Genomic DNA, 52,953 nt, shown 5'->3' with positions numbered 1-52,953 from the left:
TTTGTTACCTTTTCTAGGATACGCCGATCTGCAAATATTCTGGTTGTGTTATACTTTAAAGGCTAAGGCGCTTTTATCCTTCAAAACTCAACAATCAAGGGGGAAAATAATTGTTAACATTTACCTTTTTTTACTCTTTCTTACCTGATATCTCTGCAGACAATGCCGCTGAATGTCGCGAAATGTTTAGAATGACAATGAGAACAATATTTGCAGTTGTTTTCTTAAATTTTTCTCTGTAGTTTTCTCGCAGTCGCATCAGCGGCTGCGAGAGAACGGTATGATATATTGTGTAATTCTGTACATTTATGGCCGCTTGTTTTCTTCAGATTGAAGGTGAGTCAGGCTAGAGACCTGCTGCGTTCTCCGGTCTATTGGATCACCCGAAGTGGTTGCGTCAACGCAGAACACTGCTAGAGGGGGAATGCTGCCAAGAAGCAACATCTCGACCTTCACAATATCTGACAGTTGCTGAAGCGGACTTGGATCGAGGAAAAATGCGCTTCAAAATCTCCTTTTGCAGGTCAGTATCTTGGAAGCCTTAAAATTGAGTAGTTGTACGTCATTAGTGAAATATTGGCAGGGATCACTGAATGATCGCTTTGGGTACAGTAACATATTACCGCAACTTAGAACTTCCCGCTGGTCTAAAGAAGCTGAGTAGTTCTCATGGAATTCTAAGCAGCGAAAATGACAGAAGGTGGACGCAAAGTAGACAGGACAGGCGTTAAAGACAGATCCAGGGAACAAGAATTATCTATCAGAGATACTTAGCGTAGGCATTTGCCTACTGATTGTCATGCCTTCGGTTCTGAACCATGGATTAAAGTTACTAACAATAGCAGAAGGACGGCTGTGGGGCAAATAGTTAAAGGCAGCTACATAAAAAAGACAGCGAGTGCATGTGGGAGTGACGCGCCAATCCGATTATACGCAAGCTAAATGGGTATTCCGGAAAAAGTGCTGTAAACGTCTTTTAACCATATTCGTACGAACGCCATATCATGTGCCGGTCTGTAATTCCGCTACATTTCACCCTTCTGAATTTTAGTAACCAACGCCTATGCTGTGTACTTTGTGTTCGCCGTCCGTGTTTTTTGTTTAGCATTACACAATGGTTACAAAAGGCTTATCCCCTCAGGGAACCTTCAGTGGTCATTGATTTCGTATTTAAGGAACTCAACTCAGAAAAGCTTAGGTGCATACCACTCCAATGAAAATTTACTTCGTTGTTTTCAGCACAATGAACACTCGCGGATTTCTGTTGACATTTTCAGCGACTTCAAAGCTCGTGCTGACTTTGTATAGTGAAAGCAATACTAATAGGGGGTGAGAGCAGATAAAGCAATGTAATTTTTTGGGTTAGGTGACGCCCCCCCCCCCACTAAAAAAAATAATATTGTGCAATTATTTAACAGGGCGGCGCTACACAGCGAGTAAAAATTAACGGCCGTTGAAATACCTCTCTTTATTCTTTATGCTACTTATACACGACTCATATTTGCGACGTAAAAGTTGCTTTCTGATTTCTTCTCGGCTTGTTCTCACCAATTTTACTAACTTGCACAACTTTCCAATTTACTTTACCATTTGGCTTCAACCCAAGTGCTCATGGAAGTAGGATATCTCTTTTACTAAGTATAAGTCATCAATCTTTGCAATTAGTCACTTTTTTCGCATGATTTTTTAGGTGAAACCCTTAGATCTATTTGTTTTAAGCCTGCGCATTATGAGGGGCAGAAAATTGCGCGTCGTAAAGAATCCAATCTCGAGAAGAGAGCGCGTGCCGGGAACTGGAAACAGCAATGCCCTAACGGGCGTTGGAGCAATGCCACCTTGACGTTTTCAAAGCCGTGCGGCAGGCTCGGTGACGTAGCGCTACTGTGATTGCTCCGGCTGCGCGCAAACATACTGTAGAAGCAATGCGGCTGCACGAGGTTTTGCGGCTGCGGCCTTCTTCCACCTTTATGAATTATTTGGAGACCAATAAAGGTATATGAGTTTACTTTGGGGTATCAAACAAGCGTCGGCTTATTTATTTGTGAGTGCCTGGAGGTCCGGACTTTTGTTTTTGAGACGTGTTCTCTTCGTCGCACACTTTGTTATATGAGCAGTCGGCAGACATTCTTGCGAAAAATGGTAATGCGACACCACAACACGTACTCAAAACCGCTTCAATTTTGTATCTTTCCTCGCAAACGTCGAAGTCAGACGAGTCGTCGTCGGAGAGCAATTCCACCGTTAGCTCAGTCACGAGTTGTCGCTGGATTGGAAACTTCCCAAATTCCGCTCGTTTGGAGATTTCCTCGACGGCAACATAGTTGTGGGCCACAGCATCTACCACTGTCAGTGCCTTCCCCTGTAAATACTAAGACGGAAGGGCAAGGAATTTGTTGACGGCGCCGTGCTGCTCTTGTTTATGGTCAGATCATGTTTGCAGCTTTCACAAGCAAGTGGCACCCCAGTCATCTGCAGTGTCCCTGCAACGTGTAGACTGTCAAGTCCGGCTTCACAACTACCGAGGAGGTGATATTGGGCGCTTTGTTGTCAGTATTGAGCAGCAAATGAGGCTGTTGTTTTTAATAGCGTGTCATAATTTAGGCTGCATGCATCTGACACGACCAGATACTTCACGAAATTAATCTTGTCGGCTTCTTTCTTTTTGCGGGCAGTGGGGACCTACTGGGGAGGAGTTTCTGCCGAAAAGGAGTTGTAAGCATGTTCGTTCTGCTTCAGGATATTTTCGTCTCGTTTCTACTTTGGAAAAGTACCTAGAACATGAAACTAAATGAACGACACTGCGTCCAGCCGAAGTCGTAGTTTGAGAAGCGGCGCTGTATTGTAGTCCAGTCAACTCGTCACTGGCTTCACAACCCGGTCGCAACCTTCCCGAAACGCTTGCGGATTAGCGTCCTTATTCTCAAACAACCCCCGGGGTGTGAAAAAACTGTGTAATTTGTTACGTATTACCTACGTTTCAAGCAGAATATGGCCCCAGAATTGTTCTCACAAAAGCCTCTGTATCAACCTGCTTCAACTGCTGTTTTCAGGATCGCAGTAATGACATTTACATTGTTGTAACGACACCACTCGTATCGTAGACCTGTTGGGCTGTGGTCATGCAAGATTTGAAATAAAAATGCAGAAAAAAATGCTTTTAAGAGCTTTGGCATGCGCCTTTTACTGTTTTCCTTTCTTGCCTCGCAGCATAGTACAAGTCACGAGATTTTTTATGATCAGCAGTGTACTTCTCATAGACGTGGATGTGGCACACTCCACGAATTCCCAGAATGAGCGCTGCTCAGAGAAGCTCCATATAGAATGCGAGCCGGAAAGCAGGTCGGCTTCAGCAGAAGTAAAGCCGCCGCTTCCACCTTCCCGCCTCGGAATCTACAGCAGGTGGGCGGTCAGCACTGACGCGGCGCCTTGTGCACAAGTTGCCAGGTAAGAATATATTATCTGGCTATATTTCCTCAGCAAACGTATATCAAACTCAAATTCGAACTCAAAACGGCTCGTTTCCGTTGTGTCATTGGGAACTGCTAGCGTAGCCAAGTCAAGCCAGCGCCCCATGCGGTTGCTCCGTGAAAGCGTGTAATCGTTCTGTCGTTCCGAGTGTAGGGATGCGGAGAGCGGCATTGGGGAAACGAATATGAACAAGCTCGTGAAGTCAATGTCCCGTACGCTTGTGGAGCAAAACATTTATTAGCTCGTTTTTATGGGGAGGGCTGCGGGGAGGGAGATATGCGGGAAAGAATAACGGCCTCTCGCAAAGAAAATCATACAAGGAGGCACTGGCTGCATCCAAGTTCACTTCCCGATCCGGCCCACAGTGCCCACTGCGCCGTGTAGCGCCTACGTTAGTCTTTCGGGGCAACGCTGTGCGCGTTCACTGTGTGCTCTAGCCCCAAAACTCAGCTTTCGCTTAATAAACTTGGTTTAACCACTTCTAACTGCCGCGGGATCGATAGGTAGGGTTTACGTGAGAAATGAAAAACTCTCTTTTAGGTATGAGCGCCGGCAACACTCGAAAGAAATGAAATTTGTTCACACCTTTCGCCTCAACTCTTTGTCACCGCTTTGTCTTATGCTAAAAAGCTACGCTGGTCATCCACCGTCACAGAATAGTATGGCTCCCAATTTTTTTTTTCTTCCGCAGCATCACAACAAACGTGACAATGTGTTTACGTATCTATGTATTTATTTTATATTTATAAAATGCCTCCAGAGACCCTAAAACAAGAGGGTATTACACAGGGGGTGTGAAACACGGCGGAACTGAAGCCATAACGTACTGCGAAACAGATCGAATGCTTGGAGAACAATGAATTCTGGAAAACTATGTTGTGGGTGCCACTGGATAGTAATATGGCCTACAAATAACAAGTAAACATGCCAACTAAAGAGAAGTCCTTAAAGCGGCCATGCAGACTAAACACGTTTGCTTTGTGCGAAAGGTTTTATGTTTTATAGTGCCTCCAGCGCTTGTCCGGAAGCAAACAATGCTTTATTCACTGAGATTTTAGTAAATTTAAAGGGACCATGCAGAAAAAAAACACGTTTGGTTTATTCAGAAGAATGCCTCGTTAGAATCATACTGACACCACTTTTACGCACACTTCGCGCAAATAAGCTATATAATTAGGAAAAAAAGAAATGGACATGCGACTTATAGCTCATTTCCCGCAACAAAACCTTTGATCTCATATGCTCAGCTGTGCGATTTGCTGGGCCGGCGAAACAAACGCCAATTAGGCAAGGCTTATAATCTTGCAGAATGAGCTGTTTGCGCGTAAAATATAGCATATTCATTTTAAAGCAGTAAGAATGGAGGGGTAAACAATGAAAGTTACGAAAATACACGTAAACATAGAAGTAACGAGGCGCACTGCTGTTGGTACTGGGCACACCATGCTTGTTTTAGCTGCACAGCAGTCCGCCGCTTTGGAGTTGTCTTACACAACACTGGCCAATTGGCGCAAGCGACGTTGTCTTGTTTGTCGAGCATACCCCATGTTTCAGGAAACGTATACTCTCTACCGTAACAAAAACAAGCCAGCGGCAAATACGGTCAAAAAATAAAGCAACAGCGGACAACAGTGCGCGGCTCAGTGTGGTAGCGCCGTCGTGAAGGAGTGACGTTAAGCAGTTCTGCAGAGCCTAATGACGCACTAAAAGTTCGTTTGAATACCCGCCCTTGTGACTTCATTGCTGACGTCAAGAAAACACACGATGCAGCGAGAGAATCAAAATTTCAACCAAATTTCTCAATGAATACACACGATTTGCTGCCAGACAAGCGCTGTGGGCACTATAAACACGAAATATTTGGGATACAACTTGTATTTTGTCTGCATGGCCCCTTTAAGGTAAAATTTTGATTCTCACGCCAAATCGTGGGTTTTAATGACGTCTGTAATGACATCGCAAAAACAAGTCTTCAAGCTAAATGTGGTGTGCTGCGGAGCCTTGTTTACCGTTAGTCTACCTAGATGGCGCCACCATACCACGGCCGGCCGTTTTCTCCTTTGCTTTGTTTTTGACCGTATTTTTACCTGGCTTGTTTTTGTTCAGGTTGAAAATAATTGTTTCGTGAAACATGGTGCCTCCTCGACAAATATGGTCACGTAAGACTCCTTCGCTTACGCCAATCGGCCCCGAAGTGCCGTAGTGCTGTGCGGCTGAAACATGCATGCACTGTGCGCGCAGTACGCATCGGTACTTCTATGTTTACGTGTACTTTCGTAACTTCGCTGTTTACCCCACCATTCTTAGTGCTATAAAAAGAATGCGCCCTACATTTAAGCGCAAGTAGCTCCTTCGGCATGGTTATAAGCCCTGCCTAATTTTCTTTTGCTTTTGCCGGCCTCAGCAAATCCCAGAGCTGGCACATATGACCTCATTAGTTCTGTTTCCGAAATGAGCTAGTGGGTCACATGGCCATTCCGTTTTTTTTGTAATGATGTAGCGTATTTGAGCGCAGTTGTCGTTAAAAGTGATGTCAGTACGATGCTAATGAGGCAATTTATCCTGTGAACCAAACTTCGGTTTTGTTTGCCTGGTCCCTTTAAATCAGGGCCAGCACCACGCAGTCAGAATAAACCTCAATTGTTTACATTCTGCTACGAAGCCAGCATAGCTTAAGAACTTATGCTACAACAGAAATGTGTTTGAATTCGTGCTAGTTGCAGCACGGCCCTTAGTTTTCGCTTCAAACAAGCGCCATGCGTCCTTGTGGGTTTTGGTGAGGAAGAGAGAGGGACAGCTGTAATGTATAAGGAAGGCGTCAGTCCGGTGGTGCATGGAACTTCATGCGGTGGAGAAAGAAATACTAAGCAAAGTGAAAGTACCAAGCAATTCGAAGATATATAAAAAAAGGAACGGGAAGGGGTAGACGTGACGAAAAGCAGAAGTTAAAAGCTAACCAAGGGGCCACTTTCAACCTAAAGCTTTACTCCAATAAACGAGCTACGCAATTAGGGTGGCTGCTTTGAATTGGGTAGTTTCGTCCTAAATACAAGATAAAGGGAAGAGAAGGTTACGAAAAGAGTGTTGGAAATTCTTGGGGTCTTTTCTACCTTCTAATATAATTCTGGCGATATTATCTTACATTTCACGTATATTTCCCGTTTTCCAGCATGAATGCTCGAGTTTGTAGGTTTCGAACTCATGTCTTTCCGAAACGAATTTTCGCTCAAAACAAGAACAATAATATATTGCCTACTATTGGATGTCGGCAGCTCGAGGCGCCGGTCGCAACATTACCAAAAATTTGATTTCACCAAGTTGGGGGAAACTAAAATGAGCTATGACGCAGGGAGTTCGGAATAAAGGTAGCTAAGGTATTTGAACCTAAATCCCAACTTTAAATATTCAGGTTGAAGGACGTTAAAACTGGAGCTCTAGTATTCTGCCAAAACGAAGTCAGGCAGACACTTCAGACAAGGTCTACGTAAACGTCTGCAAGAATTTTTACATTGCATCCTGCGTAAATATATTTACACAGGATAGTTAAAATAATTACAAACCTGAAAGAACGATACAGGTATACGCCTATCGATGTGATAAGCTATACTTGGCTTAATCGCCATACGAATTATTTCCGTCTCCAAGTCGCTAAAACTTAGTAGGATAGTTTTTAACACAAAGTTATCGGCGCGTCCTAACAATTCAAGCAGTCCTGAAACTTATCAGGAAAGTCAAAATAATCTGCGGCTGGCTTATTAAAGCTAAGAAAACCAGCAAGCACACTCAGAAGCTGCCGTTTTGACTGTACTTCATGAGCTTCGATATTCCTGAATCAATAAAAGATAAAGTTCTTTCTGTTAGTAATTAGCAATCTAATGTCAGAATTTTTGTGTTGCAAACTTTCACTAAAATATTTCGGCATTTCATTTTCACAGACTGTTTCTCTAAAATGGTTGGTCAGCTGCTTTTTTTCCTACTATGGTACTTCCTATTGGTTTGTCACTCGTTTAATTAAGCGTACTTAATAGTCCAAACTACTTACGTTGGCGTCATTGCCAAGATTTAGAGTTAAAAAACAGACTTTTTAATCACACCACTTTCACAAACTGTGCGTCATTTTTGTTATATTTCTCTCTTTTATTTCTGCTGTTTCTTCCTCTTCCTTCTGCCCGGTATCCTATCGGGCCTTTTATTTCCCCCTTTCCCCCTTCCCGCTCCAGGTAGCATGTCGGTGTCGAAATTCTTGCAAACATCTCGGCTTTCTCCACTAATAAAAAGCCTTCTCTCTCTCTCTCTCTCTCTCTCTCTCTCTCTCTCTCTCTCTCTCTCTCTCTCTCTCTCTCTTTCTCTCTCTCTCTCTCTCTCTCTCTCTCTCTCTCTCCCCTGACTTTAGTTATGTACGTTTCCTTTTATTGTATTCGTGTTTATAATTCTTGCCTATACTCAGAGAAAAAAAATGTATTCAATCGCCGATTTGAACAAACCGTTTTCAAAACGTCATCGCTGCTCATCGACAATTATTTCAGAATAACCTAGCTGGAATTTGCCCTTTTTTAAAAGAAGTGCTGGTCCTAAGTCCCACCTAATTGTAGCGTCCTTATTCCCAATACTCGAAAGCGGCGATTGATGGTCAGTTTCCGCAATATTATCAGCCTCACATTAAAAATATTCAGCGTACCAGGTATTACGAGAATTTAATTTCTAACGAGAATTTAAACAGACGAGAATGTGCTGTGGCAGTAGAAGTCTTCAAACTTTCTTCCAGGTGCAAACACCAGGCAAAATAACAGGAAAACAACTTTCCGTAAATTACAAAAGTACAACATTTAAATTGGTTTTATATTCTTGCCTTATATTCCCCCACTTGTGTATCACAAATCATTCGCTTAAGTTAGATGCCTCATAACCCCGAGCCCCTGTTAAGCATGTATAAGTAAGTTTCTGGTGTACGTGTGATAAACACAAGTGTATTATCTGTTACATTTTTTTGTTCAGGAAAATCTATGCAAAAGGTGGCAAAACTGTGGACGCAGCCATCGCGACGCTTCTGTGCATGGGAGTCGTGCTTCCTCATTCGATGGGAATAGGCGGCGGCTTCATAGCCACTGTTTACTCAAAGCAAGTAATACTTTTATGCTCCTTTCCTTGGCACAGAATTACGGTGTCCGTCTTTATTTGTATCAATCAATCAATCAATCAATCAATCAATCAATCAATCAATCAATCAATCAATCAATCAATCAATCAATCAATCAATCATGAAGCCTGAATTTGTGAAGGGTGGGTAGGAGGTGGCAACGTCCTGTGATCGTCAGTGTACGGGGGAACAGGCGGAAATATCGACCGCGCTGCACGTGCAGGTTTCATTCAGAGCTGCCAAATGCAGTTATGTCAGCCCATTCAAAGCGCACGAGGGCCGAGGAATACAGGAGGCAAAGTGTAGTAGGTCAGAACTGAAGCCATCTCGTACATGGTCATATCACGTGCGGTGAGATTTCTTCGTTCGAGGACTAATTTAGTGGCATATAATACTCTTCCTGACATTTTGGTACCTATTAAAGTAGTTAGAGGATATACCTACCACAGTGACTACTAGCCAAGTACAGATTGAAACACAATTTTTTAAAACACGTATAGTTTTTGGAATTTGCAAAATAGCCACCTGAATCAATTCATTTATACAGTGTGTTGCGACGATAACTGGAACACTTTAAAAATTTTTCCTGAGCGATCCGCCGCTCTGTTCACGCTCAAACTTCACACAAAGGTCGCATTTTGTGGTCTATTTTGTTTGACACCGGGAACAACAACGGTACTTACCTGTTTATTCGGAAAATAAATAAAAACGATTTTCGCCTATGGGAAAATGGCGGCGATTTGGACGTGCGAGCCCGAAAACCGGGTTTTCTGATCGTCTGTTAGCTCATTTCTAGGTGCATTTTCTGATCGTCTGCTGCACCATTTGGCTCCGTACGTGAATCCCAAACATGCGTTTCACTCTGCAGGTGGTTCCGTCGTTCCAACATCAACTTGCGCTGGCTCGCACGTCCAAATCAGCGGCCATTTCCCATAGGCGAAAATCGTTTTTATTTATTTTCAGAATAAACAGGTAAGTACCGTTGTTGTTCCCGGTGTCAAACAAAATAGACCACAAAATGCGACCTTTGTGTGAAGTTTGAGCGCGAACAGAGCGGCGGATCGCTCAGGAAAATTTTTTAAAGTGTTCCAGTTATCGTCGCAACACCCTGTATATTATAAGGGCATCCCCTGGTAGGGAGTTCAGTCTGGGGTCTAAAGTTACACCAAATTTTTTTTCATTATCACGAGTCACGTTTGCCCGTCATAGACAATGTGCAGCTGTTAGTGTTCCAGACCATCAAATTTCTTATTGACAAGGCATGCTCAAGTGACATCCTTATTTCTTACAGAAACACGTCGAAAGCGGAAGTTTTAGTAGCAAGGGAAGTAGCACCAAAAAGCGCCACGAGAGATATGTTCCAAAAAAGGCCTTTCTCAAGCATATTTGGTAAGTTAATTGTTTACGTAGCGTGCATAAAACAGGTAAATGTACTCTATTAAGCCTATGTATGGCCTGCATTCGAAAACCTATACCATAAGGAAAACTGGAGGTACCATGCCGCCAATCACATGCATTGACGCTTTAGCGCATGCCCTGTAATTGGCAGGCAATTGATAGGTTTATTTAAGCTGGTAACTACTTTTGGGGGTGACAAATGTTCCCATGTGTGCTGTATTTGTCGCGAAGGCCTAAAGTGTTTCGTCATAATATTGTTACTACCACAGATAATTTCAAGAAACAAAAAACAGTTGCACTTCGTCGCGCAACATTTTTCGCATATAAAAATCACTGTTGCAACTGAAGCTATCGACTTGAACGGCGTTTCCAGAACAGTGGGCTTCGTCGTTCTTATCGCTATGCTGTCTGGGCAAAAATTAAACGCAGTGAAGCAGAACGAGCGATACAGGCTTATGCAAATGACAATCCAACCTACATGGACATGCCCGTGCGTCCATACATCACAACGACCAGTCTTGAACATGACCAAACTGTAACAAGAGGATTTGAGTGAAGGACATATGAAAGCCTCTGAAAGTATGCTGAATGTTTCTGTTTTTCAAGGTAGGCTGAGGTAACTTTATATGGAGGCAAACTTGAACTTTCAAGGAACACTGAGTTCCCTTCAAGGAATGCTGTCACAAAGTTACATTACAGACTACCCAAAACGAACGTCGCCGTAAAGAATGATGGCACTTCGAGAGACGAAACTACTCGATATGGCCAATTTTTTCAAGGTTTTGCAGTGTAAAAGTTGTGTGTGTGTGTCAATATTGCATCGTGTTACCAAAAAAACTGTATAAAGCGGAGTAGCCACATATGTATGCAAAACGTCGAGTCGCAAGTGACTGAGTGGGTATTTGCGTACGTTAAAACATTGCGACGTCTTATGGCAAGCGAAGCGATGCTGAAGTAATTGCTGAATGCTGCCATTAGCACACAAATAACATCATGGACACAGGGAATAATGCTGTATAAACATTTATTAGACGGGCGCGGGCTCTCAGCTTTTTCCGAAGCGATTATGCACATGGAAACGTTTGGTGAGTATTTTTTGTTGGTATGAAACAATATTTAGGCGATAAATACAAAATATCTAAGCCAGAAGCGTTTCTTTCGACAAAGAAAGCCTATTTTAAGGTGCCCCACAAGGGGTCTTGGGGGTCGATAGGGTCACCACGCAGCGGTCATTTATTGAACAAATGCTGTTACGTAGTAATCGGACCTTGATTAAAGCCTTTTTACGAGCGCAAAACACCAACAAGGCACAAAAACATCTTCCATTTTGGTTGCGCTCACAGAATGTCACATCTTTCTGTTATACCTGAGGGTAAAGTATTAACACACCCGGCTCGAAGCTCACCGGTCCTTGGTACAGTAAGCGCAGGAGCAACGACGCGTGATCCCTCAGCGCTCCGTTTCCCCACGAAGAGTTTTAGCAGTTTGACTTTTGTTTTCTGGCTGCTGAAGCCAAAACGTTTTTTAGCACCCACTTTTTAATTCTCTTTTTCTAGCTAGCCTCAAAATTGTTCATGTTACGGGGAAAAAAGCAGGTGCATCTCCTGGTTGTGGCAACGACCACTCCTTCCAAGGTGTTTCATTTCATCGCTTCCAATCAAGGTATAATCGTAGGAAAACATGGTTGGATGCACTCAGCCTCTTGAGCGAACCATGTTGCCTAGTGTCCTCTGCTTTTACCGTGTTACCGGAAACAGGAGCGTCCGTTTTGCGCCGAAAACGAAGGACATATTTTAGCACTGCAGTGGCGGTTTGCGTATTCCGTCTTACCGGCTGCCGTAATGCAAATAGCGACATCTGTTGAATTAGTCTTAAAGCAAATGAAAAAAAAAAACGTCGTTGCCGAGAAATGTTCACTTACGCTTGAAAAAGCTTGAATCTTGGACTTTCCAGATTAGGCTATTACAGCAATTATTTTCTTTGAAAATAGTCATAGCCATCTCCCGCACAGATTTATAAAAAGAAAACACGATTTCGGTGCCGCTATCTAGTTTCCGCAATGAACTCCAAACACGGAGAAAAAGGAAGCCTAGGCAAGGCCTTGACGTCTGCACTGAGGCCAGAAAAGCCATCTTTGAAGTCGCCATTCCTTGCTTGTGTTTGTCGCACACACACTACCTTCCCCGCCGTCCCTCGCTCCGCTGTCGTCTACTTGGTCTCCTCGCGTGGATCATTGGCTACCGGCTGGGCTTCACAGTGACGTAGGGCCTCGGTGGGCCGGCCTTCGGCGCTATTACTGGAACACCGGATGAGCGTGACCCCCCTGCGCATGAAAAAAACATGTGGCGTCCCCCACACTTCCCCCAATGCGCCTTCTCTAACCTTTTCTTTCTTCCACGAGGCAACATAACGTTAACTAGAATTCACGACTCCACTAAATATTTTCTCAAAAAAGCAGTAAAATGTTTTGTAATAATTACGCAGAAACCTACATTACTTTGACCAGCACCATAATAAAAGCGTAAGAGAGACGAAGCGGGCGAAGCTTAGCACGATTAGGCGAGGCAATTTTACTCGCCCATTTAAAAAAACAAATCATTCTTTTTGTGCTGCTGAGCATCACTTAGCAAGGAGAAAGTAATAGGCAACCTCAACTAAGATTACTTTTGTGGCTCTATCAAGCATTAAGCTCAAAACTAAATGCGTTTTCTCTACTGAAGGGGCGAGAGTACACTTCGCGGGCGCAGGGAGCTCGGTATCGGCGGTAAAACCTGAGCGGTAAGTTAGCGTTCATAGTAACTTTCGCGCATGCGGAGCAGACTCACGCAATCACACTATACGATTGTGTAAGCGCTTCAACGGTGTTCAAGGATTAGGCAACAGGCGATACCTCCAGCTCCAAGTCTAATGACCGGAACGCTAGATCACCATCTCGATGCAACGCGAGCGAATGCATGGCGAACTGCAAAGCATCGTGCTCCCATGTGCGACCCCCTTGCTGAAGTAAATAAAATCTAAAAAAAAAGTAGTCTCGGCAACGACGACGCTTCAAACAAACTAGGTCTGGAGCGTCACCGTCAGAAATCGCGGAAATGTAGGCGACTTTTGGCTGATCAACATGAAATGCATGCTTCGCCTCCGACTATACGTAATCGCAAGTCACCGAGGCAACAAATAGCCTTACCATGGTGGAGCAATAGCGTTTGCTTGTATGAGCGAATGGGCTTACAATTTTTGGACTTGCCTCTACAAGAACTAGACAGTAGATTTCCGACACAAACAAAACCCTTTTAAATTGATCTCCGAGGCCCCTCTTTAAATTTTTACTTAACATGCCCATGAATGGCAAGTAAAAACATTCGTTACTAGCCTTTTTGTACATGAAATAAGAAACGTGAACACGAAATTCATGTTCTACAAACAGCTAGTGAAATGGAATATTTTGCCATTACAAGTAGTCACAATTTTTTATTGACGATGTGCTTAACAATTTAGGGCATGAAGTGCTCATTTTCGGAACCAGGTGGAACTGTTATAAAAAAGAGAATTATCGCAAGCAGCGGCAAGCTCTCGCTTTCGATCCTAATTTAGGGAACATTGAGAGGCGTCAAACATTTGCGCTTAATTGCTTGTCGACATTTGTGGGCAGCAGGTTTACAGCCAATGAGTTCCCTTTTTCTGTAATTTTGTAGAGCTCTTCACTAACCGTGATTTGAACACAAAGCAATTTGACCTTTAGTGCTAGGTGCGCGAGTAAACATCAGTGACCACTGGAAAACTTCAGAGTAATTAGACATGAAAGCAAAGTCATTTCGCGCAATACTAAATGCGTCGCATGCCTTTCTGCCAAACATTGATTCTGTTTCTTTAAGGTGGTTCATTCCAGTTCATCTGTCGATATCAATCCCCTCTTATATGTGCACAAATCAAGTTAGCCACGCTAATTCCAAAACCATACAGAGCTGATGATTTCTTCGTCAAAAAGTTAAAAATTGCAACGCAGGAGGCCTTGCGATTGCTGTTCCGGGTGAGCTTCGCGGTTACGAGGAGCTGCACAAGCATCTGAATGGCACACTTTGTTGGAAAGACCTCTTCGAATATGCTGTTCGGCTGGCGAAGTGTGGATTTCCTATGGGCGCACATCTTGCGAACGCCTTACAAGAAGGAGTAGAGAAGCTGAAGAAGATGAAGAGGACACTACCTCCAACCTTCAAGTAAGCTTCTTCGTTGAACGCCCAATCCGCAATTGGTTTATTGTAGCTTCAGTGAAGGGGTTTACATACGGTTAAAATCTTCGGGGAAAGAGGGAAAAACATGTTTTCAAATAACCTTTTAATCCTTTTTACCAAAACTTTGATGTACGTATGTTATTAGCTTTCTTGACACTGCGGCGGCAAAATATAAATATCGCTGCAGCAAAAAAAAAAAAACACAGTCGAAGAAATCCTTTTATGAAAAGTTGCTAACGGGAAAAGCACCAGCCGGCTGTGCCTGCGAGACACAATGAGCCCTCAGATAAGGCAAAAAAGAGCAGCATAAAATAAAGTCTAAAACAAACGAATTCGCCAAAGAGGGCTGTGGCTCAGTCTACATTAGCTTACTTTCCGGATACCTGAGACTGAAGGTACACATAGCCGAGAGCTGTTTTCTTGTTTTCTTCCAGGAACATTCAGTCTCCGAACTGTAGTCGTACGGCTCGGTGGTGGATTGGGTTTCTCCATTTTTAAGATTCGTGAAAGAATACAGCAGTTTTTTTCTCTTCCTGTGGCGATTTTCAATGAATGTGCTGTTCTGCGTGCATTGCAAAATATGCAACAAGCTTTTCATTGCACTCCTTCCAGAAGCATGAAAGCTGTACCACATTTACGCTCAATACCCACATTCTTATTTTGTTTATTACAAATATGTGCCCGTGAATCAACCCGGGCTTTGCAAGCACCTACAGGTACCTTACACGTTAGCCTGTCGGAGGGCCTACGCCGTGCTTCAGTACCCACGAGGAAACTTTCACGTGGTAAAAGGCGTGCATAGAAGTGATCCAAACAGGAAGAAGACAGGACGAGCGTTATACTGAATTTTCCCATTGTACCCCATTTACACATAAACCGAGTTGCCCAACAACACCTACTTTTAAGCACAGGAAACCTTAGCTGGCTGCACGGACGGAGTGAAAACGTTTTGCTATGCTTTCTAGTATTATTTTTCCGCCCGCCTACCAGCGTTCTACGCCCTTCTTTTGCATGGTCCGGAAGTCCTCCAAAAAGCGTACAAAACATTATAACCATAGCATTGTCATCATTATTCATTCGCACTGAGTTACTTCTTCCAGATCATCTCAATTGATGATTTTTTCCCGTGATTAAGCCTAATTTATTGTATTTCTGTCTAAAAAGCATCAAAAGCGAAATGCTCTAAAGCTTTCCGTAGCTCTGCTTCTGAACTACGGTACAAACTACAATACCCCAGATGATTGCAACTAATGTCCTGACTCCTCTGCAGGGCTATATTAACAACAACGAGGAAAACATTGCGGTCTGTTTGATCGCACTGTTCGTGACATGCATACACCAAAACGTCTTCTCTGACGCCTGGTTTCCGAAATAAGAGAAGTTTTACACAGCTTAAAGCGTGAAAATATGATCACAGCCAGGCTTAAATTCGAAGCTAATATCTGAAAAGGTTTTGCGATAGGTGGCGTTAGGTGGACACGGTTGCGTGTTGCCCTGCGTCTAATTTAGCTTCACCTTTCTCTACGCCCTTATTAGAGAGAACATTGTAGTAGCAATTTGGTTTTAAGTATAGAACGTTTATCCGCACCCGTGTATGGGGAATCGAATTTGGTGCTTGGAATTTTTTTTCTTCAGGGTGGCTAGAACCCAATGAACATACCGAATACCACACTTGAAGGATGAGCTTGCGCCCATCACCACATTAAAAATTCTGACGCTGTAATGCCATATTATGCACAAATGTTGACAAGGACAGTGCGAATAAAAAAAGAATGCCACATAAAAAAAATCATCGCGCACTTTTATAACGAATCTGTCTTGTCACTTGTAGGGAGGCAAGAGAGATACAAGCGACGTACAAGCCAATCAGAAAGATAAGTGCCGGACCTTCGCCACCCCGCGCTAAAACGGTGTGACTAGAACAAAACACTTAGCACTCATTGGATACCGCAGTATTGCAAGACAAACTTGAAGAATCTTGGAAAATGACGATCACCTTCCAATTCATGTAACCTTAATCATTAGCGCAGTTTCGTGGTCGTACTGCTGTACGAATGAGGTGTAGCTTTCGGCCACGTAGTTATATCACTTTGGCTACTCTTGCACGCACTGCATTAAAACTAAATGAGCCGCCCATTTATTGTTTATTTTGCCAAAAAGTTTTCAAAAGAAACCTTCCGCTACAGAAGTTTGTAATATTCAAGAAAGTCAATCGCTGTTTTTTCTTTCCAGTAACAGTGAGCACTTACCAATAAGTAGAGTCTTTTTTTTTTCAGTCGAATATTTAACCGAAGCGGCACGCTGTTGAAAGTAGGACAAACGTTACTTCAAGAGGACCTGGGACAGACACTCGAAGATGTGGCAAACAGTGGAGGAGCAGATTATTTCTACGAAGGAGACTTTGCTGTGAAGCTCGCTGAGGAAATCAAGAATAATAGTACGTGCTTTTCATTTATCGTCTTAAGATTTCAATAACAGCTTCAACGAATACTAAAATTAAAGCTTCATATAATCCTTTGAATCTAAAAAACGGATGTAATAGTTGAACACTGTTTTAAGCATTTTACTTGTCGATTTGATAGAGTCGTTTTCAAAATAAAAACTTAGACAAACCTGATAAGATAATTTACCGTGCCCCAATCAGTATTTACAAGCGGCCATGGCAGAATCCGCTCAGTCTGCACGCCCGCCTTTTTCTCGTCGTCTTCGACGACGGGCTATGGTGCCACGGGGCACTGTCCACCTGTCCCGTGACAATATAACTGGTTGTCGCGTTCATGAACTCGTTTCACCAAAAGACGGGCATCACAAAACCTTTGATACCAGTAGTCGCTACGCGTATTCGTGTACTTTCTGTGAAACCACACTTCCCTGCGAAACAAGCACTTTAGTTAGCGAGAGATCGCATTGATATGATATTCGGATAATAAAAGGTGGTGGTCGTGCTTATCCAAGCAGATTATTTATCGACTGAATTATCAGCACTTCCATTGCAGTGGAGCTTACCAAAAAATTGCCGAAAGAGGCAGCCGTCCGGCCGCGAATTCGCCTCATTGATAAAGTCAAAATGTCCGCCTTTCACAAAATAGCCTTTACGAAACCCTGCTTGTTCATTAGGTTGACTGAAATCTAAGGTTGCAGAAATTCTGTTAGCGATTACCTTTTGCGTGTTACGATTTTGCGTGCGCAGTCACTGGAGTACTATCCAAGGAACGTCATCCCGCAAAAATTGTTTAAATTTGTTAAGTATTAGCCGAGTTATCGCTCATTAAAAGGAGCCACCCATAAGGCCTGGGGCTCTCCTCCTCTAGTAGCTCCTCCGAAGCACTGTGGAAGCCGCGACGTCATCGACCCGGCGCAAGACCACCGAGAGAAACAGGGCAATCCATCACCCTCCTTGATGTACGTGCAGTCATTGGCTGCGCCAAGCCCTGCGCGCGCTTTTTTTTTTTAGCACTCGACGCACATGCTCCGCCCACCAGATTCCGGTTGCACGGTGAGCGCTGTCGCTGTGGTTCGCGTTCCCGGCGCCGCACTGGGCAGTGTCTCGTGCGTCATAGAGGCGCGTCAGAGCGGGAAAGAACTGCGTCAGAGCGCGCAAGTGTGGCGGCAAGGTATGGTTGGTGAGCCAGGAGAGAAAGTGAAATCTTTTTTTCGTGTTTGTGCGGCCCCTGCTTTACGCAGAGGTGTAATATTTGGTACACGTTGTCGTGAAGGGGTACTCTAGCGATTGCGCGATTGAAATGGCGACCTTCGGAAGCCTATTTAGGGCCCCTTTAAAGTCCTTCTTGTCACCTTTCTTATGAATTAGGATGATGTTCGCGTACACCCAAGATTCCGGTACCATTGCAGTCATTAGGCATTGCGTATACAGGTTTGCCAGTTTTTCCGCCTCAATTTGTCCGCCATCCTTCGAGAGGTATGCTCTTATCTGATCCGCAACAGCTGCTTTGCCCCCTTGCATTTTTTTGAAATCCTTCTTCTTCTGTCGTTACTGGTGGGATGTCTACCTCCTCTGAACTGCTTCCTCGTCCGGTACATCTTGCATGTCGCAGCTACTGTACAGGCCCCAACGAACTCCTCGGCCACTATAACTATTGTATCCCTATTTGTGATGGCATTGTATTAACGTTATGTTCTAACGTTGTTCTTGTTCTAACGTTACGCAACTGCTTGTCAGGTCAATGAGATCGTGGATTTTCTGCACAAACGTTTCCATGAGTGTGCTTAGTGTTGTAGTTCCGATAGATGTTTTGTAACACAAGGCGCCATTTAAGTCACTATTTACTTCATAAATAGTGAGAAATTGATGCGCAATACTTTTTTTTATTTTTGTAGGTGGTATAATTACCACAGAAGACTTGAAGGAGTACAAGGTGGATTGGATGCCCGCCTTGGAAGTGTGCTTCCAGGGCCCATTGACTATGCTCTCCGCACCGCCCCCCGGTAGTGGACCTGTGCTGGCCCACATCTTAGGTATCATGGATCAGTTTCGAAACTCTAGCCACGAGTGCTTGGAAGACATCGTGCTGACATGGCACAGGTACAATCTCTTCTTTCGCATGTTTAACACGTCTAACTTTACATGGGACATTTTATTTTATAGTTACGTATGTGATTTTAGCAGTCAACCGGAATCATGTTTATTTGGACTCCTCCTGTCTTTTTTAAGGGGGGGGGGGGGGGCTGTTAATGCATTCCGAACGCAATTAGCAACTGAGAGGTCTGAAAAAACTCTAGAAGCCGGTGACAGATGTAGTTATCTTCGACAGGTTTCTTTTCCCCGGGGCTTCTCCTCCAAGCCGCCGCAGCGCTGAGGATCTGACCAAGGGTATCCTCGACCGACAAACTCAGCTGCCGATACAAAAACTGTACATTTATTTACAGCCCAGCGGGTGGCTAAAAAATAGTGCTCCCTGAAGACGACAGGCTGAGATCTCCGGCGCCCGGACCGCGTCTGTCCGTCTTCGTCTTCCCTTCATCTTGCCTCTGAAAATCGGGGAAGGGGGAAAAAGCGAGTCCTTCCCGTCGGGTTCCTACCCCACGCCGGTGGCCGTGCGGATATCCGGGGTGAGCAGGCGGGGCTTTTCTCGGAATGTGCGGCGTTTGAAAGCGCCGCGGGACACTGTTTTCATGTCCGCACTGCTCTTCCTAGGGACCACGCCAGTTGGTGCGCTGAAACCCCCCAACAGATGTCATTTTGGAAGGGGTCCTCCTTTTTTTCGACAATAGCACGCTTACTACTGAAAGAGGGTGCTGGAGAAATTTATGTTGTGCTAGTCGGTAAACACGAATCTTCGAGGGCAAAGCGGCACGGAATGAAACGAAATAGCAAAAGGACGGGCGAGACAAACTAACAACTCCATTGTTTTACTCTTCCAACTGACCTTCAACGCTCAGAGATGATAAGTGGCAAAGGCAGCAGTTACGTTCTAATACGCCCCCTAAACGACAGCCTAACGTTATCAAGTCTCTTATTACATGACCTAAAGGGGTACTGACAACAATTTTTGGTGTTAATATTATTACACAGTTCGCTTTGTTTACTCTACAGAAGATCCTGGCTGAAGTATGAGCGGCCTGCGACTAGTGGAACATACTTCAATTTTGTCTGATTTATCGCGCCGACGGAACTGCACGCGGAGCGTGCGCAGCAAATGGACATTAGCTTGGCATCATTCTGTGAGAGGAAAACGATGTGACGTAGCCTTCTGCCTTCAACGCTCGTCAGAAACTCGTGAAGTCGCTTCACGCGCGTGGCCCGGCGAGCGGCAATGGGGCGCTGGCGCGTTCACGAAGTGATACACGTAGCCACAGCTAAAGGCATAAATGCTGCCCAGAAGGGCACTCTTGCCAAAAATTAAGTTCCACACGCGGAAAAGGAGGCAATAATAAAGCCCAGAATAGCCACAGAAGGCGCCATCAGGTCTTTTATTGAAAGCAGTCATCAAATTTCCGGCACAATGCTAGGCCTAACGCCTTCACGAAGCTCATCTGCTCAGCTCCGTCGGCGGGGTGGTCGAAACAACGCCTCCTCCGGCTTTTGCAGTGTTTTGACGCCCACACAAAACGGTGAGGTCATTCCGGGGTTCTTTCACACGCGCTCTCCGGGCTGGAAGCGCGGGAAACCAAAACAGAGGTTTTTCAGGCCGTTCACAGTAATTATGGCGGGCTCAAATATTTAAAGCGCTGTTTCGGGTTCGCCATGCCGTTAAGCATTGATGAAATCAAGAAAAAAGAAACATAAAATTTTGGTGTCAGTACTCCTTTAAGCGTCGATACCCTGACACTTTTTACTGCGGCGATTAGGCGTTCTATACAGAAATATTTATATATAATTTACTATTTCTGATCATTTTTGAGAGAAAATTGTCTTTAGTGGCTGGAATTTAGTTCTGTAGTTACAAAAGGCTATTTTTCATACAAAGGTGCATTATTTTTTCAGGCTACCTTTGAGGGTGTATTGTGCAGCTAGTTCTATAAATAGTGACCTGCTCACGCAGGCGGCGCCTACGGAAGGCAGCAAGCAAAGATATTGCTGAGGAGGAACCGCGGTCGCCATCGGGTTTGCTAAATTTAATTTTGAGCTTCAGCAGTTTTGTTTCGTTCTTGTGCGCTGTGCAGCTGCTCGTATAAACATAGCAATCGTGCCAATCAGTAAAGACTGCACCAATCAGTCTATAGGGAACACATCAGTACTTAAAAGAAACTGCTTAGTCAGTATCCTCTTTTTAGCTATAAAGACATTAACGTGCGCAAATAGACCACATCGGCTTCGTATATGTCTGCTGGACTAGCATAACTTTTTTTAAGCATTAAGTTCATTCAAAGATTCAGAATCTTTCGTAAGGTTGGCTTAGGTTGAGGAGCTTCTTTTCTGTGGCGAGCTCTGTTAGTCCAGGGAAAAAACGGGACAGGAAGGGGCTCATGTTTTTGCATACAAGGCACTACAACTGGGCGATTTCGTGTATGGCACACCAATTTTTTTCGGAGCAAAATCAGAGGCTTTTTTTTTTCACCGCATAGAGCCCTAGAGACCAAATGCTTGAGAATAGAAAAAAATAATTTTCGAGATGTCATGTTAAGCCTTTCTTCGCATACCCAAGGGACCGAAACTCGAAAAAGAAAGATTCGCAGTGGTACTGCTTGACTTCAGCAGCGGTAAGCAACAATAAATCATAGCGTGCTATACGCTTAGAGAATGGACAGTAGAACATTATTCGAACACGCTGTCGCACCTACATCATGTCCTCGCGCTTCCTATGGTGAATCGGCATAGTATATCGTATTCGCATGAATCTAGAGCTCCCGTGATTATAATGTGCTGTAGAATTCAACACACGGAGACCACAAAAATAGCTTGACGCCTATTCTACCACGCACACAAAATAGTGTCATTAACAGACGCGTCAAAATTGCACGAAACATATATACACATTAATCAGTGCACGTTGAGGGGAGCTAAGTCCATTCTGTGAAGCTTGACGCTTAAAAATGTGGCCCCTTTGTTTTTGCAAATCGCGAACACACCACTCTGGGACACCTAATGCACAAGACGCTGCCTGGTTCCCTTCAGTGTCCGCTAATATTCCTTTTCATTTAAACGAAGCCTCCATCATTCATTGACCCGCTTAGTGTTGGTTTTCGAGTTGGTGGCTTCGATTTCGATGTTTTTGAGTTTGGAGTTTACTTGTAAAGAGCAAGTATTTGTGAACGCCTAATTTCTTAAGCAAAGGCGCGCGTTGGAATCGTGCAAATACGTCAAGTGCAATTACCTGGGAAAAGTGTGAATGCACCTAAGCACTTGTTGTTTGTTATGGGTATTGATCGTGAAAACATGAATGTACGGTTAAACACCTGAAGTGCCTTGCTTACTCCTCAAGTTGCCTAAAGGCTTCGTAATCTTGCCGCTTGGGTCACTTGGCATTGTTATCTCCGCTTTCGCTTTCAGGTGTATTTGATCTTCCTTTTAGGCGTTGTGCCGCTGCTTGTTCCCGCCGCCAAGTAATGGCAGAGGTGGCGACTACAGTGAATTTTGCTGCTTGTTCTTCCGCTATCTTCACTATCTTCATCTGCTGTGCGACGGAGCTTAGGCTCGCACCGTGAACGGAGCGGATGACCACCTCTTGTTACTAGCTAGTTTAGGCTCTCACCGTGAGCACATTTTGCCGAGGAACGCCTCCCATGAAACCAGTTTTCTGCAACGGATTGCTTAAACATTAAAATGTATGCATTAGCGCTTTTCACCACACTGAAACTGTCGAGTTAGATAAAAGACGAGCGGTATCCGCTCGACGCTACTGGTACCGCTTATGCACCATGGCCCGTTTGCATTGAGCGGATTCGTTGTTCTGGGCCCACAAACGTCTCTTAAGTGGCAGCGTTATCGGTGACGACGTTGTCCGCGTTGGCTTTCTGTACTCGTTTCCATTCTCTATCCTTCGCGCGACGAGCCACGGAGCGAACGACCTCCTCATCCGGCGTGCGGACGAAAGAGAGAGAGAGAGAGAGAGAGAGAGAGAGAGAGAGAGAGAGAGAGTGAGAGAGAGATAGAGATAGAGAGAGAGAGAGAGAGAGAGAGAGAGAGAGAGAGAGAGAGAGAGAGAGAGAACTTTATTATGAACAGATTGGTTAAAGAGATGGAGGGGGGGCACCAGGCTGGTGGCGACTAAAGCACCTTGTTCAACCAAGAGTTCTTGGGTGGCCAAGCGCCTCAAGCTGCCCTAGCTGCCTCCTCCCAAGCTGCCCAGCGCCTCCTCCCATTGCTCGCTGCTGGTGATTGGGGGGAAATGGTCTTGAGGGAATTCCCATATGCAATGGGTGAGTGATGCATACGCACCCCAAAGGGGACATGCGGACGACCCGTGGCCTACCCATCTCTGCGAATGAGCCGGCGCAATTCTAAGACGGAGTATTATAGTAACTCCTAGCGCATGTGAGTGACTAACGCAAATTAAGCCCTATATCGTGCGCGGAGCCTTAACTAGCGAGTTACGTGAGCAGTGTGATTGCGATAGCGGAAGTGTTGCCACAATTGCGGCGAACGCTGGAGCTTTTTGGCCAGTCTTGGCGAATCTCTCCAAGTCCGTAGGTGTGTCTTGACAAATGTGCGCCTATGACGCTGGGCGGTCGTCGCGTGGCACGCACGCACGAGCTTTCGGCATTTTCTTGTTTATTTTTTATATGCCGGGCGGTCACCGCGAGGGGCGCGCGCTCACGGGCGCTATGCATTTTCTTGGTATTTTTAGCCGCGGAGAGGAAAGATAACGATTTCCTAAACAGCTTTGCCGTTGCAAGACTAAAAGTCCAACGACGACCGGCCTCCGTAAAGCTGATGAGCTTGTTTGGTTTTGATAGTTCAATCCTCCGCTTTGGCTTGCGCAGCATTTACCGCAAGTACCCGATATAGTGATCGTTTGGAAGTGAGAAACAATAATTCCGCTATTCTTTCATTTGGGGATATACCAAGGTTCCAATTAAGAAGACCGATCAGTTTTGGCTGCTGGCGCAATGCGCCTATTTCCTGGATGTGTTTTGGAGCGCCGCTCTCAAGCGCCCGTTCCTGTGGGTATACGTCGTCCGTCGCCGTCAGCCTTCTTCTAACCGAGAGAACGAAGGGGACACCGAAGGTAGAGTGAGGAAAAAAGAGGAGGAGGAAAGTATGGCGAAAATGCAATGGGGAGAGTGGTTTCCCACGGCCGCGTGAGGCGTGCTATACGTGGCAGCGACGCGCTCCCAAGCACTCGCCGTCGTGGGTTGGCTGATGACGCGATGACTTCCTGAGACGAACGAAGGGTTGCCCGAGCTATGCACGTCGGAATCCAGAGGTGTACGCCACCGTCGCCAAGAAGACTGTGCGCTCAAATTTAAAAGTGTCGTAATCGTCAGCCAAGTTTATTTCGACATGTAATGGGTTCCTAAATGACGTTTTATGCATTAAGATAATTTGTTAACATGTGGTCCCACCCTTTTGCTTTATTTCTGTTCGTATTTTCTTTGTAGAAAGCGTGTAAGGAGGCTGCAGTTTGTACTCGCAGATATACGGAAAATACAAGAAGTATTTTTGCGGCCTCACTATGTGGATGTGGAACAGCACTTTTTGTTCAGTTTATCTTAGCGGGAAAAAAAGGAGCGTTCAATACTGAGAATGCTTGATGACATCCTCCGCTTACGCTCTGTGGGCCTACCAACTATTTTATTAAGGCACGGAAGCTACCACGGCGCCCTAAAATTTAGTAACGTGAACTGTGCAACTTACAGTATGTGTGTGATTAGGTTTAAATTTCTAAACAAAATCACGGAATGATTCGCGAGTTCACACAAATGACGTTATTCACCTATTCAGCGCGTAATTTTGTACTTTTGTGCGCAGGTTCGTTGAAGCATGCAAGTTTTCTTACGCCAAGAGAGCTCTTCTTGGAGACCCAAAATTTGTAGACATTTCACAGGTACGGGTTTCGAAGCATTTCCAAAACCCTTGTAACATTTGCTCCGCTAGATGGGCAGCTCATGCTTCGTTATAAAATTTTAGGTCAGATTTCCCATTTATATGAAAACAAAATTAAATGCTTGTGAAGGATACCTCAACCCTACCCAACAAACTCACGGAATACACAACATTATCCTTCATCCGTTAACCAATCATAACATAGTGTAGAGCTATAGAGCCATTGCATACAGCATGCATATTGCCCTAGGACCGCTTAAATATCTCATACTTACGTGGCCGATGAGCACAGGATTAGATAAGCTGCTTAAGTTGGGAAGCGCCCGTCATGTACGCAAAAAAACGATCTCTCGTAGTTCTTGTTAAGGTCTCGTGTCTTTTGACTCTGCTGGGGATGGGCTAAAGTGAGAACAAAGTTATCAAAAACGCACTCGTACTTCTTTTTTTGCCATATAAGAACGTAAATTCAGCATTTATCACAGAACAAGGGACGTATTCTAGGTTGTGTCAATCAGGAAACAGAGTTTTATAGGGACCATTCGAAAGGGAATTCTACGATTGCCTCTAATAAGGAGGGGTCAGCTCGAATTTGGCGAATGTTGGTCTGTTCATCAGATTGTATGGAATGTAGATTTCGAAGTTCCAATTGCCCTGGTGAGAAGTTGGGGCAAGATCAGGCAATGTGAAAAAGATCTGTTTCAATATAATATGAGAAATTCAGTTTGGGGGAAAGGCCAACGTAATTGGCTCGTCAATGAACCATTTACGCTGCCAATAGAAGATTACATACACCCCTCAAGACACAAACACCATTACTATCGCATCTTTTGTTGCACAGTCTTTTTTTACGAGAGATTGCCCAACGGCATAAGAAGCGTAATTTGTTGGTGTGACGAACTACTGGAGTAGCTCCTTGTAGGTGGCTAGCCCAATGATGTATGATAGAGACTTACACTGCGCACATTTCGAAGGTAATGTTTGGAGCTCTTATAGACCTCTACATCTCCTGTTTTTGTTCTAGGCAATAGAGATTCTCACGTCCATTGACTCGGCTGCTGAAGCGAGAGCGAAAATCGAGGATGACAAAACATTCGGCGACCCTTCGTACTACGACTTCGTCAAAGAAACGCAGGATATAAATCACGGCACTTCACACGCATCTTTCTGGGGAGAAGATGGTGTCGTGATTTCAGTTTCAAGCTCCATCAATTACTAGTACGTTTCTAAACTTTTGCTTCTATCTCCCAAGTATCCAGAACTGAGAAGTGCGCCAGCACGTTGTCTCTTTTTTTGCTAGCACAATAGCTACACCTTCTTTGTGCCTTTTTTTTCTTTCTGTTTACGAAGAAGTGCGTGAAAAAGTTTAAGTATGATTTTCAAATACCAGATCGAGATCGTGTGCACTTATATTATGTTCATGCTTTTTAAGCTTCGGCAGCGTGGTACGCACCAACTCGGGCGTTATATTGAACAATCAAATGGACGACTTCTCAACACCTGGAAGGTCAAACCTCTACGGCGTCGCGCCCTCTGCGGCCAATTACATCGACCCAAAAAAACGTCCAATGTCCTCCATGGCACCAACGGTATTTCTAGACGATCGCAAAGAACCTGTCCTGGCCTTGGGCGGAACAGGAGGCTCGAAGATTACGTCTGGCGTTGCACTGGTGTGTATGACAATTTATTTTTTCGTAACAATAAGGCATAAAATTTTTTTTTAACTACCAAAGTAGTATAGAGAATTGTTGGCTTCCTACGTATGGTCCAAGTTGTAGTTATGGCTCTTTGTTGATGGTTTAAAGCTAGTCTAAAAACTAAGTATTAAAACCTAAAAACTGCTCGTGTCCTTCGACCCCCCTGGGTTAGCGCAACTATATCATTTACCGGAAAAGAAAACAAATGCTAGAAGCTGCACCCTCTGTACAGGTCTAAAGTAATACAGCTGGTCAGCTCTAAGCATTGAGTATTTTGAAAACAAAGGTGAAGTTGACAGGCCTTGGAATTTAACTTGAAAATTTTCAAAACAGCGTGATATCTTTTTTTGCAGGACAACAAGCTCATAGTGATTATTTTGTGAGGTTGTCCCCACACCAAGATTTCCTACGTTTTGAATAAAATAGAGAATAATACATGTTTTTTTAACCTCAATGGTATTAAGTGAGATATTTTATGACGGCATCCAACTGTTCGTGTCAGAGCCATAAGTAAGTGATTTATGCGTACACTACCAGTTTAGTTCTTCCTTGAACGGAACACCAGGGAACTTTTCTTTATTTACTCATGCAATAACGTAGCCAAGATAAAGGAAACAACCGGGGGTTATGTGGAGAGCGGCTACTATGCCCTGAGAAGTGTGCCTTTATCACGATATATTTTTTAATTTTCAGGATTCCAATTTTTTATTATTTTATTTATTTTATCTGTGGGTCAGGCCCCCCTGAACTGAAATCCTGCGTACGCCACTGCTCTGAGTACTGGCACAGATTTATTGTGGCCGATTCTTCTAGGAATAGCGCTGTGAGTGATTGGTTCGTTGATTGCTTACTGCTTACCCAAGTAGCATCTATAGCAATCAAACTCCAGAAGCACACATTCTGGTTTATGAGGTGGGTTCCAATACGAAACTGGGGGTATATGCAAATACACGGGTATGTATGCCTTACTTTGCAAGGAGCATAGAAGAAACGCTCACGTAGGCACCTCAACTTTATAGCGTAGCCTTAAGCTTCAATAACTGGATTTTGTGCATGGCAATCTGTGATAATACAGGTTATGTTCGGTGGTTATCATAACAGGGGAGACATTTTAGATGGAGCCTCTTTGTAAGTACGCTGAACGCCGTGCGTCATGCAAGGGTAGGAGCAGCTTCCCAGAACCGCCCGCGGCTTCGCAGAAACCGGTTTTCACACCCATCGATAGGGGGCGCAGCGTTCTGTCAGGGGCAAGTTCCTCTTCCTCCCGCCAGGAGAGGGAGAGGAGAGGGAGCTTCCGGCCGTTGACGTTTAGCTGCCGATTCCCTCGCGCGAACCGTGGAATTAGCCCGGCAACGGTGCTGCAGTTCTCGGTGCGAGCACCCGTTGACGTTGGAGCCTACAAAAGACAATCAGAGCTCCGATGTTGCAGTAGATTTCCCACTGGGTGGAGCTGGGTACAGTATTCTTTCCCTTGCTAGAGTTTCGGTCTTGCAGCAATACGTATGCCTAAAATATTTATTTCCGTTACAGGTGACCTTACGCACAATGTGGATGGACCAGGATATCAAACATGCGATTGACGCTTCGAGGCTACACCACCAACTTATCCCTGCTGAGCTGATGGTCGAACCCTCATTTCCCCCGGTAAGACCATTAATAGGGCATTTCGCGGTTTCAAGAATTGACGGTGCAGCCCTCGCTGAATGGCTTGCTAAAATTTACAGTACGGAGGAAGTAAACACGCGAGATGCGTGAAAGAGCAACAGTGCATCCATGACATTTTAGATTTTGTCGCAAATCACAACAAATAAAAATTAATAACTTCTCCGTGGTGCATATCTGCAATAGGTTGGGTGACTTTCATCTCAGGTACTTTGGCTTACACTCATGACATCAACTGGGGTTCCTAAATTCTCTTTTGAGGCAAGTAATCTCCAGTGGCGCTAAGTATACTGACGTTGAAAGATCTCTGCACAACAGCCGTTCTGTTTTGTTTTGATGGGCTCATTTCAGGTTGTAAAGACGGCTACTACCACGCGTTATGACTTGACATTCTTCACTTAAACAATAGTGAAATTTCGTTGTTGAAAATACAAGTCAGAGTTCAGCGAAATATAACTGGCAAGTACATCACCTTGTCACGTACAGTCATGTACAAATGAAAAGTGAACACACAAATATGAAGCAGAACACATAAATACCACGATTTATTTCCAAGCAAGCCAAAATTACGCGTGAATTAATAACAAAAACGAAGTTGTGAAATGTGGCTATCGAAATATACCAGTTGTCCGTCATTATTTGAGCTCGACGAACAGTAGTTTCCAATTTCCCGTGGTCTCCTTAATATTTTCGTATTCGCATTTATTTTTCCCACTCCTGTACGTGCCCGTCGTAAAGATAAACATTGGCGGATCCCACGCAGAAGTTACAATCCATGGAAAGCGAGATTTTCATCGTAGCATACGTGGACTAAATAAATTGTTGTGCTACATTTTTAGCGGTGTTGTGCTCGGCGTTGTTTCGGTGTATTCATAATGGTAAGCCGCGGCGAGTGCTTCAACAAAGGCTACACGTAAGGAGAAACGCTTGAAGTTTCAATCTGCGCGTCGATGACGCCGCCAGTCCAAGCGCAGAAAACGTGATAGGCGCAGAAAATAGGGGTTCCCAAGCTCCTGTCCCTCTCCATCCTGAAGGATCTGCCATAGACAGGTGCTGGCCGAGGTAATCTCGAGTAATGTCGTGAGGGCTCCCTCCATTTTCCCACACTCCGCTTACCGCGAGTCGCCTACCCGGCCCCGCGGGCGCGATAAGCAAAGGCTAGTTGGCGTTGTTTGGTGTCAGATAAAGCCCAGCGGAGGACGATGCCATAAATCAGCGGTAGCAGCAGCAGCACACGCAGCAGCAGTCCACCCCCCCTCCCCTGCCCGGCTCTACAGCTTGATTGATTGATTATGAGGTCTAACGTGCCGACGCAAGGCATCCGATCAGGTCCGCCCTAGTGGAGGGCTCCGGATTAATTTTGACCACATTTGGATTTTCCTAGTGAGCAGAATTCTCGAACAAACGGGCGTTTCCACTCTATAGCCAAATAAAACCCCGCTTTAAAAGGTTTTAATTCCAATAACGTTTTGCTTGTAATATGTTTATCACTCAATCGGGTGAAAATATTTCTATTGCCATGCTTTAGATGTCTGTTTGATGGTATGATATAATCATCAACGTTGGAAGTAAGAAACAGCTTATGTATGCTAAATAAACAAGGTATAACCTGCGGCACGAAGGCCAGTAGTGAGCACGACGTTAGTCAAATAAGTAATTTTGCTGCTTTTCTCTGGAATAATAGTATAAGTATACGCATCTTCTCTACATAGCCATTTATTCATTTCTCCGCCATCTTCCTCTCTCTCGTCCTCTATCCACGCTCTTTCGTCCCCTTTCCCTTCCCACACACAGAACAGCTGGCCAGTTATACTACCATCAGGCCGATCTTTCTGTGTTTTTTCACTTCAATGAAATTCCTCTCTCCCTCTTCTCTGGAATAACAAAGTAAACTACCCGTCCTCTGATTCGGTTTTCTTTCTTGGCGAGCGACCCGCAGCTGGTGCCGCTGCTCAAGACTCCGGACGAAAGGCCTTGCGCCAGTTGGTTGCAGGCATACTGTTTATGGTGCCCGACACAGCCGTGATGCATATCTAAACCTTCCTACACGTACCAGCTGGTAAGCCCGAAGGATACACGCTCTTTATTCTCCGAGCAGCCGTAGTCGTGGCCCGCTTGCGAGACGTGAGGTACGTAGGCTTTGTTCCAACATGGCGGCTGGTCGCCTTCCTCGTAGCTCTGGCCCCGCGCAGTTGCGCCGGCGGCGCTGGTTGAAGTTTCCCGCATGCATTGGATGGTGCGGCGGACACAACGGGATGGGGTGCGTTGTTTGAGAGTTCGCAAATCCGCATTATTTGCGAACTCCGCAAGTTGTCGATAAAGGTTCCGGTCAGTCACAGGAGATTGCGGAAAGCCGCTGCTCCCCACTTCAAGTATGGAAATAGCTTGCAATGGTTGGTGACAGCGAGACCCCCTGCAACCGAAAACCACCGGGAGCCACGCCAGTCACCACTGCCACGGACAGCGAGGATGGCCTGCACAACCACCGGCGGGTCCGAGCGCGTCCCGTGGAGCTACCGCCATTTGCTGCTTTGGCCCTCCTGGCTGCGGCCACCAGGACCTGCGGTCGAAGCGGCCACGCAACCCAGGAGACAGCGGGATCAGGCGCCCACGCGAGCGGCGCGAGCCTTCGGGCAGCCGCACCGGGCGGCGTATTTCCAAACCATATCCCGTAGGGGCCCAGCCCGACCACACCTCCTAAGCAGGGGCGCAGCCAATCAGGTTAAAAAACGCAATTTTTTAACCTCCTTGAACGCAGCACCGTGATGTCTCTACCTAAATGTGCGCGACTTCATGCGAGGTGGATTATTTCTTTTTTTCCCCTCCCCTCGTTTCGGCTGCTTTGAGGGCGGCCGATGGTTTCGCTCCGTGGGCAACTTGGGTTGTACTATTTATATTTTTATTCCTGCTATTTCTTGTTTATACATTTGTATACTTTTTTGCGTGTGTGTGGCTTACAATTGAGGCACCAGCTGTGACATAATGTTGGCGAATGAAAAGGCCAGACACTACAGAAATATATATATGTGGTGGCTAAAAATGCGTCGCAGGAAACAGACACAAACTGCCCATCTATACCCATCAGTGGATCTCTAAAAGTGACAATTTTTTGCCGCTATTCGGACTCCGAGATCACTATCGCCAAAATAGGGCGCCAAGGAGATAACTTTTTTACTTAGTTTTATCTCGGCTGCGACTCCCGTAACTTCAAGCTCACGGGCAACTACTCATTAGTCCCAGAGAAAAGAATATACGTATCCTAATGAGTGTAACACTGCATTAAATGAGAGGCCATGGGCCCTGTGGGAGCAAGGATGAGGAGATAAGGGGAAGGTCACAACTCGCACAGTGAACACAGTTGCAGTCTTGGGGTCCTATTCGCAAAATGAACACATTAAATTCAGTCAGTGGCAGCAAAACGCACAGTTCACACTTAAATGTACAGTTCACAGTGTGGACAATGCGGTTCACACTGAAAACAGTGCACGCTGCAGACAGTTCACATTGTATACCGAACGGAGAAGTCGGCCAGGCTGCTACACCAATTAGTAGAGTCTGTTTTCAAGGGCGCACTCGGTAATTGCTTCTAGTGCGGTGGGATCGTCACGGACCCGACTAACATGTTCCTGTTCAGTTGCAAAGGCGGGACCTAGAGTTAAAAGCTGGTGGCGATTACGGTCGAATAATGGACAGAGCCAAATTAAGTGGTAACGATTTGGTGTGCCTTCCCGATTACAGGGGGGGCATCAGTGCCATTCGGAGCCTGCTGGAGCTGTCTATTTATAAATAACGTATCTTATTCAGCAAAATCTCTGTGTGCATGAAGCACAGATAGTTAAAAATAACTAATCGACATTGGCAACAGCGTGAGTGGTAGCACGCATGATTACTGATATCAAACTCGGCCTGATGGCTTCAGTGAAAAGACTATGGTCAATAGCCCTGTACAGAAGACATATATCAAACTCCTCGAGTACTTCAGTTGCTGTACAATCCAACTATTACTTAGCCCTTGGTTGGTATATATTTTCGATATTGTTTCCCTAAATTGTTATGACCAGCAGTGCAAATTATGCAGAATTCATGACCGAGTGTGAAACGTGTACGTTTGAGCTGGTGTCTTTCTTATCAATGTATCACCCTTGCAAGAACGATTCACACCTTCCATTGCTGTTAACAAAATGTCAATGTTTTCCTTAGTGGCAGTGTTCCTGATAAGGAATAATGCAATGAAGTAATGTTAACGAAATTCAATGTAATAGTGCTTATGAAAGTGCCAAAATGTAGCAGCTCATGCAGCTGTAATATTCCGCAAGAGTAGGACAGTTTGTAAATGTAGTCATGGGTAATTGGCTGCCTTTCTTGTAATCGTTACCTGCAGCACCGAATCGTGTTCGAGGTGTGTATATAGTGAAAGAACACCCAACTCCATTGTATACCCTTCTGTGTGCTGTAGAATGAGCTTTCAATGAGGGTGTTTGCTTCCCGGGCCGTGTATAATTGCCCCATGCGCGTGAAAGCCCCCATCCGCGCGCGCGCACTTCGAGCACCGAGTCGAGCGCTTATCTAGGAACACGATCGGAGGTCAGCGTCAACTTGCAGGTGCGCAAGAAGAGCGTGGAGAGATCAGGGGCTGAGGTACAAAACGTTAGCTTCTACCACATGTGCGTCAGCTTCCCCAGCGCCGCAGGCCAGCCCCGCCCACGGAGCGAAACCATCGGCCGCCTGCCAAGCAGTCGAAACGAGGGGAGGGGAAAAAAAGAAAAAATCCACCTCACATGAAGTCGCGCACATATAGGTAGAGACGTCACGGTGCTGCATCCAAGGAGGTTAAAAAATTGCAATTTTTATACTCTCTTTGCGCCCCTGCTTGGGGGGTGTGGTCGGCCTGGGCCCCTACGGGATATGGTTTGGGAATACGCCACCGGGCGCGGCCTTTCCTGTTACAATCTCGGGCTGGGAGTGGGGGTCGCATCACGGCGCATCCCGGGCGTTCGTCGGCTGCGGCTGCAGGCTACCCCCAGGCCTGCCAACCGCTGTGCTGCCCAGCCGCGAGAGACTCGCAACCAGTGCAATGTGTTAGCTGGTTTGTGAGGCGAGCATCGCGATGGTGGCAACGCGTGGTGAACCTTTGTGTGGACTGGCACAGGAGTGGCGTTTGGTGGCAATTTTGTGGACTTGAGGCGTGGGGATGAGTGTTGTGTAATGTGGTGTCACTTAAACTCAAGCTGCGTCCAGTCGTTTGGGGGGAGGAGCTGTGGAAATAGTGGAGAACCGCGACCCGCGATCCCGAGCTGGTGCGCGCTGGGAGAGACGCGATGCGCTGAAATTAGCGTCTCTAATTTAGTGACGCTAGCTGAAACCTGTCCGGGGAGCAGCTAGTTCGGCAGTACCCCGGGAGATGGCACCACTAGTACACGCGCTGCATAGGCGGCTGGCTTCGCAAACGTGTGCGCGAGGAAGACACAGGGAGTCTGCTCGGAGGTGCGGTCTGGGTGGGATCGGCGGCACAACGCGGCTGCGGCGTTCCATGCATCACAGCCTCACAGGTGGAAACTGTTGTTGCCGCGCGCCATGAGTACTTTCCTCCCGTTCGCGATCACGATCAGGTTGGCGTTTTAAATGCAGAGCATTTCAGAAACTCACGATGTCACCCGCGTTGACGCCCGTAGTCCGCACCGTCGTTGTTCCTACTATATAAAAAAAAAATACTATCCGGCGCCAGGTTTCGATCCCTCGACCCTGCGGGCGGAACGGGATGTACATGCTGCTTTAACCACTGCGCCACACAGCCGACACGGAATGGGACGCTACGGACGCGCCTTATATCCTTGACTCATTGAAATTACTGCTGACGAGCGCTCTCTCGTCAGCAGTTGCCACAGGTGCAACAACATTAACGTAACGCAAACTACTTAACGTCGTGCGCCCCCGGAAATGCTCTGCATTTGATCGTGCCCCTCGCGAGGGGGATGTTTCGCACTTGATCGCACTTCCACTGCTCTCTGCGCATGCACCCCGTCGCTATAGCAACGGAGGCGCGTCGTCTGCTTCCAGGACGCCGCGGCGCCAAATTGAAACGGGTGGTGAGCGGTGGTGCCGCACGCCGCTCGTCGAAACGCGCCGTCGGAAGCGACAAACGTCGTCGCCACATCTACGATCGAGATAAATAAATGCAAACATAAAGCGCCAGACATTCTTTCTCCTTTTTTTGCCAGTCTCTTTAAGTAGCTATGCTTGGCTTGACAAATGTGCGCCGGCAGAGCATGTTTCCAAACGCTTTGCTGCACAGAGCACCCACGTGACATGTGTGACGTCACTGCATGCGCTATTTTTTTTGAGCGCCTGCTAAAATGGGCCCACCGTTCCGGCTCTGTGGCATCAATGTAGAGTACTGTGTACTGGCACTGACCGCTTGGGTTTGAGCCCCAGCAGGTCTGTCTTAGATTTTTTTTTTTCATTGCTTAACTTTTTTTTCTAATTTTTTTTTTAATTTTAATTTTTCAGTAACTCATGATGTCACCCACATTGACGTCCGTAGTCGTAGTCCGTACCCCTCCCCCTACACTATATCAAAAAAATATTACCCGGCGCCTGGTTTCGATCCCTCGACCCTGCGGGCGGAACGCAATGTACATGGTGCTCTACCCACTGCGCCACAAAGCCGACACAGAATGGGAGGCTACGAACGCGCCTTGTATCCTTGACTCATTCAAACTACGTCAAGAAGCTGCTGATAAAACGCATTCACAACCACCAACTCCCCAAACACTAAACGTTAACGCAATACACCCAGCCCCTATGCGACGCATTTACTCGAGTCCCCCTCGCGGGGAGATGGGCCTAATTTTTTTTAACGCCGTCGAGCTTTGCGCTCGCGTGCTTTGGGAGTTGCCAAATGAGCGGCTGTGCTTCGGCACTACTGTCTACTGTGTTCTCGTATCGACGAACTTCACTGGGATGCCGTAGGCGCAGGGGCCCACGTGGTTGAGATGCCTGGAGCTAGCGCGGTGACCTACGCCAGAGAACTGGCTACATCGCCCAAAGATATTATTTTACGTAGCTAATTTACCTCGCTCGATATCGATGTCGTAGAGTTCAAGGCTACACCCCAGAAATGCTCTGCAATGAAAAAAAAAATGCTACACAGCGGGGTCAATGCTAACTTATCGAAGTTTGAAGGAACTTTGGTAACGCGATAACATATATTACATGAAAACTCTGTATGTTTAAGGTTCCGTGCATTCTGCGCGTCCGTCAAGAAATGTGTGGCGTCAAAGGCAACTTAGTGGCGAATCCTCAGCATAAAACGCCTGTTACTCTAGTGCTATCAAAACTTTCGCAAAACAATCTTTTGGCAGTTGCCCGCTGATACGACTGATTATTATCTTCAGTTTTATTTTGTCATGATTCCTTAGGTTACACTGGCGTGTAAAACGTTACAGAATTCCCGTCCGATGCCAATACAATAGAAAAGGAGTATTACTAGAGAAAACGGCTGCATTACTTGCTTTATAAAAACTTTCCCAAAGTATTCATACCTTTTCTGTTGCTTTAAAATATCACTCATACTTCGGATTCCTTTCGAATGAAGGGAACATTCCTGCTGGGAGTGTGTTTCAATAATAGTGGGCACAAAGTTGTGCATCCTCTGAATATGATTATACCAAGCTCACTTTATTGATTTCGAGTTACATCCTAATTGTGTACAACGGGTACTCCTGACGAAGTATTGCACAACACAGGGAAAGACCCAACTAAATGTCCGAAGGGTACAAAAGATGTACGCTAGGATGACTGTACATTGATTGTTCGTTCTTTCCTTTGTACAGTCTACGCACTGCTTTTACGATAGGGCTTAGGAGGTGCCTGTTGTTTGCAAAGGTCATCATTCAACTGTTGTCGGCGAAAGTGATAAAGACACCTGCTTGCTAGAAACGGAGCAAGGTTCCATGAATTCGAAATGGGAATACAAAAGCAACTTAGATACATTAATAATATCCATTTTTCTTCAATTCACAGGAGCAAGCGGAGGAATTGCGGAAGAAGGGCCATAATGTCACCATCGTACGGTCAAGGTTCTCCGTGATAATGGGCGTGCGAAAAGAAGGTGGACGCCTTTACGCAAACGCAGACTATAGAAAAGGCGGCAACGTGGACGGAGACTAAAAGAAGCCTAAAATTTACACTTAACTTGGGATTCGGCGCGAAGTGCACCTTTAATAGCATAGCTGAATTGTACAAGCGTAGATATCTGAAATTTTGATGGGATTCCACTTTGTCAAACTCACGACATCAGGGTAAAGAGCAATACACAAACTGAGCGACTGGCCAACTGGTTGATCGACTGACTGACTGACTGACTGACTAATGGACCGACCCACCCGACCGAGTGGATTGATGTACCGACCAGGCTTCCCAACTGGACAAAACTACAAAAGTTTCCACCTGGTTATTGTGGCTAACCTGTTTAGAGCAATAGCTAACGATTAGTGTGCTGGGAACTCTTTTACGCATTCTAGTTTATTAATATGTTTATTTTATTTTTACAGTACTGCCACCCTTGAAACAAAGGCTTAGGCGGGAGTGTTTGTTTGAGATCATGCTTTTGTGTTTGTGCCAAATACAAAAGCGTTAGATGACTCTGTGAGTCGAAAACACGGTGTCGTAACTGAATGATACCAGGCAACACGGCGGTCGTTGCAAAACGAAAAGTAAATTACTTTAGTTTTAGTTTCCCGACCGGCAAAGAAGACGATGGCGATAAACACGGGAAGGTTCAAGAAACAGACATCGTAAAAGAAATTTTCAAACATATAAAGCAGAGCAAACAGAACCACACAAAAGTAAAGAAGTAATATAACGTCCTCAGTTAAACTGAACAGTCCCCAGTACAAGGGTATAGAAATCATTACAGTAAACGTCTATGAAGATGCCTACCCTAAGTGACTGGCACTGTCGTGGAGGAAGTCGCAGCATGGCTGTGAAGAGCTGGTGCCCGCGTGTTGTGGTCGCAATGTGGTTAGACCGGTCTAAGGGCCGTACTATGGAAGACGGCGCTTAGATTCCTTCTCCCGTCGTATCCGTGGCCTACTGGAGGCAGCTCCTGGTACCGGAACAGTCACCGTTAGAGGCGTCTGTCGACGGTGCGCTGATGCAGGGCGCAGGCACTCGCACGTCCTTCTGGGGCCGCCAAAGCGTAGGTTGGCGGCTTTCGTCACTGCCCCTGAGGCTTGGGTAGCGACATCGCTGCGCTTGCCGCGTCACCCCTGGCTTAGTGCTCCAGAGCCTTGTCGTCTCCTTCTGGCGCTCCTCCCTGGATTTCTCCTCCGTCTGTTTCCAGCACTCTGGTGTCTTACTTACATAATTCTTCCGTCCTAACCCGGCACCTCTTCATTGGCCATTCTAGGCGGCGTATCTCCTGGTTCTTTAATGGGGTGTTGGCCGATTGGTCATGCAATTGGCGCCACATTTTAGTTTTCAGTCTTTCTCTTCTTTTATGTCGCCTCGGGGGATTTCCCCCGCCTCACTACATTGAGTTGAAAAGAAACATCGGTGAACTTACGTCTGAATGGGAGTCGTACTCAGGGCTTACGCAAGACATGACCAGCGAACACCCCCCAAAACAGAACAGCTGGATGTCTGCAGTGGACTAAAAGTGTACTCAATTAACATTTCGGGACATTCGTCTTAAATGTTCCATGCAGAGAAAACACGTTTGGTTCATTCGAAAGACTGCCTTGTTAGAATAATACTGTCACGTAGCCAAGGACGAAGCAGTTGTTTGGAAAAGAAACAAGTTTATTGGAGCGAACTTGTGCTCCCCTAACAACTGAAAAGAATACAGAGGCGGCGAAGCAGTGGTCAACAAAGTGACGTACGTGCGTCGGCGAGCGTCGCAGAATCGAATGCCCCGGCGTCCGCACTGCAGGCTTTTATCTTTCGGCGCGCGTGGTTCTCGAAACATCGATCCACATCGAGAACATAGTAGATCCAAGAAGATTATTCTGGGCTGTTCACGTTAGATCGGAATGCTCTCCCTATCACAACAGATAACACATGCGGCACAGAAAGAAAGAATGGAACACGCGCTTCCCTTGGCGCAGAGATAACACAGACCGGCGCAGCCGGGCGGTAAAAGCAAAACACAAATAAACAAACCCAATGTATGGTTCGCGGCATTACCCCCCCTCTAAGAGTGCATCGACCCGATGCTAACATAAGCGACAGTCCGAACAAATGCAAATAAAAGTTCGTCATCGTCCGTAGAAAGGTTTTAAGCGAACCACGTGGACGACTTCAGGCCGCGTGCGTTGTCGTGAAGTGCCGGAGTCACCATCGGGGATCACTTCGTAGGTAAGTTGGCCAACACGTCGTACAATCTGGTAGGGTCCGAAATACCGTCGCAGGAGCTTCTCACTGAGTCCGCGTCGTCGGATGGGAGTCCAAACCCACACACGATCCCCTGGTTGGTACTCGGCGTCTCGGCGTCGGAGGTTGTAGCGGCCCGCATCCACCAGCTGCTGGTCCGTTATACCAACTCGAGCGAGCTGGCGGGCCTCCTCCGCACGTTGAAGATATCCGTGGACGTCGGCGTTGAGTTCGTCGTCTTCTACGTGCGGAAGCATGGCGTCGAGCATCGTAGTCGGCCTTCTACCGTAGACAAGCTCGAACGGCGTCAGCTGCGTCGTCTCCTGGATAGCCGTGTTGTACGCAAACGTGACATACGGGAGCACTTCGTCCCAAGTCTTATGTTCAACGTCAACGTACATTGACAGCATATCTGCGATTGTCTTGTTCAGACGTTCTGTTAGTCCGTTCGTTTGGGGGTGGTACGCCGTCGTTCTTCGGTGATCCGTGTTGCTGTAGCGTAATACTCCTTGCATCAGCTCCGCAGTAAATGCCGTTCCGCGGTCTGTGATTAGGACTTCCGGGGCTCCATGTCGCAGCACAACTTGGCTTATAAAGAACTTCGCCACTTCTTGTGCAGTCCCCCTCGGAAGAGCGGCGGTCTCTGCGTAGCGCGTCATGTAGTCTGTCGCTACGACAATCCACTTGTTCTGTGATCGTGACGTAGGGAACGGGCCTAAAAGGTCCATTCCAATCTGTTGAAATGGTCTCGATGGGACGGCGATCGGTTGCAGAAGTCCGGCGGGTCTTGTCGGCGGCGTTTTCCGTCGCTGGCAGTCACGGCAGCTCCGGACGTAGTGGGTGACGTCAGAGGTAAGGCCGGGCCAGTAGTACCTCGCCTTGATTTTTCCAATAGTGCGGGCTGTGCCCAGATGTCCGGAAGACGGGTCGTCGTGGCACGCTTCCAAAATTTCGTCACGAAGGTCCGCGGGGATGACGAGAAGGTAATTCGCTCTTGTTCCGGGGCTGAAATTCTTCTTCACAAGGACGGAGTTTCTCAGGCTGAATTCTGGTAAGCTGCGTTTGAAGGCCCTAGGAACGGCAACGTTGCATCCCTCGAGGTACTCGATTATGACGCGTAAGTTGGGGTCGGCACGCTGCTGGGCGGCTAGGTCGCTGTCCGTCACGATCCCGAAGAACGCGCTGTCTGCATCAGAGTCTTGTGGTGGTGGGTCGACGGGGGCGCGGGACAGGCAGTCGGCATCGGAGTGTTTCCTGCCGGATTTATAAACGACTGTAACGTCGAACTCCTGCAGGCGCAAGCTCCACCGCCTAAGACGGCCAGAGGGGTCCTTCAAATTGGCGAGCCAACACAGCGCATGGTGGTCTGTTACAACCTTGAATGGCCTTCCATACACGTATGGGCGAAATTTTGAAATCGCCCATATAATAGCTAGGCACTCTTTCTCAGAGGCAGAATAGTTTTTCTCCTCCGTCGACAGACCACGGCTGGCATAGGCGATTACCCTTTCGCAGCCGCTTTGCTTTTGGACAAGGACGGCACCCAAGCCTATATCACTGGCGTCCGTGTGCATTTCCGTTTCGGCATTTTCGTCGAAATGAGCGAGCACGGGCGGGCTTTGCAGGCGTTTTTGCAGCTCGCCAAATGCTTTTTCTTGGTCGTTTTCCCAGCTGAAAGGGGTGCTATCTTTCGTCAAGCGCGTGAGTGGCTCTGCAATGCGTGCGAAGTTTGCGACGAAGCGCCGGTAGTATGCGCACAGCCCGAGAAATCTTCGCACGCCCTTCTTGTCTTTCGGCCTTGGGAAGTTCGCAATGGCTGAAGTTTTTGCCGGGTCAGGTAGGACTCCCGCGGCGTTGACGACGTGGCCCAAGAACTTGAGTTCCCCGTATGCGAAACGGCACTTTTCAGGCTTCAGCGTCAACCCCGACGTACGAATGGCCTCGAGTACAGACTCCAACCTTGCAAGGTGTTCGTCGAAAGTCCGGGCGAATACCACTACGTCGTCCAGGTATACGAGGCAGGTGTGCCACTTAAGGCCAGCTAGCACAGTGTCCATGACTCTTTGAAACGTCGCTGGTGCTGTGCACAGCCCAAACGGCATCACCTTGAACTCGTATAGGCCGTCTGGGGTTATAAATGCAGTCTTCTCTCGGTCTCTCTCGTCCACTTCAATTTGCCAGTATCCGGTCTTCAGGTCCATCGATGAGAAGTACTTCGCGTGGCAGAGGTGGTCGAGGGCGTCGTCGATTCGGGGGAGGGGGTACACGTCCTTTTTCGTGATTTTGTTCAGTCGCCGGTAGTCAACGCAAAACCTTAATGTGCCGTCTTTTTTCTTTACGAGTACGACGGGCGCAGCCCAGGGGCTTTTCGATGGCTGTATAATGTCGTCGCTGAGCATGTCGTCGACTTGAGTCCGGATGGCTTCCCGTTCGTGTGAAGACACGCGGTACGGTGACTGTCGGGTAGGTCGGGCTCCATCTTCGGTTATTATTCGGTGCTTCGCTAGAGGGGTCTGACGTAGTTTTGCGCTCGACGAAAAACATTCGCTATAGCGACGCAGCAAAGCCAATAATTTTTTCCGTTGTTCTTGCGGTAGCGCCGGATTCACGTCGAATGGCTGCGGGAGCTTGAAGGTTTCTACGGGTGTGCGTTCAAAGTCGGCGACTGCGATCACATCACTTGCTTCTTGCGTTTCTTCGAGGAACGCAATTGCAGCTCTCTTGTTTAAATGCTGGTACTCTTCGGTGAAATTAGTGACCAAAACGTGAGATTGGCGTTGCTTAAAGTGCGCAATGCCTCTTGCGACGGAGACACCGCGGTCGAGAAGAAACCTTCGATCACTCTCTACGATAGCGTCGATGTCAGAAGCAGCATCCTCACAGTAGACGGCGATCATCAAGCTTGCGCGGGGTGGCAGGGTGATGTGATCGTCGGCGATCCTGACAGCAGCACGGTGATCGGGGTTCGGCTGCGGCGTCGTGGAGTGATCGGAGGAAAATGTTATCGACTTGGTCTGCAGATCAATTATTGCGCCGTTGTCCGTCAAAAAGTCCATTCGGGGAATCACGTCGCGGGAGCAGTTAGGCAGAACGACGAACGCCGCAGGGTACGTTGTGCCGTCTATGGTGACGCGCGATGTGCACGTTCCACTTGGCGTCACGAGGTGGCCTCCTGCTGTGCGTATGTGCGGACCGTCCCATCTGGTCATAACTTTCTTCAGTTTAGACGCAAATGGTCCGCTCATTACCGAATAGTCAGCTCCCGTGTCTACGAGGGCGACTACGTCAAAGCCGTCGATGGACACCTTGACGTCAGATGCAGTCTTCCTCGAGTTCCGGGTTCGTCGGGGCGTCGTATCTCTGCTTGTACGTGTTGATGGTCGGGCACTGTGCATCGTCGTTGTCGTTGTCTTCTCAACGGACGTCTCGGTCAGGTCGGGTACGCGTCGCGCCGTGTAGCTGTCGTCGTGTTCGGGAGTCTCGTCAGGGTTAGGTCGGGTCGTCGGGATGAGGGCATGTCGTGAATCACTGTCTTCAGCGCGTCCTCGCGTCGTTGGAGGGTTTCCAGTTTTTCGCCGTAGAGCAACTTCACCTCCAGAAGTTGCCGCCTTTAGTTTCCCCCGCGTGGGCTGGGAGACCTTCCACGGGCGAAGTCAGCGTTGCTACGGCGGTTCGGCGATTGGTATGGGTAGGGCGACGGCGAACGGTTGAAACGCGCTGGGCCACGGCTGGTTTCAGATAGATACTCGTCGATCTCACGTGGTCGTTGGCCAGGGAGAGGGCGAGGTGCGTCGACGGAGAAACCACGCAGTCCGAGTCTCTTGTATGGGCAGCGACGGTAAATGTGGTCGGCCTCTCCGCAGTGGTAGCACAGAGGACGGTTATCGGGAGTTCGCCATACGTCCGTCTTCTTCGGCGTCTGGTTTCGGGCTACCGGGGGTCGGGCGGGTGACAGTGGGCGGCGGTACGGCGGGGCCTCTTGACGGCGTGTTGGAGCAGGGCGGGGTCGACGAACAGCCGCGGAGTATGTCATAGCTTGTGGCTCTCGGGGTACCTCGGATGGCGTAGACGTTCCCAACGCTTGTTGCACTTCTTCTCTAATCACGTCGGTGAGGGAAGCGACTTGGGGCTGCGGCAGCGTTGGGAGAAGTTTCCGCAGCTCCTCTCTCACTATTGCGCGGATAGTCTCGCGTAGGCTGTCGGCCGGGATCCGTGTGCTGCCAAAGTCGTTCGCATTGGCCGCGCCAACAAAGTTGCGGTCATACTGCTTAGCACGCATTTCGAGAGCTTTCTCAATGGTGCTGGCTTCGGCCACGAATTCGGCGACGGTTTTGGGCGGATTTCGGACAAGTCCAGCATACAGTTCCTCCTTCACTCCGCGCATTAAGAAGCGCAACTTCTTTTCTTCCGTCATTTCGGGGTCCGCGCGGCGAAATAGCTGCTTCATCTCCTCAACGAAGATCACGACACCTTCGTTGGGGTGTTGTGTGCGCGTTTCCAACAAAAGGGCGGCTCTTTCTTTCCGCACGACGGTAGTGAAGGTCTTAGTGAACTCGCTTTTGAACTGAGCCCAGTTTGTCAAGGAGCTCTCGTGGTTCTCGAACCAAGTGCGAGCCGAATCTTCCAAGTAAAAGAAAACGTGCCGGAACGTTTCTGCGTCGTCCCACCTGTTGAATTTCCGGACGCGCTCCAGTTTCTCCAACCATTCTTCTGGGTCTTCTGCGGGGGCTCCTCGGAATGATGGCGGTTCCCGTGGCTGCTGCAGAACGACAGGAGGATTGGCTTGGTTGAGCATGGTGCTGGTTGCGACGTTTTTCTTCTTCGTCTTCTCCGGTAGTAGACCGAACTCTGGTGGTAAATCTTGCACGCGGAGGCTGGCTCTTGTTGGACTGGCTTGTCGGCTTCCAGAGGTTGTAGTGGGCATGAAGGGTGCGTACCCAGCACCTCCACCAGATTTCACGTAGCCAAGGACGAAGCAGTTGTTTGGAAAAGAAACAAGTTTATTGGAGCGAACTTGTGCTCCCCTAACAACTGAAAAGAATACAGAGGCGGCGAAGCAGTGGTCAACAAAGTGACGTACGTGCGTCGGCGAGCGTCGCAGAATCGAATGCCCCGGCGTCCGCACTGCAGGCTTTTATCTTTCGGCGCGCGTGGTTCTCGAAACATCGATCCACATCGAGAACATAGTAAATCCAAGAAGATTATTCTGGGCTGTTCACGTTAGATCGGAATGCTCTCCCTATCACAACAGATAACACATGCGGCACAGAAAGAAAGAATGGAACACGCGCTTCCCTTGGCGCAGAGATAACACCGACCGGCGCAGCCGGGCGGTAAAAGCAAAACACAAATAAACAAACCCAATGTATGGTTCGCGGCAATACTGACAACACTTTTAACGCAAACTTCGCTCAAATAAGCTATATAATTACGAAAAAAGGCAATGGCCATGTGACCCGCTAGCTCATTTCATGCAACAGAACCTATAATGTCATAGGCCCAGCTGTACGATTGGCTGATACCGGCAAAAGCAGACGCAATTATATAAGGCAGGGCTTATAAGTTAGCCGAACGGGCTATTTGCGCTTAAATGCAATGCATATTTGTTTTACAGCAGTAAGAATGGCGGGGTAAACAATTTAAGGTACGAAAATACACGTAAACAGAAGTAGCTATGCGCCCTGCTGTTGGTACTGGGAGCACTATGCTTATTTTAGCTGCGCAGCAGCCCGCTGCTTTGGAGTTGTCTTACACTACACTGGCCGATTGGTGTGAGTGACGTCTTACGTGACCCTGTTTGTCGAGCATACCCCATGTTTCCCGAAACGATTACTTTGTATGGTAAAAAAAACAAGCTAGGAGGAAATATGGTCAAAAACAAAGCTTTGGCGCAGACCGATCCGAGGCCGTCTATGCTATCGCCATCTGCGAGGACTGACGCTAAGCGAGGCTTCAGAGAAGACGTGACGCATTGGACGTTGTTGAGTACCCGACCTCATGACTTCATGGCAGACGTCACGAAAACACAATTTGGCGGGTGTATCAAAATTTTAACTGAAATTGATTTTTTTCTTAGTGAGTACGGCCTCCTTTGCTGTCGGGCAAGCGCTGAGGGCACTGTAAACACGAAATCTTTCGAATAACCCAAACTTGGATTTTGTCTGAATGGCCCCTTCAAAAGCGTGTGTTAGAGACATGACGCTAGCTGTACACTGATCATGCTAATTTTAGAAGCAGTAACCAGTCGAACGTCAACGCATGACCTCGATAAACATCCTCTTTGCTTGGACATGCCAAGGGTAGTTTTTTGAGGCCTAACGTTAGCAGAACCGCCATACGGCATCCGCTGAAACTTGCGCTCGTACAGCGCCGTTTCAACAGATGGCACGGGAGCAGTGCGAATGCAGGTATGTGCTGGCCTAGCGTCAGGCTTCGCTTGACGCTTCAAGCTCAGTTGCAGCCCAAATTTTATGTCTACAATACCCGATGCAATTATGCTATGATGTTATGATGTTTACCTTTTCAATATTTAGCATCTGCGCGCATCTGCGTCATTGGCATTTTGGAGCTAGCAATGATAAGACTGCATTATTTGAAATGAAGAAACGCAACTGCGTGGATGGTAAAGTCTAACTCCAATACCTAAAATCAACAGTTAAAAGTATCTCTTCTTTTCAAGGTATAAACGTAGTTTATGAACCAATTTTTGTTGGTGCCCATGCCGCTTCTCGGTTTTTTTAAACGTGATTTTTTAGAAGATAACTGATCTGCCTTAGTGTAATAATTTTCCTTACGAACCCACACGTATTTATCGGTCTTTTTTCTTAGCAGGGTTCTTGAAACCCCTGAGAAGTATTTAGAAACGTAAAAGTGATTTTCTAACAAACTCGAGTACGGGGAAAATTCAGCAACTGATTTTTCGACTGTTTCAGTCTCTACCGTAAAGTGTTTGCCATGAATTATACGTATTAACCAACAACGAACGAAGTCACCCAGAAGTTTGAGCAGGATATTACATGGGCACTGTACACAGGTCAATTCACCAAAGGTGTGGCCCTGATCAAGTGAAATTATTAGCATGAAAGATCAAAATATTGGCAAGTTCAACAAAGAATGGTGCCTGCAAAATAAATCAAAGGACCGGTAAAGAACAGTAAAAGAACTACAGCGAGGTCAACCAATAGTTCATAGAAATGCTACGGTAAACATATTCTGCATTTCAATGTACAAAACAGGCAGTTCTTGTGAGTTCAGTCTAACCTTGTCGGTTCACAGAAAATGTGACATGTTCATATATCAACGTGCATTAATAGCATTTCGCAGTGCGGCAGCGAGTGTGTGTTGTAAATGTGTAAATCCTGTGCCAGAAAGTCGTAAAAGTGTCATGTTGTGTATTATATCAACGGCCTCGTCACGAAGCATCCCCATCATTGTCTGCCACGTGTGGCGTGACGCGAATCTCTTGCTGCTCCAGTTATCGTGCGGAAGCGTACACGAAACAGTTGGACTGCGTGGCTCACTTAACTCAGTCGCCGTTGTCATGTCACCACATGTATACCGCAGTGTCCTCATCATTCCGCCGCCCAGCAATCTCCCCTTTGACGACCTTCCGGTGGCACTCCATTCGCACAACCTCAACGCGGATGCCAATTCATCTCCACGGGAAGCGATGTAGCACGGAGGTATTCACATCCATCGCAGCCAATGTCCCTACACCACTAATCTTTACGGTCAGTGAGTAGTGCTGCATCCATCGCGACGTGCTCTCGACATTGACTACAACGCGAGACAACGTGGCTTCATTCTGAGTTCAGCAAGCTCGCGGTCCCCTTCTTCACCAGCAGGACAGGCGATAACACAGCCGTGTAAGAATCCTGGTCTTCAAGAAGCCTCCACTGTTGTCGGAATGTTGCAAGCACTGTTTCTGCCGGTCAGCACACTGATTAGTGTGCGTTTAAAATTCCGCGGACGAAACTATGTGGCTGGCTCCAAATAGTGCTACTCACATTGGCAATCTTGTGAATCTAAACTAGAATGGCCTAAAAGCCACGAAGCATAGCGGGGATGAGAAGACTGGTTTAGCAGGCTGGCGCCGCGTGTGGCGTGCATTCATGTGCGTAGCTCATGATCGTTTACTCGTTTTTTTTGCGATCGATTAGCCTTTTAGCACGAAAAATATCAGACCAAAGCTGTAGCTGTGGATGCACTTTCACTTTCCTCAGGCCTAATGGGTACTGGCGCTAGCAGCTAATTGTGGAGCTGCAGGAGCCACTCGCGTCTGTGGCTTGAGAAATAGCAAATGCTATCTCAAATACTACTAACTGTAATGACCGCTACAACATTTCTTTGAAATGTCACCCCGGTAACGTTGCCCCCCCAATGAAATGATGGTTTCTCATCCCAGGATGCCGTTCCCTATTCTACTTATAACGCCAGTGCGCCGTTATGACTTTTTAAAGCTTTTACTGTCTGGTTTGGGGCGCGTGACATCTCCTCACTGCCATGGTAAAATAAGTGTAGGGACGAAACAATTTTCGTTTTGGTTCTTTCATCATTCCGATTCGAAGGCTTTTGTTTCAGTTAACCTCCGTAACTGGTCATTCATAGCAGCTTGAAACGTAGCAATCAATCCACCAAAAAAACTGTTCAAATTCAATAAAAGACTTTCTTCCAGTGGTCGTGAGAACCAAAAACATTAAAAAAGAATTGCAACGGGTAGGATAGTACAGGCAGAATTGCGAAGGCACAATGGGAGATATGTTCCTGAACCGAGTAGTAATCTGGTGAGAAACACCTGCTGGCCTTTCTTTTCACCTTGCAGAAGTGTATGTACGATATAAGCGCCACAACTAAACAGAGTCTTGGCTTAAGATGTTCTCATACGAAGAAAATCATCGAGTGCGCTAACGGCTTAGGTACCTGTAGGTGGATACAGCGCATTTTGTGTGGCATTTCTAGCAAAAGTTCAATGTAGAAGGAGCCCAGCATGGTTCTCTACTAAAAAAGATCTTCTGGCCCAGGTTCTTTCTACTTGAAAAGCACCTCCACAGAACTTCTAGTTTGCGCAGGCGTCATATGAATAATTTCCAATTTTGTGTTCGCACCTAGTTGGGTTCGCACCTAATTGTGTTCGCACATAATTGTGTTCGCACCTAATTAAGTGCGAACACTTCGCATGCTATTCTCTCATTGCAACCTATGCACGGAAGCAGAGTAAGATGTTGCCTTCATTGTCACTTTCAGGCTTCTGGCTTAAGAGACAATCAGTGATTCGCGCTGATCAATAAAAGAAGTATGTATGCTTTATTTTTCTCTAAATTTTTAATGAGAAGCATGTGTTGTTTTAAATTAGGCGAAACTGCATGGTATTACAGACGTTAATGTGGGATAAATCATTCGCCATCCACGCTTCCCCCTTTGCGAAAGTCGGCGTTCGCGTAGAGTCGATTGCCTTCGCGGCTGATGCCGTTGATAATGGACCGCTTTCCATCCGCAAATGTGACCACGTGACCTCTTCCTTCCAACTCGCCGATGTACTCCTGGAAAGGGTGAAAAAATTCGTGAACAAGGCGTTATTGTAAATGAGCTAAACTGTTCAATAATAAAATGCAGAAACATCAATCCAGCAAAACTTATTTCGTCTGAATATATTCGCCATTAAACAAAATTAGGGAGCTATCAATTTCAGCTGCATTGAGAAACAGTTAATCGTACAACGATTTTTGTGTCATGGATGCAGAAGCAATGTACAATCATTGAACAGTTATTTGTATAACATTATATTAAAACGTGGAGAGTATAGCAGCTACAAGGTGCATAATATTTAGTCGCCATTAAAATCAGTTTTACAAGAGTGATACGAGATGAAGTACTTGGGGTGGTGCATGGGAAGCTATATAATAATACACCCTTTTTTCAGCTCCTACCCTCGGTAGTGAACTATTGCATATGCACCCGTTTTTATTTTCTGCGTTAAGAAAATAAACTAGTTAAGGATTGATCAGTTATCGTTAAGGATTAAGGATTGATCAGTTATCGATTTACTTGCACACAGGCGAGAGCTTTCATGGCCTGACGGTTCAAGTGGATGAATAGTAATGACATTCAAGGAATAGTAAAGCCGCGTATATGTGATCGATTGTGCGCACCGATGGAGATGTAAATGTGAAGGTGGTGGACATGCATAGAAAGGGCTGCAATTAGATTAAGCTACTACTAAGGCTTCACTCATGCAGGAGCGAGGTGTCATCCGAACAGGCTCGTGCACCGTTTCACCCTTTTTCGAATAACGTCCATGTGCAGGTAGTGATTTTGCCGCCCCAGCTTCGCCGGCTAAAACGGCTTGAACGTCAAAAAACTTCAGTTTTAGAACTGAACCTTTGTTTTGAGGGAATCAGGTGTAAACGCGTTATCGCTCTCAAAGCAGCTGCAGTTAACAGGGCTGAATATTTCTGGCAGCGAGATGACTCAGTGCAATAAAACCGTCGTCAGAAAATTTATTCCCACTGAATAAGTTTCACATGTAGTTGTTTTCTCGTTCTCTCTATTAAACCAAAAAAGCGGGAAAAGCTCACCGCCATACCAAGACTGCCCCAGCTGTGACAAGCGCCGTTTTGAAACATGCATATCTTTTTTTTTTTCGTTCGCTCAGCTCAGAAGTTAACCGATCTACCTTAGTGTAATAATTTCATTTACAAACCACCACGTCTTTATCGGTCCTGTTTTTTTGCAGGATTCTTGAAACTCCTCAGAAGTCTTTAGAAGTGCAAAAGTGATTTTATAACAAACTCGAGTCTGGGGAAAATTCAGCAAATTATTTTTCGACTATTTTAGTTTCTACCGTAAAGTGTTTGGCGTGAATTTTCACAGCTTGATTTTTCATACCTCTGATAACTCTGCCTCCACTGAAACCTCATTGGGAAAAAGTTGGTGGTGAACTCTTGGAGCATCAATGGCCTCCTTGATATTGTCGCCTTGCCACAGGGTCTTCATCACCACCTACGTTATCATTGCAAAAACGTAAAACAGCTTAGGCAAAAGAAAAACACCGAAATCGCGTAGGGTTATAATGAGGACATTGTTTATATTGGTCAATACACCGACTATATCTTGACAAATTGCGCCATTGTAATACCACATATATTTCAGGTCGTCGCCCGGACTCGGTATAGTAACACGCGCAACACAATGTTATGCTTTTAGACTAGGTTTTTATTCAAGATGAAATTGAAAAACATGAAAGAGAAAAGGGAGTGGCTCACCCGTGAACTTTAGTGAACACGAAGTGCTTGAATGGGGTTCAGCAGTACGAAACAGAAACACTAACAGAAGGTATACCACAGTATGCTTTCAAGGATTAGTGAGGTTCCGTAAAGAAAATTTCTTCTTTTCGAAGAATTTTCGCCTGTAGTTGCGACCGAAATGAGAGAAACATTTTTGATAGATGCAGAAAATATAAAAAAGACGCGCATTAAAAATGAAAATTGTCAGTAAACCGGTCATTCATAACACTACATTACCAGGGTGTTATGAATAAAACGTCTCAGCTACCCAATAATATCATCACCTCTTTTTGTATACGAACCTTCAACTTGTATGACAGCACGCAAACTGAGCATGTGGGGTGGTACAAAACGTAAAATGCATATTACTCATTTTGCCCTGTAGGAATCCGCCAGCGGCTACTGGGAGTCCTCGGTATTGGATTTTTTTTCAAGATAAAACTCTTGAGTGCCGTTTGCTTCGGCATGTCCAAATACACTAGGCATAGGCGGCGCGGAATAAAGCATGAAACCGAACCGCAACCAAAGTAGAAGACCAATCAGCTACAAAAACAGCCTGCAAGGAAACTTACAGGAAGTTGAGAAACTTCTTTGGAAAAGTGCTGAATATAGGTAATATCTGCTCCTAGAAATGCCAATTTTTCTCCACCGTACGGAACATCACTGTTAGTGACTTTCTCACCTGCGCCACGCCTGACGTGATTTTGGGGCCTCCCGCGCCCCCTATAGCGAGCTCAGCGTCACCATTGCTGTCCACGATGACTGAGGGCACCATGGACGAGACCGGTCTCTTGCGAGGCTCAATGTAGTTGGCTCGTGAAGGGGCAATGTCGTACGAGTTGCTCATGCCTGGTGTTGAGAAGTCGTCCATCTGATTGTTGAGTATCACTCCGGAAGCTGTCCGCACATGGCTTCCGAAACTGGAATGAGCGATTAAAAGTCATGCGACACTCTTGACACTCCTGTAGGATTGGCCTGTTTTATGTTTACATTAATAACGGCCTATTGATGCAATTGAGGGTATCGATTTAGAACACTTAGCAAAATGACACCGGACTAATGCTAATCCTTCATAACATGTATTAGTACTTGCGTTCCCAAAGCAAGCTATTGCCGCTGCTTTTGTAATTGATAAGCTTGACGCACTGTTTTCCTTCATTATATCATATTATTCCTACACGTTGCCGGTAAAACGGGCATGCATGGAGCTGAAAAACCACAGGTTGCACGCAAAAAGCAACTTCACGCAAGCTTGGACTAGGAAGAGTTGTGCTAGGGAATATGTACATTCGTACTTGAATCTCGTTCAGTATAGTCCTGCCTGGTGCATCTTCGCGAAAAATGGCAGTCTACAGGTTTTGTGAAAATCCAAGGAGCGATCATTGCAAGCACCCAAACATATAAATTGTTTAAACTTCACGGCAGTGATCGAACGGAAGAATTGACTCTAACAAAAACAAGCAGGTGACAAGTGTTTCACCTCTTTGTATTCTCCTTTATTAAGACGGCAGTTGTAAATGCGAATCAGTGCTAATCAATTTAAAACCACGATGATGCGGCATACAATGTTTTATAAGGGCGTCTACGTCATGCGTTATCTAGTTGCTGTTAACAAGTTCGGTGGTAACGCAAAGTGAATGGAAGCGTAATTGCGTCAGTGGGTGAGGCGTGCGTCTGAGTGAACACTGTAACAGTTACCAATGTTATAGAGAAGTTGGGACAACGTTATTCCAACCCGCTCCATATGACCCGGTAATAAAATTACCGTATTGATAAATTTAGTTCAACACGCAGGGAACAGAACGACAGGCTGCTTCTTGCTGTATGTACTTACTGGCCATTCACAGTGGATGTGACAGAGATGACGTCGCCGTTGTGACCCCAGAACGACGCGTGAGCCGTGCCTGTGTCGTCAACTTGAGATTCGTTTAAAAATCCATAATAGGTCGGGTCATCATGCGTGCATGAATCATTGATTAGGTTTCTGGCAGCTTCCGCAAAATCTGGAGATGTCAGGAGGTGTTGTAGCTGCGGCAAAATTGGAGAACGTAGGTAACAAATCTTGATAGCTGGACCGATGAAACACGAATAGCGCATTCTTAAAACAATTAGCAAAACATATCCAGCCCATAGCTTATTGTTTGAATAGAAGGCTTTGTTTACAACAACCGTATCTTAAGTTCGCTAGCAGCCAAGACAGCTCAAGTGTAAAACATGTTTGTGGACATATCAAAAACACTATGCTTGTTTATTGCACAAAGCGTGTGTATTGTTTCCGTTATGTTACACCTTCCCATAGCTGCATGAATCTCAGTCAGTCCAGGTTACCCTAATAAAACATGTAAATTGCATATTTTATCAATATAATATATTCTGACGACCAACTTAGTATCTGCCTTATCGCCTTCAAGGCCTCAGTATTGGGATTCGAATATGGGCACGAATGACATTTGTAACTGCGGCATGCGCAAACTAAACGTATAGAAGGTATATGTGTAATGAATAGGCAGCCCTCCAAACTGAAACCTAAGCAAAAGGCACCTCTTCGACGTTATATATTTTTAAAAGCACGTTTTTTTTTCTCCGTAACAGTTTTTGTGGCTCAAGTTGACTACGACATTCACCCACCTCTTCAACTTTGACGAACTTGCCGTCTCCAAGCAGGGCCCGTTGTGCGAAGGCGAATTTGCATGCTTCCACAAACCTGGAAGACATTTACAAAACAGCCCAGGCGATCATATGAACTATGCGCATGTTAAGTTAAAGTTGACAGCTTGCAACAGGACTGGGGAACATTTCGGCCCCAAAACCATCTTATACTACGGCCTATAATTACACCTTTCACAAACGCATCAACAGTAAGCCAATCAAAACTCCTAAAATCGTTAAATATTTGCCTGAAATTTGCCTGTATCGATCCAGACCGTTAGTTAAATTGTAATTGTAGCACGTCATCATTGTTCTGGTTTATTTACTGTAAAATATTTATTGCAAACAATAATAAACCACAGTGGTCTTCCTCCTGGCATTAATGTATAGAAGTGATTTCTTGCGCCATTACCTTCTTTTAACACTTCTAGTTCAACAAACACTTCAAAATGCCAGAGATTCTAGATGATCCTGCAAAATAATCGTTGGGTTTGCAGATGTTTGACGTTTTTAACCAAGACATTAGCTCTTCTCAGCGGTTTATCAACCCTCTCCAGAAGCAATGACTTCAAAATGTGTTCCGCAACAAGGATGTCCGAAAATGCACCGCTTAAAG

General features: G+C 46.2%; 2 protein-coding genes across 2 annotated transcripts in view; one reads left to right on the top strand and one right to left on the bottom strand.

The window, feature by feature from the left end:
- Positions 1-266: 266 nt before the first annotated feature.
- On the top strand, positions 267-36,358 carry LOC144146154 (scoloptoxin SSD14-like). Its single transcript, XM_077678120.1, has 12 exons — positions 267-523; positions 3,208-3,444; positions 8,464-8,586; positions 9,897-9,994; positions 14,007-14,217; positions 16,509-16,669; positions 18,571-18,775; positions 24,605-24,680; positions 25,701-25,894; positions 26,109-26,346; positions 27,904-28,017; positions 36,058-36,358. Exons 1-12 carry the CDS (start codon positions 498-500, stop codon positions 36,202-36,204), a joined length of 1,830 nt encoding a protein of 609 aa, XP_077534246.1. The 5' UTR covers positions 267-497; the 3' UTR covers positions 36,205-36,358.
- An 11,357-nt stretch (positions 36,359-47,715) lies between these two features.
- The window catches only part of LOC144146153 (scoloptoxin SSD14-like), a 17,846-nt gene continuing 12,608 nt past the window's right edge, over positions 47,716-52,953 (bottom strand). The window contains exons 8-12 of the mRNA XM_077678119.1: positions 52,317-52,392; positions 51,523-51,716; positions 50,371-50,608; positions 49,291-49,404; positions 47,716-47,945 (exon numbers count right to left, since the gene is read on the bottom strand). Of these exons, the coding sequence (XP_077534245.1) occupies positions 47,799-47,945; positions 49,291-49,404; positions 50,371-50,608; positions 51,523-51,716; positions 52,317-52,392 (769 nt within the window). The 3' untranslated portion in view covers positions 47,716-47,798. The remainder of the gene's footprint in view (positions 47,946-49,290; positions 49,405-50,370; positions 50,609-51,522; positions 51,717-52,316; positions 52,393-52,953) is intronic.

This window comes from Haemaphysalis longicornis, unplaced genomic scaffold (genome assembly GCF_048455015.1).
Source record: "Haemaphysalis longicornis isolate Haplotype H1 unplaced genomic scaffold, Haemaphysalis longicornis Haplotype H1 scaffold_7, whole genome shotgun sequence".
Lineage (NCBI taxonomy): Eukaryota > Metazoa > Arthropoda > Arachnida > Ixodida > Ixodidae > Haemaphysalis > Haemaphysalis longicornis.
This window is presented reverse-complemented; position numbering and strand designations above follow the sequence as displayed.

Bases quoted from the DNA above. Each gene is read 5' to 3' on its own strand.
- LOC144146154 (XM_077678120.1), top strand. From the start codon at position 498: ATGCGCTTCAAAATCTCCTTTTGCAG. The intron at 14,218-16,508 runs GTAAGCTTCTTC...TTTTTTTTTCAG, and splicing joins ACACTACCTCCAACCTTCAA to TCGAATATTTAACCGAAGCG. The intron at 26,347-27,903 runs GTGTGTATGACA...TTTCCGTTACAG, and splicing joins TTACGTCTGGCGTTGCACTG to GTGACCTTACGCACAATGTG.